This window comes from Euprymna scolopes, chromosome 4 (assembly GCF_053919585.1).
Source record: "Euprymna scolopes isolate OS-2025 chromosome 4, ASM5391958v1, whole genome shotgun sequence".
NCBI classification, from domain to species: domain Eukaryota; kingdom Metazoa; phylum Mollusca; class Cephalopoda; order Sepiida; family Sepiolidae; genus Euprymna; species Euprymna scolopes.
Window position 1 is genome coordinate 81,254,646 of NC_136485.1, and position 70,446 is coordinate 81,325,091.

Genomic DNA, 70,446 nt, shown 5'->3' on the forward strand with positions numbered 1-70,446 from the left:
CTGAGGTAATCTCGTCAGCATCAGAAAAAGCCAAACTCTTTGTCAAGAACGTTGCAGCAATTCTACCCTTTGCGACCAAGGCTGCCAACCCCCAATATTTCCTCCTGTATCAGAAAACACGCTATGTGATATACGTATATCTGTACGTGATGTTGCCAAGCTAATCAAAAACCTTGATTCCAGTAAAGCAACTGGCCCTGACGGTATTCCAATTATAGTACTCAAAAAACTTCAACCTGAACTAGCGCCCATACTTACAAAACTGTTTAAACGTTGTCTTAAGGAGAATAGTTTCCCATCTCCCTGGAAAATCTCATCAGTATGCCCTGTATTTAAGAATTCAGGTGATCGCTCATCCCCCTCTCAGTACAGGCCAATAAGTCTCCTGTGCGTCATGAGTAAGTTGCTAGAATCTGTGTTAAATATAGAAGTAATCAACCATCTTAACAAAAATAACCTTCTTAATGACACTCAGTATGGTTTCCGTTCTGCTAGATCTACAGCAGATGTGCTTACAGTTATATCGCATAGGATTAGCAAATCTCTTGACGGTGGCAATCTTTCTAGGGCAATTTCTCTTGACATATCTAAAGCCTTTGATAGGGTATGGCATAAAGGTTTACTTCATAAGATCGCTAGCTATGGTATAGCTGGAAATGTCTTCTCAATTATTAAATCATTTCTTTCTGATAGGTTCATAAGAGTAGTAGTTGAGAGGCAAAAATCAGAAGCTCACAGTATTAATGCCGGTGTCCCTCAGGGGTCCATCCTGGGCCCAACTCTTTTCCTGATCTACATTAATGATCTTCCAAATCACATCCTTACATCATTTGTAGACATTTATGCTGACGACACTACCATTTATGGTAGCACATCTAAGACAGTAAACGACCAAGTTCTCTCCAATTCTCTCTCCTCTGATCTTGAGCACGTAGTACAATGGGGAAAGGAGTGGCTGGTTACTTTTAATGCATCCAAAACCAAGCTTCTCTCTTTACATCATCAACATTCTAATCCACATTTGGCATCAATTGAAATGAATGGCTCTCGTCTTCAGGAGGCCTCAAGTTTTGACAAGCTTCTGGGCTTGACCATTACTCCTGATCTTAAATGGAACACGTACATCAAATCTGTTGCCAAGGCCGCTGGAAAAATGGTGGGATATTTCTATCGATCTGGTAAATATCTCACTGCTGATGCTATTCTCTATCTATATAAGAGCCAGGTACGTCTAAGGATGGAATACTGTTGCCACATCTGGGCAGGAGTTGCTAGAAACGACTTGTCCTGCCTTGATAGAGTTCAAAATAGACTTCGTAGCCTCGTAGGAGATATCCTTTTCTCCTCCTTGCAACCTCTATCTCACAGAAGAGATGTTGCGAGTTTGTCTCTGATGTATCGTTATTTTCATGGAAAGTGTTCGACTGAGCTTCAATCTATGGTCCCCCCTTGCCAAACTTTCACAAGAAACACTCGTCTAGCTGAAAACACTATCAATAATTCCCCCCACTCTTTATCTGTGCCTAAACCTAAACGTAGATTCCATGAACAAAGCTTCTTTCTTAGAACTGCACGCCTGTGGAATTGTCTTCCGTTTTCCTACTTTCCGGCTGACTACAATATGGTTGTGTTCAAGTCTAAAGTAAATAAGTTCTTGATGAGCCGTTCCATATAAGTTATCAAATTTACCAAATTTTCATTACTAATGATTACTATATTGTCCAATTTCTACTGTACACTCTTTAACCCTTATCCTTGAGTGGCCTCTTGGCCTTGATAATGTGGTGATGCCTATGTAAAAAAAAAAAAAAAAAAAAAAGTGTGCAGAAGGTTGGTTCTATATATGAAAATCGAATTAACCACACTTGTGTATTATCAATCGTGGATGCTGAGAATCAATTTATAATATGTCTAACAAAAAAACATCAAAAAGGAAATTATCTGTGCAAGGAAGAGCCATGAGGTGGACTATTTACCTTGTCTAGAATCTACAGTCTACTTAAACACAGTTAATACCTAAAAATGACAAAATTTTTAGTCTTAAAATGCACATCAACTTAAACACAAGATATATACAGCATATGCTGAGGTTATATTTTAACCATGGATCCACCAATCATTTCCGGTTTAGCTGACCGCTCTTCTCTCCATATTTGAATGAGGGTTTCATTATCTAATAAAAACTCTCATCCTGAATGCAACTCACATATACACATTCAGACATTTTCAGATATCTTTCTCTCAATAAATGTTATATTTTAATCATTGTATTATCGTGATTTTGAAAACTTTTTTGCATATCATGTAATTTACAAGTTGCACGATACATTATGTTCGATTCACGGCTTAAAGTGGTTATTCTTGATATTTGTCTTTGTTTTATCTTTTTGCAGCAAGAGAGATTATAATTAGTTCCAATACAAATTCAAACAACAAATAACAAAAAACAAAATATTCATAGAATTTTTAATCAAAATGTTTACATCAATTTATTTACTTTCTTTTTTTACTTTCTAAACTTTTATATAAAAACCTTTTTTTTTTTTTCTTTATATAAATCTTTTTTTTTTGTTTTTACTTTTGTTGGTTTCCTCAAAAAAATTTAAACACCTGAGTGACTTTTTAAAATCACAAAAAAATCAGCTACAATTGGAATAGATGTTTGGTTGGTGCTTATACAGATAAAGACACAGGTGAAAATCACCTTCCAAGTAAAACCACTTTGATATATTTACATGTCATGTGAAAATGAGTACCCTCACCAAAAATTAGGAAAAAGTATTTTAATGGAATGTGCCCCGACAAACTCGAAGCACTTGTACCCCTTAACATAAATACCCCAACTAACACAACAACCAACAAAATCACACCATTTCACTGCAGAGATCACTAGATGCTAGAAAGTCTTCTATTTCAATTTCTTCCCTCAAACAGCTACACTTTGGAATTCTCCCCCTATTCCCTGACTGTACAGGTTTAATGTAACCAGATATGTTGCTGCTCAACTCCCTACAGTTTTAATAAATAAATGGTAGAAGTCCAGCAAATAAATATCAGCCTGAAATATATTGGGTGGGTTTCTATTAGTATTTTGTTTCATTTTCGAATTTGGGGCGATTCTCGAGTCTCTAAAATGACAGTCTCATATCCGCCATCTTTCTTGTTGTTTATACTTGTGCTCAGCACTACTTGCGTTTCAAACTTAATAAGCACTTTAAAATAAGTTAAAACACCAAAATCTTATCCAGGTATGGTAGAAATGTAACTTATCATGTCTTTAGTAACATTTATTTGTTATATATATATATATATATACTAGCAAAAGTACCCGTCGTTGACTGGGTTAAAAAACAGCCTACAGAAAATGGACTCTGATTTATGAAAGTATGATATTTTATGAAAAGGAAGGGTTGTAAAGAGATAGCTTCGAATTTGGGGGTATAAAAACCAAAGCAAAATATGATGAAAGTAAAAATAAAATAGATAAACCCCATAATTTATTATACCATACCTGTTCACACTGAAACACTTATCACAATATTCTGTGGATCTATATTAAAAAACCTTGTTAAACTTTGTGACATATTTCCATTCTATGGAGGTCAGGCGTGAACGAACACCCTATAATTTTATTATACCATATTTCTTCAAACTTAAACATAATTATCAAAGTATATTCACGCAGATAGATATGAAAAGTCTTTATTAAAGTGTGTGCCTATTTCCATTCTATGGAGGCCAGGAACGAACGCAGATCCCACAATTTTATTATACCATCCCTATTTAAGTTAAAACATACTTATCAAAGTATTCTTATGTACATCTACATTAAAAATACTTGTAAACGTTTTTTTTTATTTTTTAATTTTTTGTTTCCATACTTTGTGGACCAGGCGTGTACGCAGACCCCACAATTTTAATGAATCATCATTATGCGAGATCAAACACACCCATTCCTGTGTCTCGATACATCTTCTATCATTATATGTGATCAGTTTTTTATAATAGTCAACCATATAGGAGCCTATTCGTGACCAGACACACACACACACACACACACACACACACAGACGTTCAGCTTTATATTATATATATCTATATATGTTTCTTGACATGTATTCGGTTTGTGATTTATCTGTAGTAAAACATCCCTTTCTTTCTTTTTTTTAATTTCTTTCTTTTCCACTTATTTGCAAACAATTTAATTAAAACAAGTTACTGTTTTATTAATAGCTGAGAAGAAATTATGTATTAATCCCTTTAACAAATTGTAGATTTAGTTTCAAATAGCAGCCTCTTACGTTTAGGGTGAATTACAGTAAAAAAAAAAAAAAAGAAAGTTATTGAATAGAATTTTAATCTATAAAGTTGAGTTTTCTTTTCACTCTGACATTGATATTAAAAACTTACATTTTATTTAAAAATTATTAAAACAAACTTTTTAATATACTCAGTCATGGATATGTGAGACACTACATAAAGTTTAACTGATTTGTATATTCCTTTAAAAAACAAGCGTAAATTAATTACTTATTAATTTTTATGGTTTCTTATTAGATAATTGATATCTTTTCACTATTACAATGAATTCTATTTATGCATAGTTTCTACATAACTGTGTAGAACTTAAGATGAAAACGAACATGATAATATATGTATATGTGTGTGCGTGCGAAAAGTCACTACCAAACTCCTCACAGAGTTGAAACTGGATATATAGGGTATTTGGACCTGTAGCCCACTTTCAGTTTGCTTTTTTAGCCAGCAAAAATTGCTGGTGAGGAGTGAAAATTGAAAACAAAACAGTTTATGAAGGCAAGGTAAGTCAAATAAAAACATTATTCATGCTGTCACTTTTGTACATGCGCAAAATTAAATATTCATAACTCAAAGTCCTTTAATTTTTAACCTTTCGTATCCATCTGTCCACAGCTCAGATCCATTTGTCCGATACGGGAGAGATGAATAACGACTAAGGCTAAAGCACTAAACGTTCTCGTTTAGAGTCTAATGGAAGATACCCAAGTAATATTTTATTATAACTTTTGAGATCATGACTATATATTGAACTAGCAGGGGTACCCGGTGTTGCCCGGGTGTTTGTAGCCGTAAAAGAAAAAAAAGCAAACCCAAAGATGGAAAAGAAAGTGAAAGAAAACGTGACATTTTACCGCTGCACTAGGAGACATAGGAAGTGAAAAGCATTGAAATTTAGCGATGTCAATCAAAAAGTTGACTTGCAGAAACCAACGTTGGCTAAAGGCCAGTTCACCTTTCTGCCGTTTCATTTCCCCACGATGTTGGGGAAAACCAGCTCCTTACAAAAAGGGAGTGTCCAAATGAATAGCAATTGTCTGAGATGAGGGGTTTCCCCAGATTGATCGAAGCTGATTGCTTTCTGGACATCCCGGCATGAAAGTCTGAGAAGCTGCTGGTATTTATTTGCTTCCCCACTGAGCAAATTAGGCACAAGGCCATTTTTTATGTCGAGAGTAGGGAGCGGGAGCTGGTATAGCTGTTTGTATTTTGACAATTTGACAAAATTACTGGTTAAATGACTGATTTATCTCCTAATTTGTAGGATTTCCATTCTAATAAGATGGCGGATTGGTAAAATAGAAAACTGATCTTCTTTTTTTTTTTAATTAAAATTCTACTTGATAATTTTTCCTAATTTTTGGCATAGATACCCATTTTTGCCTGATATGTAAGCTCATCAAAAAAATTTCCTGTCAATTTAGTTGGAATTGCAGCTTTTACCTGTATAAACACTATTTGTTTTTCTTAAGATATTAAATTTTATAAATATATAGTGTGACTCCTCCCTCAAAAAAAATGCCACTTATCTTTAATGAAATTCATAACTTTTTCGATGATCTAAATATTTGGTAGAAATAAACTTTAGTCTATGGATGATTTGTCCACCAAGTTTCAAACATGAATGTCCAACAGTTTTTGTTTAATTTTTGTCCAATGATAAGAAGACCTGGATATGATGTCAAAATTGTCAATAATTTTGACTCACTCCTCTTATTGCATTCACCTGATTTGGGCTGTGATGACTATCTTCTATTCAAAAATTGTCTTAATGGATATTATCTTTAAGATATTTCAGCAAATAAAATTCAGGCAGTTAAGACCCGGTGAATATGAAGTCATTCATCGGCATACTGTAGTATTGGGAATCCCAGCTTAAATGCTATCTAGGTAGTTTAGAGAAATAGTAAGTTATGTAAGTATATTTTCGATTCCCATCAGCGAGTTTAGTGGGGGTCACAGAAGGTTAGGGTTGACAGGTATCAACCTAGATAGAATGCACCGGAAATTAGAGGTAACGGGGATTGTGGTCGTAGGCTTCCGGTTGACGGACATATGGGCTGAGAGTTGATTTTGGGCTGCAGAGAATGCAGACGGGGAGATTAGGGTCCCTCAGCAACAACCAGGTTTCGATATGATAGGCTTGCCTTAATAAAAGAATTGAAGCTTCAAATCCATCTTGTGTTATCGATGCATTTGCAGCAGTAAGTACCACTCCCCACGAGATGGCAGCCCAGCGACAGGAAGATATCATCCGCTGGACAAGGCAAGCAGGTATGTATGCATGACATTATTTGCGCATACATGTCGAGACCTTTCGAGACAAGAACTAAGAGCATACACACACGCATATAAGTAAGAACATATATGTAAGAACACACACAGACTTTAAATGTACCCTTAAAAGTAAACGTAAAACAATCATAAAAAGAGATAGTAACAAGAAAACGTAAAAGAAAATAGCAACAGGAAGGTTTAATAAGTAGAAGAATAAATAAATAAGAAGGACGCAAAAAAACATTTCGGAACAATACTAACTGATGAGAGAATCACAAAAGTGTGACCTTACATATAATTAAACAGCAATAAAATTAAAACTATTGAATATTAATGAAATTTGGTGGACAAGTTAAACATAAACTGATGTTTACTTATACCAAATATGGTTGGATTGCAAAAAGGATTGTAAATTTTACGAATAACTCGTAAGGGACACTTTTTAGGTAATAGAGGGAGGGGGTCATTCTGCATATATACCTTGTTTATTTTTTTACATTTATTTTATTTTTGCGCACTTTTTTCTTTCAATAAAAATCTGTTTTTTTTTTGTTTTTTCTTTTCTTTTTTTCAGCACAAATTTTTCACAAATAAACACTTTCTTTCTATTTTTAAAAATATATATATAAAAAAAAAAAAAAAAAGTCAAGGAAAAAAAATTATAGACAATCTTGAGTTCCAAAATTTTTTTGTTGAATATTTACAAAAGAGACAGAAAAATATGAAATCAAAACGACATATTGGGGAGTTTATAATTTTTTTTTTCTGTTTAACTGCCTTTTTTTTTTTCTTTCTTTTAGAATTTTTTTATTTTATTTTTTCACTTTTACGTTTTCTTTCTTATATAATTTTTATTTTACTTTCTTTATTTCAGTATTTCCCTTTCTTTTTGAAAGTCCTTTACTTCACTTTTCCTCTTCATGTTATTTTTTTTCTTTCAGGCATGTTTTAGTGCAAACAACAAACTGAAAAAGTGATTAAGAAACATATATATATATATATAACAAATAAATATTACCAAAGACAAGGTAAGTTACTCTTCTACCTATCTGGATAAGATTTTGATGTTTTAACTTATTTTAAAGTGTTTATTAAGTTTGAAATGCAAATAGTGCCGAACGCTTAAATTAAAACAACTAAGATAGCAGGCATGAGGCTGTCACTTTTGAAGTCAAATCATTCAAAACTCTAAAATAAATAAAAAATAAATTGTAGAAGTCGAACAAATAAATATCAGTAGGACATTTATTGGGTGGAGTTCTATTAGTATTTTGTTTAATTTTCGAATATTGGGCGGTTCTCGAGTCTCTAAAAGTGGCAGCCTCATGTCCGTCATCTTTGTTGTTGTTTTTACTTGTGCTCAACACTATTTGTGTTTCAAATTTAATAAGCACTTTAAAATAAGTTAAAACACCAAAATCTTATCCAAGTATGGTAGAAGTGTAACTTATCCTGTCTTTAGTAACATTTATTTGTTATATATATATATATATATATATATATTATATATATGTTTCTTGACACATTCTTTTGGCTTGTGATTTATCTGTAGTAAAACATCCCTTTCTTTCTTTTTTATTTTTTTGTTTTAATTTCTTTTCCACTTATTTGCAAGCAATTCAATTAAAACAAATTATTGTTTTATCAATAGTTGAGAAGAAACTATGTATTAATCCCTTTAACAAATTCATTAGCGTGCAATTGAACATATTATATCTGATAGGAATTAAACATGCCATAACAGGTTCCACAGTCTGTAATGATATCTATTAGCCCAACTTTGAACTCCCCCCTTCTTGCGTTATTACAAAACAGAAAGTGACTGGGATGTGTAACAAGAGGTAATCGACAGGTAGAATACAAATCACCACGAAAGAGGAATATGAAAATTCTGTAAAAAAATTTTTTATTTGTTTTGTACACAAAAAAAAAAAAATTACTTTCAATGAACATTTGCCAATATAGGAGTCAACACTTACATCATCCTCCCAAATAACGTCATAGTCACTGTCATGTAGGTATATTTAATTAGTAGGCGAGTCAGTGTATAAAAAGGCTTAAAAAAAAAAACAATGGAATCAGTTACAGGGAATAGTAGCAGTACAGTTGGTAATATGTATTAATAGTTGACATGTTTGTGGAGGAGTGCTCCTCTGACAGCCGTTTATCAATTTGATCAAGAGTAGAAAATGAGTAGTAACAACCTACCTATCCATCTTAACCATTTATACATGCTGTCTACATATATACATATACTTTCTTAAACTAATTAGATTATAGTTAAATGTAATCTGTAGAAGGCAGTACAATGCAAAGGTAACGGAAAGACACAAACTGAAACCGATGAATAATAGTTTTTATTAATACAACTACATGTGTACTACATTCATCTCTTAATTAGATTATATACTTACTTAATTAGATTATATACTTACTTAATTAGATTATATACTTACTGGCATAAAACTCCAGGATGCTTTCAACATGAATCTGTATAATTTACTGTTAATCTACTGAAACATTTTTTCTTAATAAGACAGAATTAAACCCCACCTAACCGTCTTTTAAATATATTAATTAAAATGCAACATTAAACACAAATACATAATTACACTGTCATTACCTTTATCCATAATTCAGAAAATCACAAGACATTTCACAATCACAACAAAAATGGTGCTACAATCCCATTAATAAAAAAACAAATCTCTAACCCAATAATTAGACTTACATAATTAAATAATCACATGGTTTATATATATATATAAATTATAACAGCCTTTATAAATATTGAAATAACTTTGAGCCAACACTTCCTTTTTTTATCTCCCTTCCCTACACCAAAATAAATAAATAAATAAAATAACTATCTTATTCCTAATACATTAATATCCTGCACACAAGTGGTTTCATTTTCGATGATGATGATGATGATGATTCAACAAAGCATCAGAACCGTTCATGACATGCATGGGACATATATTTCTTTTTAAACACAAAAAAGATCATTAGTAAAATCAAAAAAGTGAAAAATGTATAATTAAGTAGAAGCTTTTTGTTTTTTTTTCAAATGTTTACTTAAATGAAAAAATGCTGCCTAAATATACACAATACTGTGTAGAATGATAAAATTGTCGCTTGAGAAAAGATGACATGATTCCAGTTCCGTTTGATGAAAACCAGTTTTCTTTCTTTGTTGCAGACCATCTCCTAGTTGACCAGTTGTGTACAAATCCCAAGAGTGATAGGAGCCGTTTATCATGTCTGAAAGTGACAATGTTCAATGAGCAAAATCGGAGATGCCCCACTGTACAACTCGTGCTCTTTACCGATCCAAGTTATGACAACAGGACCATTGCCAGCACTCAAAAAGCATCACTGGATTGCCACGAATAACATGGACATGCCCAGGGTGATGAAAACAATGTTTTCGGCCAGAGTTATGGTTTGGTTTCAAGTGAGAGCCATATCATGCAACCTCACATCTTCAAAGTCAACATCAAAGTGTAACTAGATGTTCTGCAGAGTGTGGTGATCCCCTGATGCAATCAGGTGACCGCTGGTAGACCCTGGGTGTGGCAGCAGGACTTAGCACAGGCCCACAAGTCCAGAGACCCAGGCTTGGCTTCAGGAGTGCTATGATTTTGTGTCCTTCTCTCACTGGTCCCTCTCTTCCCAGACATGAACCCACTGGACTACTTTGTTTGGTCACACATCGAAAACATCATCAACATGACCTCCTACAACACCAAAGCCAGCCTGATTGCCGCCATCCACTGAGTATTCACCAAGCTACTGCCGGTACTTGTGGAAAAGGCATGCTCCAAGTTCTGGACCCATCTCAAGGCGGTCATTGAGGTTGAAAGTAACTACATTGAATAGATGTCAGCAATACCCCATAATCAAGTTAACTGAATGGATTTTTTCAATAAAAGTTTTTAAATAAAGCTGTAGTGTTGTTTTCTTTAGGGCAACACTTTTATCATTCCACCCTGTATACATATGTGTGTGTGTGTGTATGTGTATGTGTGTGTGTGTGTAAGACTGCTAAAAAAATGAAATCTCGAACAATAAAGAATAAAAAAGAAAAACAAGTTATGTATGTATACAAATAAAATAAAACCTTGTGATGGAGGGGAATGCTTAACTGAACAAAATGAAAAGTTTATAAGCTCATAACTTCAGTGCAGGCTCTATTTTCTTAGGATAGAATTCATTTGTTTTCAAGTATTTAAGCGACACATAGGACAATCATATTGATACACCAGTTCTCATCAGATCACCCAATAAACAACATTGAGCCTGATCAGTATCAGATGGGTGATCATTTAGGACTAATAGGTACTGTATGAAGGTGGAAGGTTAGGTGAGTCATTATGTCTTCAATGTGTGTAGTGGTGGTGTGTACACATTAATAGCAATATGAAAAGATGATGGAGTTTACAAAACTCCATCATCTCGACACCAGTTACAAAATGCTGATGATTTGGGAATTGGACTTCATTGCATTAATTATAAGGTCAAACATGTTGCAGTATTATATACTTACCCAGGGACAAGTATTGCAGCTAGTGTCTGTGTGAGATATTTTACATTCTAATTTCTGACAAAAGTGATGAAGAAATTTGTGATAATTAGTAAAGACTAATTCCAGAGAGAGATTAACCAATGTCAATAATTGGTAGACTTCAAATTTCAAGTTAACAAAAAGAATCATATTTATATGAGAATATCATAAGAAAGTAAAGTTTGTTTCTTTGTAGATAAGCTTTATCACCATCCAACTGAAGGAAGATGTGACCCAAGGTCAAAAAAGTGGGATTTGAAAAGTACTGTGGCCTACAAAAATACCTAAGCAGCCCTATGAGCATTCTTCAGTAGGAATGCCTCAAGCAATTATCAATAAACATCTTAATGGGCAAAAGGCAAAAGGTAAAGTCTGGGAGGACCTCCTAGAACTGCAGAGTACCATATCTCAGGCCAACAGAGAATAAGCCACCTTAACAATGGTCTAGACTTTAGTGGGCTGGTTTTTGTATAAAATACCCTCCAGAGGGTTGAAAGCTTTTTTTTTCCTCAAAACAAATATTTAACTTTGATTCCCAAGTTTTTAGGGGAGTTTTTCTTTTTTTTTTCTTTTTTTTTTTTAAACATATTGATTCATGTTCTTTACAAAAAAAATAAATAAAAAAACTTATACAATTTTTTTTTTTCAAAATACGGGTTAAGATAGTCTCAAATAAAATATAATCTTAAATAATAACCTCGAGAGCAGCAGCAAGAGGTAATATGAGCCTGTGGCTGAAAAGAGGTAAAGGGAGTTTTGATGTATTTTACTTCCTTTCCCTTCTTGAGACGGAGAGAGAGAAAGAAAAACAGACAATTTGCTTTAAGTATTGAATAGCATCACCAAATTATATTTAATACTTAATGTTCCATTTGTAAAAACAAAGATTGACTTCAAAATTCAGAGTTTATTTTTTTTTACTCTGATTTTGTCCCAGAATGAACTTTGACATTTCAAATTACAATATTAAGCATCTACATCATTTGCAAAAATTAGAACCGTTGGATGATACCAGATAAACTTGCTAGTAGAAATATAAAATGAAAACAATTTAGGAAAAATAATTTTAAAAAATAAAAATAAAATTGCTTTTATATCCTTTTTTATTGATTTTTTTTTTAATTTTCTAACCAAATGTTTAATATACAAGTTAAAAATTCTGTAATTAAAGAATCCATTATAATTGAAGCAGATTTAAGAGTGTAAACATTCCACAACAATGAATATTTTATATAAAAGACTTGACCATAATTCAAAATAGCATTTTTCTGTATCCGTGTTAACAATTTTTAAATAAAGGAGTTAAACACAATTTAGCAAATCAACATATTTTATTTAAATTAAGAAAGAAATGAATAAATAAAAATAACAAAACAAAATATTTTTGTGCCATAAAGCTTGAGTAACTCTGGCCACCCAGAGTTACTGAGCCATTAAAAAATATAAAAAATAATCATGCATAAATAATATATGATCTCTGCATTTTAAACATAATTGCTAGATCCTATACAATTTCATAATTTTACAGACACATTGTGGTACAGCAGCAAATATTTACTATGTAGCTATTTATGCATCATAATGATTTTTATTTATTTATTTATTTTTTTTAATTAATGGCTCAAAGTCACCCTGGGTGGCAAGAGTAACCCCAGCGTATAGCATGCAGTGATTTATAAATGTTACACATTTGTCTGAAGATAAACCTAAGTATTTATTTATAGAAAATCAAACTTCCTTTCAGCTAGGAACTAGCATGGTTATCTGGCATTGCTCAGGAGTATGGCTAACAAAGCAGCACAGTTAAAAAACAATGCCTAACATCTTTAATTCTATAAAAACTTCTTCATTCTATTCTTCTCTCCCTCTTACTGGAAAAATTCAAATCATCAATTCAAATGTTGACACTATCCCCACTGACATAACTGTCTAATTCTGTTCCTGTTCATATCTTAAATAATGAATATAAAAAGGGGGGAGGGGCTTTTAGTTAAAAAAAAACAAAAAAAAACAACAACTCTCTTTAATACAAGTTCAGAATAACCATTACAGAGTTTAGATTGTCTCATCTTCACTATTAGTCTGAGAAATATACTCACTTTGTGTGGCCACAAATTTGCTGATTGCAGTTGCATGCAGAGGTAACCCTCCCTACCTAAAATAGGGCCATATATTTTTTTATACTGTACTAGCTGTCCCTATTTAGCACTGTCTGGTAGTATACTGACTTGCAAGTTGTTTTGCTTTTCTGTTTTTGAAACCAAGCAGTTTTATTTGAACCATCTGCAACTATAAAAGTCTGATTTTTATAAAAAGATGATTTTCTTCCAAGTTCAAATTATTTTACTTATTATAAAATTATATATAATTTAGATTAATAATAAGAAAAGCCTCATCTAAATTAAAATTTTTCTATAGGAAAAAAAAGTCATAATTTTATCTAAAATGTAAATATTAACAAAATATCAAATCAAAGAAATCAAGTTTTAGGGTATATTTTAAAGAATTTTTATATTAAATTCAGCAATTTCACCAAGAGAATGTAACTTTAAAATAAAACTAATTAGCTAGAATAAACCATCTTCAACAAGACAATTTCAACCATTTCAAAGTGAAAGTCATCATCTATCGTCTTTAATACTTTTCCAATGTGTAATATCTTTAATATAATAATCATTATTATTGGTTGTATTTAATGGAATGTAATGAAGTCATGTTAAGTTTGCACATTTTTAAACTTAAGCATCTACATCATCTACATCATCTGCAGAAATTAGGATCGTTGGATGATACCAGGTAGACCTGCTAGTATAAATATAAAATTAAAACAATTTAGGAAAAATAATTTAACAAAAAATAAAAATAAAATTTTTGCTTTTATATCCTTTTTTATTAAATAGGTAAGCAACTAATTATATTCTTCAATTTAAAATGAGTTATTTCCATTGCTGATTTGTAGTTTTAGTTGATTTTCAAAATGATTTATCGTAGGAGTTTGTCTTGGTTGGACTAAGCAATGTTAAAAATAAATTGTAGTTAAGTATTACAATAGTACAACAGAAAAAAAAAACAAAAAAAACTGCAAACCTCAATGCAAGGATGGAATAAAGTTTTATTTGGGCCTAACTTCCCCATATTGTATGAAGTATTCCCAAATTTATGATGGGGAAAAAGCGTTTCTCTGATGTGGATAAAATTTTGTATGATGGTTACAGTTACCAAAGAGCATCAGATTCAGTTATCAAATTTGAAAAAAGTGGACCAGATTTTTTAAAGATAAAGGATGTGGGACTTTATTGACTAAGTAGAGAGTCTCTGTGAATAAATGAATTTATTTATAAATTCATGGGCCAAGTAGAGAGTCTCTGTGAATATATAAATTTATCGCTAAAGTATGACTTTCACCTTTTTCCGTGACCTTGAACCTATATCCCAAAATTCAATAATTTCAAAATCATGATCGATATTGTGACTAAATGTGATGACGATTGGTCAAGTGATGTGAATGCTAAGTTTTCCACAAACAAACAGTGACAAACTTAACTGAAAACATAACCTTGATGGAGATGATGACAAATGAAAATTGGTTAGTTTAAAGCAAAGTCTTATTTGTCAGCTTAAATGTTATTTAGGTCCAATTTTTAAAATCTGTCAGACTTTTTTATGTCTTTAATTAGAAAATAACAATTATCATCACCAATTTCATTATATCAAACTTTGAAGGTCTGATGTTTCAGTTATATGGCATATCAATCCTTTAAAGTCATTTCATGGTAAAACACCATTCACCTATTGTATATAACTGAACACAAATTACTATTTTGCACATAACTGTGGGGGTGGGGGGATTTAAGGTTCATACCTTACCCAAAGTATTCGTACATAATTGAATGCAATAGATCAGATGGTATCCATTAACCCAATCATCCATCAATCACCGATTAAAAAAGGATCCAAAAAAGCTCCTCACTTTAAATAAAAAAATATGCTATAAAAAAAATATAGTTTTAAACTAAGAATAATAAGTCTTGCTCCTATGTTAGCAAGAATGTCACTCACTACTTGAAAATATTGACTTGCCAAGATACAAAGAAATTTCTAAAAAGTAATTTAATATTGTGACAGAATTTATTTTTAAATGAGATTCAATAATTTGTATTATTTGCATTATTCAAACTACTGTTCTCATCTTGAATGTTATTCTCACAATAATCAAGTCGATGTAACCTTTGACCTCTTTCAGATGTGTTGTCTTAAATTTGAGAATCTGTACAGACATTCTGAACAGAACTCTTTATTTAATTCACTCAGGTAGTTTGTTCTCATGCCATCATGACAACGTAGAAGTTTTAATTCTTAATTGTATCCTTACTATAGTTTGTACTGAGGATTGAACCTTTACCTCCAGAAGGATTATCTAGAACTGATTATTACTTAGCACTTTTATCCATTATGCTACAAGTACATGGCTGGTAGAATGAGAACAAGCATACCTCATGGATGAAATAAAAGGTTCAATTCAAAATACAGATTGCAGAGTTTGACAAGAACATTGGCAGCTACATCAGTCAAAACGTTGTGAGAATAACGTCCAAAACGAAATCCAAATAATACTATTTATTTTTTGAGGTCATTCCCTAATGATTGTAAAACACAAGGTAAATGGTGTGCAGAGGGCTAGTAGCTCTCTACCAGGGTTGTCTCCGACTAATCTTGATGGCTCCCAGCACGATATGAAGTGCAAAATATAGTATCTCAATAGTGAATGATCGTCATGCATGGTGAGAAGTCACATCATTCTCGACAACATGGTGAATCTAAAGGGCTATAACTACAAATTCTGCTACTTCGTGGATAGAAGTAGTTCCAGTTGCACTCACCAACAAACTGATGATCTGATTCTGAAAACAGTATTTTCACAAAAGATAGTATATTTATCTGATGTTTTTAACGTTTTTCTATTTTAGTTTCAAACTAATATGAATTCCAGAAATTTAATTTTTTTTTAGTTTAAAAAAACAAATCATTCCTACCTACAAGATAAAAAACAAAGTTTATCCCAGAAAAAGATTAATAGTTAAAACAAAGATATTGTGAATTAGTTCACAATGAATAAGAAAAATTAACGATTCAGAGACATATGAAATGGAAATAGTAATACCACATAACCACATAATTTGAGTTTAATTATTGTACAGATTTAAAAACATTTTCGCTTTAACTTTCCAGTAATCCTGCATCATAGTTAACAGCGAAGAAATTGAAAATAAAACGACTGCAACTAATAAGTTCAATCCATATACTTTTAAAGTATGCAATTCGATTGTAAGATTTATTATCTCTGTATTTACATAGAATTATCAAAACGAAAAAAAAAAATGATTTTCTTTTTTAATGGCATCAGTTAACAACAAAGGGCCAAGGAACCATTTTATTTCTCGCATGTCAAAAGAGAGATCTTTGAACAAATTTTAATTTTAAAATAAAAAAAAACTTAAAAATAAAAAAAGTTTGATAGAAAATTAAATTTTAATGTGTTTAAGTTTTTTGTTGTATATTTTGATTTCAATTTCTCCACTGTTAACTATATTGTCACATTATCAACTTTATTTGTATTTAACTCCTTTCGTTTAAATTAAACTACAAAAAGAATTTTAAAAAAAAAATGAATCAATGATCAATAAATAAAATACTTGGTGACATCCCTCCTTCATAAATGAAACCCACGGAATAAGTAACAAAATTCATAATCCCCCCCCCCTTTTTTTTTTTTTTTTTTTTTTTTTTTTACAATGCAACCACATAGCATAGTTAGTACCAATAAACTTCGGTTTTATGAATAACTTGTTCATAAAATTTGAGCCATAAATATCGAATGAGCTTTTTTATTTATTGCCAGGATATATGGAGACACTTTGATGATGGTCTCATTATGTGGTCTAATCCTGAAAGAGCTTCAAACTTATTCAGACCATAACCCCTAGATTTTTTTTTTTCGATAAGTTTATCTCAAAACAATCCTCTGATTCCTGGAAGGACGATCAGAGCTAAATTCAGAGGACTGTTAAGAGAGGAGCATATCAAACGTTATTGACAATTTTGCTGCATCAAGTGTGCTTATATTTGAACAGTAATAAAAAAACTGTTGGTCATTCATGATTAGAATTTAGTGGACAAGTTAGTCGTGAATTTAAGTTTATTAATATTGTACATGGTTAAATTGCAGAAAAGATTTGTCAATGATTCTATGGGTCACATTTTTGTGGAGGTTACCCAGTACAAGTAAATCAAAGCCCCAAAACAACTCCTTAATGTGTGCCTTTTTTTTTCTGGCAATGCAAACATCTGTCAGGAGAGAAGGGTGAACTTTAAAAAAAAAAAAAAAAAAAAATGTATTTCGAGTTTTTCAAGTTCGTTAGATTTTATATTTCCAAATATGAGGTGACCAATACTATGGTGACCACGTCTGATATGAAAGGAGTTGATATGACTGAACAAGATAGAAAATAACCAATCCCACTGTTTATGTCACCAAGAGAGTGAGCATCATTTTATTTTCTTCATCCTGAATAAACAACTGCTCAACCATGGTGACTTCCTAAGAATTCTGGACGATGATGGGAACTGAAAAGAAAAAGAAAAAAAAAATTCATTTCGAAGAACAAGATAAAAGTAATCGAAAAAGAAATTGAATTAAAGTGATCTTCTGTGAATGGTAAGATGCAAATATAAAGAAATAATTTGAACGAAAATGATTTTGTGTGGATCAATAATGACAATTATTTACTACATAAATACAAAAGAAAAGAAATTACTTTGCAATGAGGACGTATTTAATTGTTTGTTGTTGAGTGAACATTTATTGAATATTTCCCATTTATCAGCAGATTTCAAATACATGGGCAGATAACTGCTTTCCAAAATACTTTTTAAACAAGGGAGATAACCAAAGGGTAAAGTTACTTCCCCTTTTAAATATAAAGAAATATTTAAAAGTATTATTTTTTTCTAGATGAAAATCTATTCATCTAACGTAAATACAAAGAAAATCAATTAAAGTTAATTAGTTTGTTCGGAAAATATTGACTAATTTCTGAAACAAATATTTATTTATCAAGTGTATTTACTTTAATCATAAGAAGATGTGACACAAAGGTCAGAAGACTAAGCCAGCACACAGGTGATGCACACTAGCCCATTAAAAATTGCCTGGGGAGTCCCATCAGCATTCCTCAGTGAGGGTGCCTCAGTCGGTTAGCTATAAACTATCTCCTTCCCAAAGCAAGAAGGCAAGGTTTAGGAAGATGGACTTCCTAGAGCTGAAGAAAACAAATACCACTGTCTGACAGAAAAAAAGTCTACCTCATTGGTTCAGTCTTGGTCACACTGATTGTTGAGGACAGGTACTCGATCGATTGATATGATTGCCATGAGAAAAAGTGATGGCTTTATTTGTCAAGTTTTCATACTTTACCAATTTTTGTCAGATGGTCGGGCAATGATGAAATTATACATATTTCCGAGATATTTTATTTGAGAACATTTTTGTGTTGTGCTTTACTTATAATTTCATCTTCAGACAGAGACACTACAGATATAATAAATATTAGATCACTCATGCCTTGTTCAGTCAGTATATTATATGTATTGTTATCTATTATATAAATTTCATCTGTCTGTTTAAATGTATGTATGTATGTCTGCCTAAAATTTTTAATAGAGGCGACAGATTTTCACGAGATCGGTATTGTTTCGAAACAACCCTTCGGACGACAAATATCCAAAAATTGGCTAAAAGCATTAATTCCGTCACCCTCAACTGGGCACACTTCTACAAGGAGGGGATCACTTTTTTCACCGATATTTTCGAAAGTCATCCCCCTCTTTTAGATTGACTAGCCTTAATTTAAACCTTTGCCACTTCCAGTTTGGTAATGGACGCAATGGCAAAGACATCACTTTTTCTCACATTTCTTTTCCTTTTTTGTGGCACAGGTTCAAGCCTGCCTGGCCACTACCACTTTTTTTTTTTTTTTTTGTCAACAAACACCTAAAAATCCGGGTAATGCTGGACACCCAGGCTAGTATATTTAAAAATTCCAAGTTATGACAGCTGCTGTTGAACACAATCTGAGGATGCATATGATGTCATGAAAGATTGATGATAGTTTTTGATAACTTTTGAAAAATAATTTAGTACATTTTCTAATATCATCCATTTTTAAGTAAATATATATTTTTTATACTATTTATACTAGGCGAACTGCACTTGGATAGATTAACTTTTAGAAAGTAGACAACATCATAAAAAGTAGAAAGTCCACTATAAGCATTATGAACGCAACATGCCTATTGTGACGTATGCTAGTGAATCATGGTCACTTAATACAAGAATAGAAAAGCTAAAAATTTTCAAATGCATTTCATTTTGAAAAATTTTCAAAATGAAATGCATTATGCTCAGCTTCAATCTACATGAAAGAAAACGCATATAGAGATCAGACAGCAAAATGACATCATAGCTAGCATATGAATGATTTAGCATTGTGTGATAGACTGGACTCCCAGATAATGGAAAAGTCTATGAGAAAGGTTAAAAAATCTGGTGGAGAGACGACCTTAATAGCTAATTGGATCTTACATGATCACGCCCAGCCGAAGAATAAACAAGGTGGAAGGAAATCAGAAAGGGGTTCAACCTGCAGTAATGATCAAAAACCCTAGAGATGATGATTTATTTTTTGATAATTATTCATTCTTGTTCCTTTCTCTCTTAATTATTTACATCGTTGACCTCTTCCCACAACTTCTCTTTTCATTAGCAAATTATTTGATCCCTGCAGATTATCCGGGAGGCAACTCATCACATAAGCAGCTGAAGTTGTGTAGATGCAATCCATTCTTCTTTTTCATCATAATCATCGTTGTGACAGTGATTGTAAAACTTATTAATGAAGGCAGCATATGATCATTTAGAGTTTAACACCATTTCTCAGGGTTTGCATTTCTATTTTTTTGTATACATTATAACCTAAATAGTAACCCTTCCCATTATACATAGGGGAATAGAACAGCAGCTCCAAACCCAATCATTCTTTCACGATTTGGTAAAAAAAAAAAGAAAAAAGATTTTATCAGCTTATCTACTACATGTCACTTGAGACTTCCTGTCCATCATGTCACGTCCTGTATATATAAATCTAGTTCTACTCTACCTTACTTTATAAAGGAAAATTCTTTTGTCTTGTTTATTCTAAACATTTTTCTTTTTTTTTTCTTTTCACAAAGGAGTCACCATTTATCAAGGCTCAGAGGCCACTCGAGGATAAGGGTTAATAAGTGTACTGTGGTCAATGGGACAGTGACATAATTGTTAGTAGTGGAAATTTGGTAAATTGGATTACTTAAGGAGAACGGCTCATCAAGAACTTGTTTACGTTGGACTTGAAGACGACCATACTATAGTCAGCCGGAAAGCAGGCAAATGGAAGAGAATTCCACAGGTGCGCAGTTCTAAGAAAAAAGCGTTGTTCATGGAATCTACGTTTAGGTTTAGGCACGGATAAAGAGTTGGGGAAATTATTGATAGTGTTTTCAGCTAGACAAGTGTTTCTTGTGAAAGTTTGGCGAAGGGAGGGGACCATAGATTGGAGCTCAGACGAGCACTTGCCATGAAACTAACGATAAAGCAAAGACAGGCTTGCAACGTCACTTCTGAGAAAGAGGTTGCAGGGAAGAGACAAGGACATCCCCCATGAGGTTACAAAGTCTATTTTGAACTCTGTCAAGGCAGGATAAGTCCTTCCTAGCAGCTCCTGTTTTTACACTTTTTTTTTTATCTATCCAAGTCAATAGCACTAAAACTGATGCTTTCCAGTTTTAAATCATCAGAGTTGTTTCATCAGCAATCCACATGTTTTTCAAAAGAAAACCAAGACCACCTCAACCATGAACTTTTGCAATATAAAAATTTTAAACTACATGGTATAACAAAAGAAAAACAGGCTATATGTGATGTGGACACTTTAATTAATGAAAATCATTCCAGCAATGTTGCTTAAAAACATGACAAAATTATTGTTGAATATTTAAAATAAAAATGTTCAACTTACTGATGATGACTGCTAACACCAGAAGAATAACCACACCTATGATTATCTTGGTCTGAAATTAAAACACAAAAAATTAGCTTTTTATTTAAAATATCACTTGGCTTATTTTCATTTTCAATTTACATGCAAAGCATTTAGTTTGGTTGTTCGGCTGTATTGTTTTATGGCATATCAACCCTTGCTTGAGTTATTTAATGTCAAATCCAGTAATTATAGAAAAAGATTTTATGTGGATTTTTTTTTTTACATGGGGGGGGGGTCACCACTTATCAAGGCCCGAAGGCCACTCAGGGATAAGAGTTATTGCGTGTACAGTAATCAATGAGATAGTATTGTAGTAATCATTAGTATTGGGGGTTTTGATAGAGTTCTTTATAACTCCAAATATTTATTTATGGGGCTTGGTTGGATCGTCCTGATTCAGGCCAAATCCAGGAAAAAGTGTTCATGCTTTAAGCTCCCTACATCTTCAGATATTTATTCATGATGTTTGGTTTGGATGTTTTGCAGTGAAAGATCATGGTTTTTGATTTTGCAGATCATGACGGAGTCTTGCAAAGAGGAAGGAAAAAAAACAATAATATTAGTATTTGGTGCAATTTAGGTCAGGAAGCCAGTATCTTTAAACAGCCAAAGGTTTTAAAATCAGTATTAAAATATTTTGGTGCTTATGTCAACGGATACTTAAATCTAAGGGAGATAACCAGCATAGACATAACAAAAATAGACATATTTTGTAAGGTATAATTTGGGGCACTGAATAATCAGTAGATAATATACCTGCAAGCATCGAGTGAAGTTAGTCCCAGAAATTTCAACAAAAAAACAACTAGTTAATCAATGAACTTAAAATATAACAATGTTAAGTAACAAAATAAACTTATTAATTAACGTACACAAAATAAAGTAAACAACCTGCTACAATGAAACGATGGTAATTAAGCAAAAACAAAATGAAAACAAAGAACATTTTGGAAATAATTAAACCGTCAATTTAATTTTTTTTAAACAAAAATAAAAAAATAAAAAAAATAAGAAATTTTTGAATGAGAATTTTCAAGTATTTAAACTGTCAATAGCCAATAAAAAATGCTTCCCTTATTTAAGAGAGAAAAAAAATGAACACTTCATCTTGTGCAGAATCTTTGAACGTTGTTATTTTTACCCTTTTTTATATATACATTTGTACATTTTAAGATTTTATGGATAATTTTTATTATTCATTTACTTTTGGATGAGAGTTTTCACAATACATGTACTCGGATAGAGAAACGACAATGCAAGTTTTTTCATTATTAAATTCAATTTTTACAGTATATTTTGTTCATTGTCTACGTGAAACTACAGAACAGAAAAAAAAAAATTAAACTTTAATCATAGCCAGAAATTGACGGTTTAGATATTTCAAAAAAGTTTTAATCATCCTGACGCTGACTAATTACTTAAAATGAAGAAAAACAAATTCCTTATTTTTTTAATTTGACAGTTTAAATACTTCAAAAATGTTTTTATTTTCGTTAATTAACAGGTTTATTTAATTTTTGTTTTTGATTAATTAACATTGTTTCATTGTAACTGGTTGTTTACTTTTTGTTTTGTGTACGTTAATATAAAGAGAAAAAAAGCACAAGTTCAACAGTATATGTTGATCCCACATCTCTAAAAGATCTAAGAAAGCTCTATAACCAATCTTGAGAAATCTCTGAAAAAATAATTATGCAAAATAATTTCCATATTAAAGAATTTAGATGAACAATTTATTACATGCTATATATTTTTTTTATATTATTAAACTATAAAGTTATTAATGAATATTTATTATCAGTTAAAAAAAAATTGAAAAATTTTTATGAAAATATTTGAAAGTATATATATTTTTTTCAACAATGTTTTTTATTTTATTGTGACAACATAGATAATCAATTGTTTCAAATGTTAACATACCCGACAATTTTGCCACCACATTCTGTGTCGAAGACTGTTGGACCGGGAACGGAAAAGTTCTGAATTATTGACAAGATCATCTGTTCATGGGAAAAAAAAAAAAAAAAAAAAATTAAATTAACGATTTTTTCAAATACGTCATTTCAGAAGCAATTTAAATTAAGGTTTCAACAGTGGTTGGAGTAACTTTATTTGTTTTATATTTTCATAATTATAAATTTTTTGTATGGCATAATCACGTTGACACACCGGTTCCCACTGGATCACCAAAGTTAAGCAACATTGAATCTGGTCAATACTAAGTGGGTAACCATTTGGGACTTCCAGGTGCTGTATATGCTCTCTGCTTATCTCAGCATTGTTTCCAGTTGTCCTGAACTTGTCCTTGCCACAGGACTCAAACAGCGTCGATTCAGGAGAGGTGTGGTTGGGGATTGTGCAATCCCTGCCACACAATTACATGCGCAGCTGTCCTTACAGAGGGTATCCATTGCCTTTTGAGACTGAATGGAAACATCAATAATTTTTTTAATACAAAGGATGTCTTCCATCGTTAATACCCAAAAAAATGACTATGCGAAATTGCTAAGTCAAACTGCAACTTTCTTTTTATAAACCAATGTGTAGCCTCATTTTCTCTAAAACATCCATTTTTTTCTTTTCTTTTCTTAATAAAAAGAAATGAACATTCTATGAATTCATAATATTGTAGCATAAAATTAGAATATTTGATTTTATTGTTTGTGTATCATGGATAACAAATGGTATAAATAGGAAAATGGTAAAGAAATGATTGAACTTACATATGAATAGATTTATTTTCTCACAAAGAAGGTTTGTTTGAAAAAACTAAGGAACATAAGGCTAAGATAACAGACATAGTTACTAACAAAAGAGTTCATGTTAGTAGACACTAAACACACGCGAAATAAACAGGAATTATGGTTCTAAGACTAGTAGAAAAGATGCATGTTAAAAGTGTCTGAGAGCTCCAATCAGAAGCCAGATCTAACAAAATCAAAAATGTGAAAAACTTGCAAAAATGAATTTTGCTTAGTTTGAAATGTATGACTAGAAAGAAGAAAAGGTTCACTTTGAATCTCGTACAACCGTGTAGAGCGAGTCAGTTTTATATTCCTGATTGTATTCACTTGTTGCTCAATAATTCAGGGGAGATAACTTATAGTCAGGGGAGATAACTCCTAAATATTCTGTGCTTCCAATAGTATATACTAGTGGGGGGGGGGCACTCGGCTTTGTTCAGGCATAAAATACGCTTAAATATGAATATTTTAATTTGTCCAGATTTCATATTATTATAGTCGGGAGTTCAAAAGTAAAAAAAAAAGTATTTAGGTGCTATCAGCTAGAATCGAAACCGAAACTGTAGCTGACATTATCACTGAACCAACGTGAAACGCTTATAAAGTGATAAAAAATTAAAAATAAACTAAGATGAATGCACATAATGTTAAGCATTTTTTTTCAATTTTGATCCATTTTTGACTCTTAAAAACTATTTTAACCGACTAAAGCCCTGCAAAAAAATCCAATCATCTGAGGCCCTTTGCACTGCTCTGTGCCTTTTAGTTTTGGAGGAGATAGAGTTTGAAAATGTGGAGACAGACAAACATATAGCCATTTATATATTAGATTTACTGCTTTCATAAACATCCACTTCAAAGATAGGAGACTAGTGACAAATGCTGGGACCCAATGACAATTGGTTAATTATATAATACTAGCCTGGGTGCCCAGCGTTGCCCGGGTGTCCGGAGGTGTGTGTTAAGCAGAGAAAAAAAAAAAAGTGTTAGTAGGCAAGGCAGGCAGACTCAAACCCGTGATGCGAAGGTGGAAAAGAAAGTGAAAGAAAACGCAACATTTTACTACTACGCTACAAAGCCATAGGAATTGAAAAGCATTCAAATTTAGCAATGTCAATCAAAAAGTTGACTTGCTAAATGAAGGAGTTCATACAGGTGCAGAAATGAACATTGGCTGAAAGCCAGTTCAGCTTTCCGCTGTTTCATTTTTTTAATTTCCCCACGATGTTGGGGGAAAACCAGCTCCCCACAAAAAGGGGGTGTCCAAATGAACAGCAATTGTCTGATATGAGTGGTTTCCCCCAGATTGATCAAAGCTGATTGTTTTCTGGACGTCCCAGCATAAAAGGCCAGGAAACTGCCTTCGCTTTCGATTCAGTTTCGCTTTTATACGAAAAACATGAACAAACACGCAAGATGATGGAATAGCGTAAATTTTATAAAAATCGATGTAAATAAAAGTAGATACAATGTGCGTTCGCAAATCGTAGATATTATGATCTAGGGAGCATATAAAAAGTTTTAAAGAATAGTAATCCACCCCCGCTTCGCCTGAAAAATGTGTGCACTACTTTTGCCTTTTATATATATATATATATATATATATATATATATATATATATATACAGGTTCCCAGACATTTAACAAAATAACCATGCCTTTTTTTAAATAATTAACTTTAATCAATATGTGCATAGAAAATTTGACCATGTTTTCATTGAATTTGATACAGATTATATTTTCTATTGACTCACATATACACTGCCTGATCATAATCATATCCATTTCTTATTCATGTATTTTCATTTTTACTAGGGGGTTACTGTTTATCAAGGCACCAAAGGTGACTCGAGGATAAGGGTTAATGAGCGTCAGGTGAGCTAACACAGTGATGATTGGTAATGGTGGAACTTAGGTAGAGTTTGATTATTAAGGAGGATGGGTCAACAAGAACTTGTTTACATTAGATTTGAAAACGACCATGTTATAGTAAGCTGGGAAGCAACCTAGTAGCATTATGTTCCACGAACGGGTAGTTCTAGAAAACAAACTTTGCACATGAAAGCTTTTTATTAGTTTTAGGCATAGAGAGAGAGTAAGCATAATTGTCGACAGTTGTTAGCTAGAGTCTTTGATGCAAATGTTTTACAGGGATAGAAGCTGAATGTTTTGCATGGATAGAAGCCTAGTTGAGCACCTGCCATGAATATTATGATAGTACAGAAATAGACTATCAACATCCCTTCTGTGAGAAAGCGGAAGTAAGGAGGAGAGAAAAGGACCTTGCCCACTAGATTTTGAAATCAGTTTTGTACCCTATCAAGATAGGAAAGGGTACTCTTAGCAGCTACTCATCAGATGTGGCAACAGTACCGCATCTTAAGACATATTTTGCTCTTTGAGGATTGCATCAGGAATGAGATACTTTCTGGAGTGGCAGCATGATCCAATCATTTTTCCAGTGATCTAGAAACAGCTTTGATGCAAGTCTTCCATTTCAGGTCAGGAGTGAAAATCAGTTCCAGAAGCTTGTGAAAGCAAGGTCTTTTCTCAATACGTGAGCCATTCATTTCAATTAGGGTCAAGTGGGAATCAGAGCGCAGGCGGTGAAAAGGTAGATTGGTTTTGTATGCATTCAAGCCATCTTTCTCCCTATTGAAATACAGTAGAACCCTGGGATACAGCATTAAAAATTAGGAACAAAATACAGTACAGTATATAATATGCATGTATATAAGCAAATAATATCATGAATAACACCATAAGGTGGGTTAATACTGTAACAAAAAGTCTGTAAAAACATTGTATTCCACATCATAACCTGAAAAAAACGTATCCTAGGGCCATCATATCCCAGGGTTCTACTGTATGTGCTCAAGAAGAAAAGAGAGAAAATCAAAAAGCATTTGGTCTCCTGTCAATTTCTTTATATATTCACAAATCTTTTTTTTTTCTTTGTTAACCCCAAACAAATCAAAGTGTCATTGAAGTGACAAATATATACAAGATAATTGGAAAGTAACTCTCTATTAAGTACTTGTGAAGACAAGTTGGGTGGGGAATTGAATAGTAAGATGTTTACATTTAAATTTTTTGCATGAGAATGTGGAAAGTATTTACACAGCAAACAGCCTCAAGAAAGAAGTCAGAGAAGAAAATTTTCCAACACCTACAGACCTCAACAGTGAAAAAAGGGTTATACTTTCCTTAAAATATATACAAACTCTTCAGTCTCAGTAAAATAAAAACTACTTAACTTTAATACATGCTTAACAAAAGAAAAACTCTTAACAGGCCTTATAACATTATTGAGCCAACATACGAAACATACCTGATCGATCTTGTAATTCTTCCAGTTTATAACCACGATCCATTACTTTATGAACATTGTCTTTCATGACATCAATGACTTCACCAACTTTATTCTGTAATCTGAGCAAAAAAATGCAAATAAATTTTAAAAAACAGGTTGAATGAAAATTAACTACCAAGTGTCCATAATTTATTCCTGAAATATAATTCATAAAAGAAATGAATACGATATGAAAGTATATAGCATAGAGTTTTATTTAGAATTCAAGATGGCAACCAGCATTCACCACCAACTTAAAGTCACCTGGGAACCGCATCAGCACATTTTGCATGTAACTAATTTTTAATAATGAGTTCCCACTTATAAAGAAAACAAAAACACTCTAACAGTAGAGTTAACGAGATGGATAAATTAATGGTTGAAAGCAGCAATTTTTCCCCTTTATCAGAAACATCACCCACAGAATGTGAGGATTTACTATTTACTAAGTTGTTTCATTGTTTTGAATGGGTAATACATGGAGATTTCCAATCCTCTAATAGTATTCATCATCTTTTAACTAGTAAAATAAACAAAAAAAGCAAGGGAGTTACTTGCAATATTAGTTGCTGCAATTCCTCAAGCTCAAGCTGGTGGTGAATGCTGAATTCTATAGAAAACATTTTCTTATATCTATCATTATACAGATTTTGAGCAAAAACTACTAAAGAAAAGTTTTGGGTATTTCTAAAATATTGTCATTTTGGAAGAAAAAATTTGATCCAGATTTCTGTGTTCTTGATATTGATATAACTGCATGAAAAAATTTATGAAAAACTGACCAATTCTAAGGAAATCAAAATAACAGAATAAAAAACTAATGGAATAACGAGAACAAAACAGAATAACGGAATAACAAAGTAATGGAATACCAAAATAACAGAATAATAAATTAACAATCAGTGACAAAAATAAACTTTCCGATTAATTTTGGAGACTAATTAAGATATATAAAGTTGTTGTTCACTGTCTATTTGTTGACAGACTCATAGGATTTGGGAGATAGATCCCTGTGAACAAAGGGGGTATACTGATATAATAGAGTCTGTATTCAGATCATACATCCATAAAAAGGTAAAAAAAAAAAAACCCTAATTTTTACTGCAAGTTATGAAAGGTTTCTCTTAAAGTAGAGAACCAGGTCTGCTTTATTGGTCTACTCTTAGTTTTTCCTAAACCCTAATTAGTATCAAATGGAAATAATTAGCATCAAATGGAAATTAGCATCAAATGGAAATTTGCTTTTGTTAGAATATCATACAAAAGAAGATTCCTGCCAGTTGCATTCTCTACTCGATGATAAATTTATTTTCTGAATCTAATACGCAATCTTTTTCACAATTTAGGTTTCCTTTTAGGGAAACTAACTCTAATGACCCAATAAGTCTCGATTCTGACTGATATTATAGGGTCTGTATTCAGACCATACATCTATATAAAAAAAAACTAAGATGATGCCACCAATAAAAAAATCTCAAAGATTACTAGAAAGTACTAACCCTTAAGCGAACATGTAAAATTTGGAGTCCAATCGGATTATTAGTTTACAAATTACAATTATTTAAGTGAATTTAGTGTTACAAATTTTCAAAATGGAATAATCTAAATTTTCTGTGTTGAAAAAGCATTGCTTTCTGATGGGAAAATCTACTGTTCAAGCAATGCAATGGCTGGATAAGTTTTATTAGAAACAATACTTAAGTTGCACGTTAGCTTTAAATGTGTACAAATACAAATGATATTCCATTCTCAAATCGCCCAAAATCAGCATTAGTCCTGAAATGTAAAAAAAGAAAGACAGACTTAGTTTTGATGACCTCAGAAAGAGATTAAATCTAGACAGTATATATAAGGAGATGAGTGCAGGACAGAAGATTATGATGGTATGGCCACATTGAAAGATTGGATGAGAGTTTTTAGATTAGTGTAGAACAGTTAAGGTAAGCAGGTTCAGTTACAGGGAAAAAACAAGTAAAACATGGTAGGAAGTGATTAAAATATACCTGAGGAAAAGAGGAATAAATAAAGACCTGGCCAGAGATAGGTTAGTTGGAAAGTCAATTTAACACATACATAAAAAAGACAATAAACTGATGACAATTAGAATTATTATGACTTTCGGCAACCAAACCATATTTGGTACAAATAAACAGCAATCTATGCATGATTTGTCCACCAAATTCCAAGAATGCCCAACAATCTTTGTTTATCGCTGATCAATATGATCTTTTGTTACCGCATAATTCACGTTGACACACCAGTTTCCATTAGATCACTGAAGTTAAGCAACATTGAGCCTGATCAGTACTAAAATGAGTGACCATTTGGAAATACCAGGTGCTGTATGTGCTCTGCTTATCTCGGCATTGTTTCCAGTCGCCTAATACTTCTCTTTGCCACTGGACTCAAGTAGTGCTGATTCAGGAGAAGTGTGGATGGAAAATTGCGCAACCCTTGCCTCACAATGCACAGCTGTCCTTACAGGAGATATCCATTGTCTCTTGATACTGAACGGAGGCATATGATCTTTTACGTTACAAGTACACTTGAATAGGACATGCAAAATTGTCAATAACTGGCACACTGTTCTCTTAGTATTGCCTTGATTTAAGCTGTGATAGCTTTCTCCAGTTCAGGAATAGTTTCTAGATTGTTTCGATATATATTATCTTTGAGATGATACTGCAAATAAAAATCAGGAAAGAATGTTAGGGTTTGTCCGGTGATCGTGAAACTCATTCGGGATCACACCTCATGCTAATGAGACACGAAAACATCCCACATATTTAGCGAACAGCAATATTTAGATTATTTGGGTTATTCAAACTACTGTTCTTATCTTGAAAGTTATTCACACAATGTTTCAGCTGATGTAACCTCAGACGTTCTTATCTCCCAATATTGCCAATACTGCCCTTTTCTCTACCCTGCAACCCCTCTCCCACAGAAGAGACGTTGCGAGCCTATCCTTGTTTTATCGTTATTTTCATGGCAGGTGCTCGTCTGAACTCCAATCCCTGGTCCCCCCTCGCCAATCTTTCACGAAAAACACCCGTCTAGCTGAATCCACTGTGAAAAATTTCCCCCACTCTATATCTGTGCCTAAATCAAAATACGGATTTCATGAGCAAAGCTTCTTTCTTAGAACTGCACGCCTGTGGAACTCGGTTCCGTCTGCCTGCTTCCCTCCGGACTACAACTTGGATGTCTTCAAGTCTAATGTTAACAAATTCCTAATGAACCGCCCCCCTAATTAAACACTTCATAAAATCTCCTCACTAACGTGATGTACTTGCAATAACCCTTATCCCTGAGTGGCTTCCGGGCCTTGATAAGTGGTGATCACTGTGTAAAAAAAAAAAAAAAAGTGCATCTTGTTGAATTCTGGAATCTGCATAGAACTTCGAATAGAATCATTTGTTTAATGGATAAAAGTGCTAAATGATAATCTAAGTGATTCTCTTCTGGATGTTAACGGTTTTATCTCCCAATATTGCCAATACTAAGTAAATAAATAATCACTAGCAGAACCTGTGGAAATTCCTAATTCATATGTAATATGTTGATGTTGGCATTCTGTAGAAATTCAGCGTAAATGGAAATGCTCTGATATTATTGTAGCTATTTTGTTAAAACTACAAAAGTATTTATCCATGCTAGCAGGGACGCCTACCATAGCCAGGATGTAAAATACGCTTAAATATATTTTAATTCTTGCAGATTTTTTATATATTATTATAGAGTTAATATTCTATCAATTTTTATATATAATATATGTTGCGATTTCAAAAATAAAAAACATATCTATATGACTTGGGTTGATCAGCTTCAATCGAAACTGAATCTCAAACTTATGAAGAATTCTTGATAAAATTATTTATAAAAAAATAGATTACTAAGTTACCATCAGCTAATATTGAAACCAAAACCAAGACTTATGAAGAATTCTTGATAAAATTATTTATAAAAAAAGACATTATTGGAGTGCCATTAGCTGAAACCGAAACCAAAACTTATGAGAACTTCTAGGTGAAATTATTTATAAAAAAAAATAGATGACTTAAGTGCCATCAGCTATAATTGAAACTGAAACCAAAACTTACAAAGAATTCTTGGTAAAATCATTTATTACAAGAAATGGAAGTACATAACAATTAAACGACCCGGATGTAAGCGTGACACAGAAAATAACACACACGCTATCGTATTAATGTATAGATTGCAGTCAATCAACAGGCAAAAATCACTGCTCACACAAATTCTTCCAACTGACTTTGTCGCTTCTCAAACATCAAATGATTTCTCCTTCCTCTGCCCCACCCACAAGTGATCTGTTTTTATGAGGCACGCACACGTGATCCCGCGAGACTTTGTTCGCTACAAAACATCACGGCTGCCATGATCGACTCTTTCTCGACATGTGCGACTCACAGGACAGACAGACACGAGGACGTTTGTAGTCTGAATAATCTAAACAATAAAAAAATGTTCAATGTTTGTGATGGCATTGAATGAAATTAAGATGATATTTTGTGAAAGGTAAAAATTGTTTTAAAAATAAGAAAACAAAAAACAAACATCTACAAAAAATAAAGACAATAACTACAAAACTTACTTTCCAATTTTTTCATCCTTATGCAGTGTTCCACCCATTCGAGGACCCCTGAAAGTATAAAACAGAAATAGTAATTTCACCATTTGGTTTTTAGGGTGTTGCAAGATGTAGGCATTAATACGGTTTTTGCAAATATCAGTGGAAAGTTTCATTCTTCCTATCTAATTGCCTCCCTACAAGAATAGAATAAGACAAAAGGTCAGTTTTTAATGTGAGGCAAATCCAGCTCCCAAAACTTTAGATTGGGATGAAAATTATAATTGTTTCAGTCTAAAAGGATTTCTTTTTCACTGACCAAGGACAGAAAAGATGTGTAGTATCTGAACAGATACTAATACAAATGATGCACACACACACACGGCAAGGGATCACACAATTTTAGTAATAAAAGCTAAATGTAGTATCAAAACAGATATTACACTTTGTTCCTAGCCCATTTATTGGCTTTGCAAATTACCCGGTCATTTACCATTGCTTTCTGCATGATTATTTCATCAATAGTTGAGGTCAAATAGTCAATCAAGTCGAAAATTCCTCTGATTTTTTTCAAATTAAAAACCTTTAAACATCTGCCAAACATTTCAACAGATTCTCCAGACTCTTCTGCAAATTGGTTGATGTAATTGTGCTGAGATCTTTTAAGTTATCTTTTGTCACATGATGGATTTCATGGTTTTATTTCAAGACTAGTTGACCTACTAAGGTTCCAGAGTAAAATCTAATCATTCTGTCAGCCATGATCAGGTTGAAATCTTAAGTCACAATTTTATTCTTAAAACTATCCGCACTCAACTTCCCAAAGAATGTCACTTAGAACTGAATTTTACTTAGTACCTTATTTGTTAAGCGACGGGTCCTTGTGGATCATTCTTGCATGAATTCCGAACTGAAAGGAGGACAGATGGATTCATGTTTTTCCAAAAGTTATTATCAACGAACATAGAGTAAGATGAGATTCAACAGAATTCTAACGTGATACAATGAACACTGATAACCAAAGGCACTACTACTACTACTACTTCCCAATCATTTATATTTACATAAATTCCTTTATCTTGATATTAATAATATCATGCAACTACTTCTCAGGTATGTGTGAATGTGCACACTACTCATCTCTAAATGATTTAGTTTCTTAATATTAATCAATTACTTTTTGAAATAAAATAGTATAAAGTTGTTTTTTTTATACAAGAGAGTCACCACTTATCAAGGACCAAAGGCCACTTGAGGATAAGGATTAGTGAATGTAATGTGGTATTATAATAATCATTAATGGTGTAAGTTGGGTACAATTTGATTATTTTAAAGGAGACAGTTCATCAAGAATTTGTTTACATTAGATTTGAAGGCTACCATACAATAGTTGTCAGGGAAGCAGGCCAGCGAGACAGTGTTCCACAGGCGGCCAGCTCTATGAAAGAAGCTTTGTTCATGGAATCTGTGTTTAGATTTAGGCACAGATAAAGAGTGAAGGAAACTTGATAACGGTTGTTTTGTGAAAGTTTGGCAAGAGGGGACCATACATTAGAGCTCAAATGAGCACTTGTCATGAAAATAATGATAGAGCAGAGACAGGCTCACAAACAAACTTTAAAATCATATTTACAAAATAATTTATGAAATTAAATAAAATCCACTAGAATGCATTTCTATTTCTTTGTAAATAAGCCATTTTAATCTTTTGTTAATAGTAATAAAAAAAAAATGCATCACTTCATGATCGTTTGAAATACAAAAATTATATTAAAACAACAACTCCAGCAAAACGATTCAGATGGAAAAAAAATATGATCATTGTTTGATACTTACTTGAGAAAGAAGTCTTCATCATCAGAATCTCCAGCATTAAGTAATGACACCTGAAATGATACAGAATAGCTGTTTAAATTTGAATGATACACTTTTGTTTGAATAGATGTTATCACTAGGGCTATGACAACAGAATATTCTTTTCTTTGTTTTGACTCTCGAGTATATATCCAACACAATTAGACACAGTTAATCAACCGAGAATCACATCACTCTATCTAAAAGCATACAAGATATCAATGGATGCACAATCGAGAGTCAAAACAATGAAAATAATATGCTGTTGTCCTAGCCATAGTTATCACCTTCCATGCTTATTTTAAAAAGTAAGATCATCCGAGGTTTGAAAACACTTCACTTGTGCAACCTTCTTTTATTTTTATATTCGAGATACTCGCACTCAACATGACAGACAGGTGTGTTGCTGCTTTTATTAGTTTCTTCTATTACATATATAAGAGGTATTCAAAAAATAATGTCTATTTTTTTTTTTTAATTCTGTCTGAATGGATCAGAGGGGATTGCAAATTGCATTGTTATGACTGAACATGTATTCATGACCTGAAAGTTTCATCTTTCTGTTGCAGATATTGACGATGTGAGACTAAGAAAGCATCCTCTGTCATGGACGTGTGTCAGAAGCAGATATGTGCTATTAAATTCCTCCATGCAGTAAATATTGAACCGGTCAACATTCACCAGCGCCTGTTGAACGTTTACTAAGCCAATGCAGTTGTTGGCGACACAGGAGATGAGTTTGTCAATTTCAGAGGAGCAACAGATGTGAGTGACAAACTGCACAACAGACTTTTATGACCGAGGCATCAAAAGAGGCTGTCCAAAGTGCATAGAGAATGGTGCTTACTATGTAGAAAAATCAATTCTAGAGCACAAGAGGTCACTCGTTTTTATGGTATACCTCCAGTCTCCATAGCTCATTTCATAACATTTTAATTTTTGAGTTAAAACATAGGAGACCTTACTTTTAATGCACCAACTGAAGTTGACATGACATGCCATCCAGACAGATCGACTATTGTTTGGAATAAAGGTAACAACTTTTTCCAATAACTCGGTCCATTGTGAACATCTCATTTGATTGTTTGGCATACAGATTATAAAACTGAAAAATGGGAGATAGAATTAAGTTCCTGGTCAAGCAATAAGTTCAGAGTCAAAGGTGTTAAGAACCAAAACATAGGAACACCAAATGATCCCTTGCCCAATGTTTGTTCCCAGAGTTCAAATGTTCCATTCTTCAATCCAGTTAACGTTCATATTCTTTCTGACAAAAATATGTACTTCATCATTGTATGGTATGTAAGTTTATATTGAAAAGTATTTTCTTTGAGAAATTTGAGATAATCTAGCCAAAATGTTAGCAGGGATAGAAGTAGCCAATGTTAAAAAAAAAAAAAAAAAAGCTAGAAGTGAGAGGATTTTTTTCCTTAACAACTGCAATTAATTTCAACTTAGTCAAAATTACAGACACTGAGTGTCTATGTAGGAAGTCATTCTTTCATGAAACAAAATTTAATTCTTAACTTTTCATGAATTGTTTCAAGCATTAGCTTTCACAACAAGATTAACATTTTCAATTTTCAGAGAGAGTGAAGAAAAAGGCAAAACTAAGTGGACACAATGATATGAAGCAAGAAAAAACAGAAAAGTGAGAAAGAAGAGGAAAGAAAAAATACATAAAATTCAGCTAAATAGTGAAGACAAAGATGTAGTAAGGCTATAGAAATTTGGCAGAAATTGTTTTTGTTTTTTTTATTTATTAAAAAAAAAGAAAAGGTGAATTTTGGCCAAAAAGCAGAGAACTCGCATCCTTGCCTTCCATAAACATTTGTTTTTTTTTGCTCGTTTTTTCTTTTTTTTTTTTTTTTAAGCAGAAATAAAAACTCATGTTTTAGGCAGATATTCTGGTGAACATTAGGTGACACATCTTTAGAAACCCAAAATTTGTAGTCTTCAAAATATGGAGAGTTATCAAATTACACATGAAAAAACCTTAGAGATACAAAGCCATAATCTAGATCAAAATGATCCAGATTATGGCTTTGTACCTCTAAGGTTTTTTATAATAGGTTTTTTTGTTCTTTTAAAATGTTGCTCGCCAACAGAAGGAAAACCAAATAATCGATTTGCTTGGCAGGCTATTTTTCTCTTTAAAAAAAAAGCAACAAAAACAAGAAAAAGACTGTTACTGCAGGGACACTGATATTTACTAACTTGATCTATGTAAATTACACTACACTAACTGGTGCCTACACGGCATTGCCTGAAATTTAATTTAAATTGGTTTTGTAAATACTTATGTTCTATAACAACACTTTTTTTATTAAGTTCAGTACCTAGGCTAAAAAGGTAAATAAAGAAATACTTTTATTAAAAAAATAAGAGTTATTCTTCATATTTGATTTTTCTTTTGTGTTTATTTAAAAATGTCTCCACATTACCAAACTCCTATAGCAGATTAATTTTTCTTTTTTAATAAATTGTAGCTAAGTATGTTAGTTTATTGCCAATAACATGGTACAACAATAGAAAATGAAAATCGGACAGTCAGAATCCAAAAGTTTATTGTTCATTTTAAGTACTATTTAGGTTGAACTTTTCGAATCCAGCTGACATAATTTTAGGTATAAGATGCCGCAAATTCAACTAAGCAAACATATGCTTAGCCACTGGCTTCCCTTCTGTTTTTACTTCATTCTTTCACTTTCTTCACGTTTTTTTGCTCATAATGCTCACAAGAATGAAAATCAGAAATAAGTTTACAGTTATATTGGCATAAATGAGTCACATCAGAAAATTACGGTAAAATAATTGTGAAGGCTACTACAAAGAAGGTGGGTTCGCTCTATCGAGATAGAAGACTACTGACACCTGAGAGTATTCTGTACCTCTACAAGGCTACCATTCACCTATGCATGGAATATTGTTGCCACATCTGGACTGGCGCATCTACTACTAGCCTCTCCCTCTTAGATAGGGTAAAAAAAAAAAAAAAATTTTCAGTCTATAGGTCCCACTTTGTCAACTAAGCTCCAACCCCTGTCCCATCGCCACAATGTTGCAGCTCTGTACCCGTTTTACAAATATTTTAATGGAATGTGCTCTGATGAACTCCTTGTCATGTGTGCCTCCTTGGCATACATATCCCAAACAAACCTGTTCAGCAACAAAATCCCACCCCTTCACTGTTGAGGTTACTAAATGCCAGAAAGCTTTCTACTCTAATAGTTTCTTCAATCAAACAGCTAGAGATTGGAATTCCCTTCCTACTACCTGCTTACCTGACTGCACTGATATGCAGAAGTTTAAATGTAACATCTTGTAATCTTTCCTTGGCATGGTCCCAAATAGTAGCCCTTGTGTATAAGTGGCGATATGCCTTGTTAGGGTTGAATGCAAGTAAAAAATAAAAATAATAATCAAATGTTGATTAACCAATCGGAATCAGAAAAAGTCAGGGAGTCAATTGAAATAAAAACCAACAAGCTCGTTAACCAACATTTTTTTCCAACTAACATCAGAACGTCAACATAACAGAATGCTAAGAATAACAGCAAGCTTTCAAATAACGTAGGAATGTTGAAAACAACATAGCTGACTGTATATTCACATTTGTTGAACATACACAACAATGAACATTAAAAGAAAATGTTATATCTTTGCAATTACTAAATGATAAAGTTTAAACCCTGTAGTTTCGTTCTTCCTACACCCACTTTAAGTATATGAACTCAATCCACTAAAATACATTCAGAAGCAGCACTTAATTTTTAAGAAAAACAAAAAACAGAAAGGTTTTCAATCCGAATCACACAGACAATGCAAAGAGACGGAATCTTCCAAAGTCACAGTAATTTTGTAATTTATATTTTGCTATATTTTTATTAATGTTCAATTACCTATTTGTTATACATTATTTTTTTTTATTTTACTGTTAATTTCTTTTTCATAAAATAAATTATTTAAAAATATTAATAGCAAAAGAGAAGGTTTTAATAGACTTAAGAAAATTGTACATGTTATTTTTTTTTTTTAATTTCTAGAGCTTTTTTTAAAATTTATTTATTATTCATGCTTTTTTGGCAATTTTTGTATGAACCGGAATTCCTTCCACTCCTCCCCATTTTTACTCTTCTTTTGCATCTTTTTATCCTCTTTCACCCTTCTCATTTCTCTTCTTCATAATCTTTTGAAAAAAATACATATATTAGGTTGTCCGGAAAATAATGGCCAATTTTAGAGAAAAAGGATTTATTAATCAAATAGGTGACACTATACATTGAAATTAGTCAAAGTATGATCCTTGAACAGCCATGCATTTTTGCCATCTATCAACTAGATCATTTATGCCTCGTTGATAAAAATTCTTTGGCTTAGATGCTAAGAAATCTTTGAAAAAAGATTCAACCTCTGCATTAGATCTGAAAGTTTTGTTGCTTAAAAAAGCGGCTAAATGCTTGAAAAAATGATAGTCCGTGGGTGAAAGATCTGGAGAATAAGGAGGATGTGGTAAAGTTTCATATCCCAAGTCTGTGAGTTTCTGCAGTGTCATTCTCGCAACATGAGGCCGCGCATTATCGTGGAGCAGGATTGGACCATGCCTATTCACTAATGCAGGTCTCAATTTTTGTAAATGATGATGCATTTCTTCAAGTTGATTGCAGTAAACCTCTGCCGTGATGCTCTGATTAGCATCCAGAAAGCTGTAATGAATAACACCAATTGCACACCACCAAACAGTCAGCATAATCTTCTGTTGGTGAAACTTTGGCTTTGGAAAATGTTTGGGTGGTTCATCACAATCAAGCCATTGACCTGATCGTTTCCGATTATCATAAAGGATCCACTTTTCATCACAGGTGACTATTCGGTCAAGAAATGGATCATTAATGTTTCGCAAAAAGAGCATCGAACACACTTCAAAACATCGAGCTTGTTGATTTTCATTGAGCTCATGTGGGACCCATTTGTCCAGTTTTTTCACCTTGCCAATTTGCTTCAGATGGTCCGACACTGTTGAACTGCTGACACCAAGTTCCCGAGACATTTCCCTGACACTTTGCCGTGGGTTTTGCTCAACAATGGCTCTCAAATTTTCATTGTCAAGGTTAGATGGCCGTCCTCTACCTTCTTCAGCTTCAAGGCTCTCATCACCACTACGAAATTTTTTAAACCACCTTCGTACTGTTCTATCACTTGTGATGCCTTCTCCCCATGCCCTATTGATATTTGCAGTTGTTTGAGAAGCATTGTTACCAAGCTTAAACTCATGCAGGAAAAGTAATCGTAAGTCTTCTTTTCTCATATTCCAAATTATGGGCTCATTCGCTCATAAAACGTTTTCTGAAAGAAAAAAGTAAGAAATTATTAAAGAGCACATATAAATCAATAATCATGTTGATGTTTACCTGAAATATAATAAAAATCCTATGATAAAATCCAATTTCAAAACAGACTTCCTGAAATGGCCATTATTTTCCGGACAACCTAATTAATTTTTAGCTTTATAGTTTATTTGCTTTTAATCTAAAGAAAGAAAAAGAGGGGGGGGATGAGAATGAAAGGAGATGGGGAAACAAACAGTGAGTTGAGAAGATACTGAAGGGATGAGAACAGAGAAGATGAAAGGATGTAAAGAGAAAGGAAGAGATGGGAGAAGATGGAAGTAGGGATGGAGAGGAATGCCAGAGGGGTAAATTGGCCTCTTAGAACAAGATCACAGTGTAGCATCTGTTCTGATGCTACACTTCATCTTTTCTATCCTCAGTCAGTGGAGGAAAAATCCTTCACGACCGAGACAATTTTTATTTTTGTTCCTATCCAGAGTGACCCTTTCTAGAGAATTGGATTTTTCCAACATTAAAACCGATCTTGTGTCTAACTCTGCCCTCGTGGGAGGCAAGTAAATAGTAACTTTAATCATAGTGTTAGTTGTAGATACATTTATTTTTGTTTAAACAATTACGAACATCTAATCCTTTCTCTTTGACCTTGCTTTAACAATTAAAAATAAATAAAAAGATAAAGACCGTGTGATTAATACCTCAACAATAGACTTTTAAGCATAGTGGAAGAACAAAACAAATTGGTAAAAATAAAAAGATTAAAAAATCACAGCTGCAGTGTTTGAAGTAGAATTAGTCGAAAAATGTCTGAATTAAAAATCATTTCATGTTACAAATTGATAAAAACGTTACTTTTATTTCGAGAGTTATGTAAGTACTCTTTTCCATGTAAACAAAATGTACAGAGTTCATTTCAATATAATGAGTCATAATTTATTTAGTAATAAACTGTCCCAATCCAGTTTTATCCAGGAATATTCATACTTTAATTTTTGTTTAGCATTTATTTGTAAAGCCATTGTTTATTGCTTTTTTTTTTTTTTTTTTTTAGAAAATATTAAATGTATAAATAATAAAAGGTTAAGGTGTTAAAATATAATTATGATCGGGTCCAGGCATAAGCTAAAGACACAAATAGCTTTAATGATAGAAAATAAATGTGTAAAAGATTAAACATAACTAGAAATACTGCCTTGTAAAAGATTTATAAAAATAGCAATCAAGTTTCTCCAAAATTGCTTTGTAAGGAAAGCAAATAAAGTTTAATGTATAATAAAAATAATTTTAAAAAATAAACCACAGATAATAGACCAGTATATGAATACTGTAAAAACATTTCTGAAGGACCTTTCCTCAAGAAAGAAATGATCAAATGTTGGAATATCCAACACCATGTCACCAACAGGGATTTGAGGAATATTAGTCAGCAACTGTGTAAAAAAACTGGATTATTAAATCCATCTTTACAACAGCTGGGTAAACTAAATCAACAAAGAGTACAATTTTTCAAACAATGTATGAAAGCTCCACTGACAAAGCCTCCTCTTACACCAAGATACAAAAACCTGAAAATGAAATGGCCAAAGAAATATAAAGAAGAGGAGAATAAGGGTTTTTTTTTGTTGTTTCTGGGCAACTCTTGAAGGACCTGATAGTTGAAAAAAAAGGATGGATTTATTCCAGAGATGAGAGTCACCACCGTTTGAAGGCTATTTGTACAGATCACAAAGCAGAATATTCTATAGAATGTTTATTGAATAAATCTTATCTCATTGAAATTCCTTTGGCTCTTAAATCTTCATAAAAAGACTTCTAAATTGGTGTAATAGGAGACTAAATGTAGAGATCTTGACTCTCTTGAGTTATTACATAATCCAAGAAAATTTAAAAACAAATCACTCTCCAAACCTTTTCCTTTTTTTACTAAACAACTTTGGAGTATGCTAAATAAATTTGGAGGAGGGAATATACGTGAGAGAGTGAGAAAAATATTTACGAAAAATAAACAGAAATATAAAGTTTATAAAGCAGGTGTTCATAGAAGAGTATATTATATATACTAAAACAAATGGTTCACAGCCATTGTTTATTTATTTATTTTTTAGAAAATATTAAATGTATAAAACAAAGGTTGAAAACAAAAGAATACTTTTTCTAAGGATAAGAGTCTTTGCAAAACAAAATGGATTTGAGAAGTATCCGAAAAGGTAATAAATACTTTGGTGAATACTGAACACATCAGGATCAGTTTTGAGTGACACTGCTAAGGACAAGCAAACACATGTTCCAATATTCAAGCAGGTGTGAACTCTACATAAACTCAAAAGCAAAAAAACTCAACAAAATAACTAATGAAAAATAAACAGAAATAGATATAAAATGTTTTGTCGTTTTCAATTCGAATGTTTATTTGAATAGTTTTATTTGTTGGTCACTAGATGATTGAGTTTGTAAAATAGACATGTTTCTATCTTGGTTGCATTGTTGACACAAAAGCATTTTTTTTCCAGTTACAGTGTTATATATATATTTTTTTTAAATATAAACATTTCATGTTCATGCATTCCTCTACAATAAATCAAATATTTAGGACATAATTACATTGACATCACCAATGTTAAGCAATACTGAGCCTTGTCAATGGATGACCATTTGGGAATACCAGGTGTTGTATGTAATGCATCAACACTTCCCTGCAAGAACTGGAAAAATCTAGCAATGTCATTTCTCCTGATGAGGATATAAAATCGACTAGGGATCGATTTGGAGTTTGATATTCCCTAGAAAATACCGCCTTTGGAACAAGCCAGTTAAACCCATCTAGAGAGAGTGCCGTTTTTTCTTCTTTTTATACACTCTTGCTATAACTTACTGGATTGTAAAAATTCAAATACCACAGACTCGATCGCTGCATGTTGAAAAACGCACATAATTCATCAATTTAATTCTTCTAACAAATTTCTTATTCATGATTTTTTCCCCCTTTTGTTGTATCTTGAATTTCATTGTATTTGTGCACTATATTTAGCACGTAATGTGCAAGGATGTAACCATTGTAAAGTCTTTTAACATTGTGTTAAAAATGATGCACAAATAGAAATAAATCTTTAAATTCATAATTTCTAAAGGTTACAATTGGTTTCATCAAGGAATAACAATACCCACCCCACTCACTGGAAACTTTAAAAATAATTTTTTTTCCTGAATTTTTTCATGATAATCTTAACATTTGGTATTTATTTGATTTCAATTCATTAAATAAAAGGAAAAAATAATGAAAAATAGTCACTATAAAAAAAAAACAAAAAAAAAAATGTTGCTTGATATTTGAATAAGATTTTTTTAAGTTTTGAAGGCTAAGTAAACAATGTGAACTTGTTTACCAACCAATATTTCCAAAAAAAAAAAATACGATTTTTTTTTATTATCTCAAAACACACAGCCACATGATACTACACACTGCCAACATTCAAACTTCGACTTAATTCCGTTGGACAGACTTCTATCTCCAAAGACTAATATGTCTTTAATAAAGGATTAAAAAGGGAAAAATAAATTTCTATTACTATTGTGTAAAAACCTCAAGTCTTTAAAATCTAATTTATAAAACTCACTATACCTGTCTGTCTCCATATTTTCAAACTATTTCTTTTGAAATTAAAAGTCACAGATTGGCGCTAGGGGTCTCAATTGTAATGCTAGGTATAGGGCAGCCAAACCATTGCTAACATTGCCCTGCTTTTTATTGAAACCAACCAAGAGGTCTTTTTAGTATCCTTGCTGTTCCCTTAAGTGCAATTGTCTGGATTTGTCTTGCCCTTGGTTCACCAGGTCTATTAGTTAGGTAGGACTTCAGGTTCTTCTTCATAAGCCCTGTAGCACCTATAATAACTGGTATGATTGATATCTCGTTAAGATTCCAGTTTCTTTTCATATCAAACATGAGACCTTGATATTTGGTTTGTTTCTCTCTTTCAGCTCTGTTCAGACCTTCATCATTAGGGACACTCACTTTAACCAAGGTTGCCACTCTTTCTGACTTATTCCATATAACTATGTATGGTTTAACAGCAACATTTCCAAGGTAGGTGACTGTAAGGGTTACACTGGATATCTATGGGTTATTTAATGCTGAACAAAGTTGTCAAATATAATTCTACAATCAAGATAATTATTTATATTCTTAGGATATTTTTCTGAGAAAGCATTACTCTTAAAAGGAAATTCCACAGAGGGTACAATTATTACTCAAGAACATGGAAACTGAGTACCTCAAGAAAGCACCTTCCCCCCCCCCAAGAGAAAAACAGTGTTCCAAGAATATATTGATCTTTGAATCCTGGCCTTTGGAATATATTGCTCTCAGAAGGAACTTTCACCGTGATAGTGGGGACATTAATCTTTGAAGGAAATTTTACAGAGAACGAGTAAGGCATTACTCCCAGAAAACATTATGACAATTGGTAATTTGCTTTGTTCAAAACGTGACTGAACTCCAACCAACACTTTCTAGCATGTATTTTGAGGGGGGGGGAAATAGGAGGAATGAGAGCATGACATGATTAGCTGATTGAGCAGATCAGGCCTCTCTAACTTCTAATCAAGCCAAAGAAAGAGCCAAAGTCGAAGAACATCTCAGTTATCAGGATCTCATCATAAGGCATCATGGGTTGCCACCTACCACAGCCTACAGGTGGCCCCTTTGGCAAGGGTGGGAATGGTACCTCTCTATATGAGGTGTGGTCGGCAAATTCATGATCCCAGTGAAGATTCGATGTGAAAGATACATGTTAAATGAAGTTATCAAGCTTGACAAATATTCCCAAGTTCAAAAAGTTGCACCTGAAGAAGGGTGGAGGTTACAGCAGCCAATGCGTTGTGAAAATAACAACTAAGATGAGAAGATTCATCTGAATAATCTAAAGAAATATTTTTATTGTTTTATAAAAATTACATATTTGTTTTTTTTCACTTCAGGATTTTGTTAACATGAACACCACCTCAAAAGCTGACTTATATTCTATCTTCCATTGAAAATACCAGGCATTAATTATCAGTAAACACTAAAAATAGAACCACAAAACATAAAAATTGTGAAAAACATCTTGAAAATAATGACAACTAAGCAAGACAACCAGTAATACATTTCTAGTGTAAAAGCTGCAGAATTCAATTAAATGGACAGGTCAGAAAGGTGACAAGAGTAATTATGCATGAAACTTGCATCAACATGAACACCGGTTCAATTTTTGATTTTTCACATTTCTAAAAACAGATGTCAGTTTAACTCAGATGTCAGTTTAACTCAGGTTAAAATAAAACAGAAAAATTGTTTTAAAAAAATAAATAAAAAGAGCAATAAATATCCACAGGAGTTTTCAAATAAGAAGAATAGAAACTCGAAAACAAAAAATATGGATGAAACAATTTTTCATCAATGTATGATCTTTCTTCTTCATGTCTTATTTCAGACTTCTCGTCAGTGATGTCATATCTTGCTGCCTAGTCCTAAAACTTACCTTCTAATGAAAGTTTCCATTTCCTTGCTCAATTTTAACCTTACATGTGAAATACGAGAAATTATCTGTTATTGATCTGTCTGTCGATCTATCTATCTGTATATCTCGATTTAGATATCTATCTATCTGGCAAGGTAAACAAGAGATGAGATGTGAAGCTATGTTTTGATAAAAATTGTCAAAACATATTGAAGTGTAAAATGGACAAGTTGCACCAGAAGTTTTTAAAATAGCTGACCAGAAGAATGTGTTTGTTGTCATGTGTTCAGGTTGGTTAACATAGAGTCAAGTTGGAATTTGGATATTGAGAAGATCGGACGGCTTAACGGTTGTCTCCTCATCACCTTATGATGGAGCCGACGTGTCTCAACATTGGAGACTATAATTAACCACCCAAGCAAAGATACTCACTTTCCATTCTTCCGCGATAGACACTTGGAAAGTGAATAAAAACTATATAAAACCAACCATCATCTTGGAGTTGAAATGCATTCATCCACAGGATCCAGCTTTCCTCCAAGAGCAGATGAATTCCAAGTGGAGCAAAAGACTAATGATGCAGTTGAAAAGTTAATGCGGCATGTCGAAATAGATGTATGTCTTTATGTTATGTCTGACACACACACAACACATTTAAACGATCATGGAACATAGACTGCAACACGTTCAGATAGTGAAGAACTCCACAATAGACATTTAGTAACACAACACATAATTAGAGGACGTATATATGAACGCCACTCCACAACGTAACACATGAATACTTCCGATTTTTTTAACAGTCTTTTTTACAGAATCGGACCTAAATGTTACAGTAGTTTCATAAATTACAATGTAGCAGCGATAATTTTTGAAGTTTTAGTTCCTATTTCATTGCAAATAAATCCATAAACCAGTAACACATTGGTTTCATGTGCAAGTTTCAAACTACTGTTCCCAACTTGATTGTTATGTTCACACTCAGTTATACTCTTCAACCTTTTTTAGGGGAAAGGGTAGTAAAATTGTATTTCTAATTCCCTTGAAAAGGGTCAAGTGATTTGGGAAAGAAAAATATGACAGATTTATTTTAAAAGTCATAATCTTTCTTATGAAAATGCATTCTAAAAAGCTTACATTTGTCTTCCCAAGATAGATAAAGTGGAAGGAATATTTTGTCAAAGTTGAATTCAGATTGAGAGCAATTTGAACTGTCTTTTGCATAACGAGATTGTTATTGCGACTAGCGGCCATGGAAAATATAAGAGTAGTGAATTATGATTACTCATAATGATGTGAAAAATTATGATTGAACTCAAAAAACAAAAAAGGAATATTTTATCGAAACAGAGGAAATAACGGCACATGACCCCACTTGTCAATCAAGATAAAAACAAAATCCGAGTAATTGAAAATCCCTATGTTACATCACTGTTTCAAGAAGTGAAGAGTAGAGTCGGGACAAGATATTGAACAGTCTAATAAAGATGCAACAATGGTTTAGTTAGTACACACACGCAAATCACACCTGTCTCATAACTAAATATTATTCAATTTGTTGAATGCAGTTCAAAATACGGACTTTTGTTCTAAGTCACTTTTACTCCATTCCATACCAGGAGATATGAAGCTGTATTGAACTCATATGATTTGTATTATTGTTATTTGCTGATAATCAACTCAGCATATATAGCAATAAACAAGGCTTTCTTTTTTATCATTATCATATTCAGTTTAAACATCTGTTTTACATGCTGGCATATATATATTATTTAACTGGAATTCATTATTGAGATGAGTATTATTTATTAATTTATTTATTGTGGACTATTATCCTCATCTTTTCTTAGATGTTGTTTCACGTTTCGGCCAACTATTCCTCTGGCCTTCGTCAGGTAACAGAGGAATAGATGGCCGAAACGTGAAATAACATCGAAGAAAAGATGAGGATAATAGTCCGCAATAAATAAATTAATGCTGACAGATGTTGGACAGCTTTTAGAAATTGGGCTTTCAATATAGCCTATCTCTCTGACCAAGTATTAGGTTGTTACAAAAATAATGGCCGTCCAAAATGATGTGTTTTGAAAAGTCATTTTAACACAAAATTGTAGTTCATTTTAGGATTATAGACTAATTAATATTGTTAAATTTATTTATTTTCAGGCAAAAAACTTTTTAGGAAGCACACAGGGCCCTCAATGATGAATAATCCAAAACGTGACCTTCGCCTCATGTTGCAGGAGTTCAAACTTAGGCACAATGCCTCCGAAACTTCTACTCATATCAACAGAACATGGGGAGAGGGGTCCACAAGTGATCGGACAGTACGATGGTGGTTCCAAAAATTTTGTAGTGGAGACGAGAGCCTTGAAGATGAAGAAGGTAGAGGGCGAGCATGCAGTCTTGACAATGAACAACTGCAAGCAGTTGTTGACCAAGATGCTCTTCCTGAAACCAATCCAGCATGATTTGGTGATGAAGACAAATGTTTTCATCAAGACATCATCTCTAGATACTTGCCTACAAAAAACTGATAAGCAAACAAATTTCTTTTCTTCAACAAAGAAAATCACCATGTATTACTGACTTCAAGATAAAATTTCCACTCCTTCTTTATCAGTAATAAACACTTAACCATCAAATACTAGACAATTAGCATCTAAAATCTGCAATCATATATCAACTAGTATAAACTGTGAAAGCAACTAGCCTGATCCTGAAGTTTTTTGGGATTTTTTTTTACATAGGAGTCATCACTTATCAAGGCACAGAGGCCACTTGAGGATAAGGGTTAAAGAGTGTACAGTAGTCAATGGGACAATATCCTAGTACTCGTTAGTAGTGGAAATTTGGTAAACTGGATTACTTAAGAGGAACAGCTTATTAAGAACTTGTTTACGTTGGACTTGAAGACGACCATATTGTAGTTAGCTGGAAATCAGGCAAACGAAACAGTTCCACAGGTTTGCAGTTCAAAGAAAGAAGCTTTGTTCATGTAATCTACGTTTAGGTTTAGGCACAGATAAAGATTGGGGGGAGTTATTAATGGTGTTTTCAGCTAGACAAGTGTTTCTTGTGAAAGTTTGGTGAGAGGGAACGATAAGTGATGATATCTATGAGAGATGGGGGTTCAAATTATCTGCTTGCATGCCAAAGGGGGCAAGTTTCTTTTATGAGCACAACAGTTTAAAAATTGAGAATATAAGAACAACCAAGATGAAAACACCCGATCTCAAAACTATTATCAGCCATTCATTACTTCAATTAATAACTTACACGCATTTACATTTCAGAAAAACGTTTAAACTATATGCAAAAACCATTTTGTAATAGGGTCCTTGCATCTGTATCAATCCTACTGATCTTGTTTAACATGAAGAAAAGGATCACCAAGCTTTGATTAAAAGTAGTGATGGGACGATTACAAGAGTTTTTTCCAATTCTAATAACAAAAGCATCCGAAAAAACACAACCACAGCATAAAAGTAATCACTCACACAACTATAGACCCCCCGATTGAAAAGTTTCATTAAATAGTGTTGATCTTTTATATAGGTATTTGGGGCTTTTCTTATTGACTAACTAGAAAGAACAATAAAGTTACAATATAAATATACCAAATTTATGTTAAAAAACAAATCGACTAAATTATTTTTAGGTCATTTTTTTTAAATATAATTTTGCACGAGAATCAAATCTATAAAAAAAATTGAATGTTCATCTTTATTTGTATCTTACTAACAACTTATAAAATGACAATACACCTTGGGAAACTTCAATATTTGAATTTGGGATAAATCAATTCTCTTTTGTGTGATAAGATTTTAGAGATTTACCAGCAGGCTGCCCGGCATTGCCCAATAGTAAGATACATGTAAATATATTTTAATTTATGTAGATTGCATGTATATTACTATAGAAACAATTCTGTCGATTATTATATTTTACCTATTATATAGATGTGAGATCCAAACTAAAAATAAATATATATATGACTTGAGTGCCATCAACTAAAATCAAAAGTAGAACACAACTCTCCACCCTCATTCCTTAGCCTCAGTCACGCCCATATATATATATATTCAATTGTCATCTTTTTTTTTTAAAGATGAAAGTGCCCGATTGTCAAAAACAAAATTCAAGCAAGGGTGCACGGTCCACAGTTTTATTATTATATAGATAATCTATATATATAAAAGCGAAAATGTATGTGTGTATGTATGTTCGCTTTTCCTCGATGTCCACGAAAGGCTTCTTTCAAACAAGCGCTTGCTCGCTTCACAACTTTTAAAAACTTTTTATATCATCTATAAATTGTAATATCTACGAATTATCCACGGAGCTCGCCTGTCTATTTAATTTTATTGACTTTCAAACGTTAATTATTCCACATTTCCCGCATCGGCACGCATTACATTCGGTTTTCGGTATAAAAAAAGCGAACCTTGACTCTAATCACAGGCCCAGAGCCAGTTTGGTCAATGTCGACTTCGTCATATCAGACTGTAGCTTTCATTTCGCTCCTCCTAATAAACAGGGAGCGGGTTTTTAAAAACAAACAAACCAATTTATTCAAAACTGTCCCGCATAAAATGCTTACCGCTGAATACCTATCACCGTCATGTCAATCAAAAACGCGCACCTGTTTGTTTTTTTAACGCTTTACTATTTTCCAACTGCACGTCGTCAACGCTTCGGGTTTTTTTCACATACCTCAAAAAACACCCGGGCAACGCCGGGTACCCCTCGCTAGTGATTTTATAAAACTCTTTGCGATGAATCTGCCACTGGAGAATTTGACCCAAAATAATTGAATAATTATTGTAACATTCTTCCTGCATGAGCATATCACTTGAATCCTATTATGATAGCTTCTAAAATTCAGTATAGAGAGATATGTGTGCAGAACAGGAGACTTTGACAATATGGTCACATTAAAACAATGGATGAAAATTCTTGGGTTAGTAAATGTAGAACAGTTAAGACAGCAGACCCAGTTCACAGATGGAGGCAAAAATATAAGTGATAAAAATGAACTTGAAAAAATAAATACCTGGCCAGAGATAAGTTAATTTGGTTGTCAATTTCTAAAATTCGTCCAACACATGTCAGCATGTAAAATGGCCGTTAAACCAAATATGAATATGAAACAAAAAAAAAACTGACCTTATTTCTAAAATATATTGTTTAGTGTGTAGTGTTAAAAAAATAATTGCTTCTAGTATTTTGTGTCACTAGCTGACAGCAAATAAATTGGTTAAATATATTTGCAAAGCATCTGTTACCGTTGTGTGGAATCATTGCAATGAAAATTCACATGAATAAACAGATTTAATGAATTTATTTTTCTTCAAAGATTATTATTTATACAATTTTTTTATATTTGTAATCAATGAAATTTTGTTGACATTAAATATTTTGTGATAAATCTATAACCATCATTCATCATATTTAGTTTAATGTCTATTCTATATGCTGCCATGTTTTAAACAACTTTTAGATATTGAATTCTAAATTACCCTATCACTGATGAAGTCTTTATTTATCCCCTTTTCATCTTAAACCTATCCTTATCACTTTCTCCCATGTTTTCCTTGACCTTCCTCTCTGAACTTACCCTACTACCTCAACTGTTCTACATTACTTACCTGCAAATTTTCATTCATTCTTTTAACATGGCGATATCATAAAATTCTCTTGTTCTACACCAAATGTATAGCTAGGAGGGACCAAGGATGGGTATAAACTTCCATAGCAAAAATTTTACAAAATATGTTTCTTCTATTTTAGTAAAGTTTCATTTCATTTTTTTTTTTTATTATAATTAAAGCAACCTAAAAATTGCAATTAATACTCATTAAATTTTCTTATAACATGAAATATAAATATTTTGATTGATTTATGAAATTTTTTATAGACATTCGAATATATGTCTAATTTGCATAACTTGTTTTAAAATAATCTATAATTAATTAATGATTGCTGTTATTCTTTTGTAATTTTGCCGTGTTACTTTCCCTGATTCTAAGCAATGTCAATTTTAATTATACACATGAAAAGCCAAACTGAAAATTAGGTTGGGAAAATATAATCGCCATCCAAGCAAGTTGAGAATGAAGCTAGCTAAGAAAGAACGATAACTCAATATTATCATCATGTCTTTAACCAGAAACTTATGAAAAGATAGTGTTCTTACTTATTCTCATCTATATATATAAAAGACAAAATGGCCGTATGCGTTTTTGCATGTCTAGCAAAGGCTTTTTTTTCGCCAGGATTCTCGGGGGCTGGGGGCTTACTATTCTTTAGAACTTTTTATACACTCCCTAGATTATAATATCTACAATTTGCGAATGCACATTTTATCTACATTTATTTACATCAACTTTTATAAAAATCATGCTATTCCTTCCTCTTGCATGTTTGTTCGGCTTTTTCATATAAAAGCAAAACCGAATCGAAAGTGAAAACAGCTACCCTGCCTTTCATGCTGGGATGTCCAGAAAGCAATCAGCTTTGATCAATCCGGGGGAAACCCCTCATATCAGACAACTGCAATTCATTTGGACAATCCCTTTTTATGGGGGGCTGGTTTTCCCCAACATTGTGGGGAAATGAAACAGCAGAAATCTGAACAGCCTCCAGCCAACGTTCGTTTCTGCAAGTCGACTTTTTGATTGACATCGCTAAATTTCAACACTTTTCACTTCCTATGGTTTCGTAGCATAGCGGTAAAATGTCACCTTTTCTTTCACTTTCTTTTCTGCCTTTGGTTCGTCGGGTTTTTTTTTTCTTTCTTTACACCTACAAACACCCGGGCAACACCGGGTACCCCAGCTAGTTGTTTATAAAGATGACAAGTATTTTTCCATCAAATTTGCATAAAGCATTCATTCTAAATCAATGGGCTATAACATTTGCTCGTTTTTAACAAGTTTAGTATTGAAAATAAAATATTTCATTATTTATTAGTGTTTGTTTTGTTTATTATTTATGGTTTGTATTATTAACTTATAGGATTTTACTTTTTTAATTTAATATATTTATTTTATATTAATTTAGTATTATTTTTCATTAATAATGTTTTTATAATTCATAACGATTGAAATATTTTTTTCTTTATTATTTTTTATTTTTAATTAGTTTATAAAGGCTAGGTATTAGTTTTATAATAAGTTTAATGTATTTAGGTTTCTGAATTTTTGAGATGAGGATTGAAGATTTGAATTATTCAGCAGACTACTGTTCTCATCTTGGATGTTATTTTAACACAATATTTCAGCTGATATAACATCCAACCTTCTCCACATGTAGCTTCTCAAACTCTTTGACATCTTTCTGTCGAACTCGGGAATCTGTACAAAATTTTGAACAAAACTCTTTATTTAATCCACAAGAGTAGATTGCTCTCATTCCATCAACCATAACTAAGTAATTCACAACTGCAGTTTGTGTGTCACCCACACTGAAGATTGAACCTTCAACTTCCACAAAAGTGGCACTTACAATTAAATTTTACCTAGTACTTTTTTTTAGAGTTACCAGTCAGTCAGCTGATACCCAACTCCTATACCTGCCTACAAACTGATATGCGGAAATATTCCAGACAGAAACCCCAGCCCACCTTTCTCATGCTCTCCTTCTTAAGGTAAAAAGAAGAAAAAGATCAAAACGAAAGTAGGGGACTCAAGGGTGGTGAAATGGAAAAGCAGGAAAAATGAAAGCCAGGTGCAACAAAAAAAGATTTTCAGAGAATCATTCTATGCATTAGTTCGCACTTAAAGCACTATGTTTCATTAACCGAGCTATAATATGAATCTGCAGTATATCAACTCTCATCCCATATGCCCAAGTCAATTTACATGGAGATGATCAAAAAGGATCTGTGATGATACTAGTTTTCTGGTATTGTGAAGTAACCAAATAGAAATAGAAACTTGAAAAATGAAATAAGAAATCACCTAAACACAAGTTGAAATGTTTGAATTATGGAAAACAAATAGACATTGCGAACTTGTTTGGTTTCAGTTTAGGGAATGACTACGCAATCACCTAAATACAAGTTGATATATTATTTGAACAACAGGAAGGGATTTTGTAAAACATGCTTTATTTCAATATTCCTGGTGAACCAAGTGCGAGAGAAATCCAGACAATTGCACTTAAGGAAGCAACAAAGATACTAAAAAGAGCTCTCGATTGGTTTCAATAAAAAGCAGGAAAATGTTGGCAGCTGGTTTGGCTGCCCCATACCCAACGTTACAATCTTCAAAGGAAGAAAATAAAAAAAATTATATATATATATATATATATATATATATATATATATATATTGATGGCAAAGGATGACAAAATCATCAAGATATAATTGAATGCATGTCAGCATCATAAAAATCAAACAATAATCAACTTGAAACTTATTCCACATGACTAAAGGATTCACAAAAAACAAAACTAATGAATAGTCGGCCCACCATCTAACCATGAGGGATTATTCATCAACAGGAGGGGAGATTTCTGAAACTGGAACAGCATAGGATGACATCACAGAGAGATTGATGTGGACATTTCTTAAGTGTGACTTAAGTAGATTCGGTCCCTGTGGACATGGTCAAGGGCTGGATTGACAGGAAGAACATTTATAAAAACTGGAAACAAAAAGAACTAGGGCTGCTAGAACAAGGAGCAAGAGCTGGAGCGGTGGTCACTCCTTGCTCCTCCTCTTTCCTGCAGCACCTGCTCCAACTGCGCTGGAGAGGTAAGCTGGATCACAGGAGTCCTGAGCTGGAGAAAAGGTTGCTGTAATGTGTGACAAAGGTCCGGTGGAGAGATGTGTTAAAAAGCTCGGGTGAAGAGATGTGTTAAAAAAAAAAAAAAAACGTGATAGTCCTGAGAAGACCTTCATGCCATACCCTGTCAAAAGCCTTAGATATATCTAGAACTACCACTCTACCCTCCCCTGCTTTGTCCAGTGAATGGTATATATGTTCAGAGATTGCAGTTAGGATGTCTGCTATGGAACGGGCTTGCCTAAATCCATATTGTTGGTCGCTCAGAAGTTTAGTATCTGTAAGGTGATGGACTAGAGCTTACGGACCCAAATATTTTGGCAAAAAGTGAGAAGCTAATGGGGTGATAATTTAATAGGTCAGTTCTTTCGACAGAATTATTGAAAACTGGTACCACAGAAGCAGTTTTCCAACAGTCAGGAAAGCAAGATTCATTAAGGCATTTATTGTAAAGTTTGGAGAGAACTAGAACTATTTCAGCGGAGCACTTTTTTAATAGCACAGCCGGGATCAGATCAGGTCCACTTGCTTTTGAAGTGTCAAAATTTTTTATGTTTATTTTATTTATTGCCGACATAACCCCTAAGTTAAGCAATGATGAGACTGGCCAGTACCAGATGGGTGACCATTTTGGGAATGCTAGGGGTATCGTATGTGTTAAAAACAACTCCTGCAGCTAGTATCATGGTTGGGCTACTGTAGGTAAACAAACAAGAAATTGCCAATAGAAATTATCGTATTTTTAGAAAAATGTGCAGTTATTTATTGATTTTTTTTCATTTTTGGTATCGATTCTTTCAAGCATTTCCTATTTAATCATATATTAGCAATATTGGGCTTAGTAAAAGAAAATTATTAATTTATTCTTCAAAAGCGTTTTTCGCAAAATACTGAAAATATATCATTGTGAAAAAAAAAGGGAAGGGGGATTAATGATTGCTCAAGAGAGGGAGAGCGGTGCGCACTTACCTTGCTTACTAACAAAAAGAGATTGCCTTGCCTTCTCTGCCTTTTTTAAAGCTTTTTTTTCACAGGTCTAGTGACAGTTAATCACATGACCTTTTGGTTATTTAAAGGGAGATTCTTCTCAGTGGTCAAGTTTTTTTTTAGATGCATTTGTGGCTGGTGCCGGAAAGCTATTCTTTGATTACCTAAGCTTTGCTGGCTAGCAATTGTTAACTGACTGTCACGTCGCGGAAGGGGGCAATTCTTTCGCAACTTAAGGTAGGTGTACATTGCTTCTTTGTCGATATTTCCTACCGACGAGTGGTGGGGGGGGGTGAAGAAAAGACGTTTAGCTTGCAACGAAAAATTACCTCGTTGCTTACAAGCAAACGTATTCTTGTAAATATAATGCGCTGTTAACAGTTGTCGTACCAGTCTGATAGATCTCTAACAACGACAAGAACAAACTACAACAAGCCTACAAAGGTGACTCTTTTTATAGTCTCAATCTCTCGTTCAGCGAGATTGAAATGAGACTGGAATGTCTATTTAAGCTATAAGGAATAGACATCCTATTTTCTTCATTAACAAACACCAGGCCGGGCCGTTCACAGCCATGAGTGTCTTTCCCTTCCCACCAAGCCACCCTCGGTAAGTCAATCAATTTAATTATCACATCTTTTCCTCGACTGAGCAGTCATTGGATTTTAAGGGAAAATTAATTTTTTTTCACAGTTTGTTTTTTTGCTAACATATTGAACGAATTTCACACTTTAAAACACAATAGATGAAAAATAAAACATTCAAAATTCAGATTTTCAACTTTAAAATCTGATACATGCATACTTTTTTTTTTGTTGTTTTTTTTTTATTTCTTTGTTTATTTTATCTACAATCCTCATCTAAGATGAGGCTCATCTTCCCCACAATATAATATATTTTGTTCAGTTTCGGCTAGTTATTTTAAGCATATAAATAAAGAAGGGGAGTTGTTGGCAAAATATATATATATAAATATCGATTATGAAAGAAAAAAAATGTACAAGTTCATCTCCACTTTATAATGGGTGAAAATTTCGTATTGATTGGATAATTACTTGCTTTTTGGTAGATTGTTAAAGACGGACTCCGTCAAAAAATACTCCCTCTTTTCGTTTTGGCCGTGCCTAATATACCCCAACTATAAACGGATATTTTCAACCGTTTTTATTCTATAACTGAACAGTTGGGTTTGTATTACTGTACACATAGATTCGAAAAAGTTGTCAAAAAATAAATATATAACAAATAAATGTTATCAAAGGCAAGATAAGTTACTTTTCTACCAAACTGGATATATATTTTTGTTTTTATTCACTGTAACATGTTTATTCAGCTCGAAAAACATGCAGTGTTTACCGATGTATTGGAAAATTCAAAATGGCGCCCGACTCTCTCTTTAACACAGTAAGTTTTGGGAAAAGGTGTTATAAATAATAAACTAGACAAAATACTATATAAAAAAAAAAAAACACCTGATATATGTCAACCTATGTCACGGTAACATATATTGAGCGAATGTCTAACAGTATTTTGTCTAGTTTATTATTTATAACACCTTTTCCCGAACTTACTGTGTTAAAGAGAGAGTCGGGTGCCATTTTGAATTTTCAATTACATCGGTAAACACTATGCTTTTCGAGCTGAATAAACATGTTACATTGAATAAAAACACGAAAATTATATCCAGAGAAAAGTAACTTATCTTGCCTTCGATAACATTTGTTATATATTTGTTTTTTGACAACTTTTTCGAATCTGTGTAATACAAACCCGAACAGTTTAATTACATTTAAATTGGGACCAAGAAAAGTATGAGCTAGTCGTAATCCATAGTTTTTGTAAAAAAATAAATAAATAAATAATAAAACCATTAGTGCAGTTTAATATCCACCAGCAAATGTTTTCATTTTAGGAGGGTTCCATTCGCGCAATGTAAGAGTTAACAAAATCCCTTCTTCCCTATGTTAAGAATGGCTTTCCATATTTGCTTGGGAATATTATACAGTACCTATGCAGAATACAGCGCATAGAATTTTCGAGTTAAATTCAATTTTTACGGTATCTTTTGTTTATTAAATTGTTAGGTGAAAGTACATAATAGTTAGAACACCCTCATTTTCCCATGTTAAGAATGAGTTTCTAAACAATAGCGTTATTATTTCAGTACGGTCCATCTTCTGCATAAATATCTGTTACACTGCAGAAGTGCCAAAAATATATTAAAAAGAGAAAACACGAAAATATTTTTTTAATTAACTACGTAGCTATTTGTGCTTTGGCAGCCACACCTCATATGGACGTTATATTTTTAAATAAAACTCTTTCATTCTGGAGAAACCCGGACTTTCTAATGGTGAAAACAAAAATAAAAGTTAAATGATAAAAAATAACAAATTAATTTTATTAGAAAACAAACTTACCAATTCAGAAGGACGAGACGATGCCATTTCGGAACTTCCGACATTACGTACAAATTTAGGTGGCATTTTTATTTTGTGTTTTTTTAGTGTTTGTTAAACGTTATTATTATTATTATTATTATTATTATTATTATTATTATTATTATTTAAAGAAATAAACTATTAAAATAAGAGTCGGTATATCTAATCCAAAATAAATTGTTGAATAAATATACGCAATCACAATCGTCTATAAAACATCAGACGTTGTTTTGTTGTGATGTGAGCAACACATCCGACTTCCGCCGGAAGCTGGATACTTCTAGGCGGTGAATAATAAAATTTGTCTCTTCTTTAAAAAAAAAACAAAAAAAAAACATTATAAACGAAATATATAAAACGGGTTTCGAAATTACTCATTGATGGGGCTAGGTCGAGTTGGCTGCTGGATATCAAAGTGAAACCGATGCCAAACTAGAATTTAAAGTGATGATAACCTGATTAATTGAAAAAAAAAATTAGGGCTTGAATTACATTTTTCGAGGAGTTATAAGCTTGGAAAGATGGGGTGGAATTATTCACTATTTTCACGAAATTTCTGACACTGCTAGCGCAGCAGCTCCTTAATGTTCAGTTTTGTTATTTATAGTGTAATATTTGGGTGGGTGTAGATAACAGATGTGCGCGCAGCTCAGCTGCGCGCACATCTGTCATCTACACCCACGCAAATATTACACTATAAATAGCAAAACTTGATAATTGTCGTGGACGACGTATAAAGCACCCCACGTGAAAAAGACTTTTTGTCCAATCAGCATTCAAAGAAAGCGAATTTCAAAAATGTTTTTCTGACAGCTTTTGCTGGAGCCAGTCTATAGAAATGAGAGACAACTAAATGGAGTTTCATTCTATATTAATAAACAACTTTATTTGTCATTTTCGTTAGTAGCGTGTAGATGCATACAAGAGAGAAACGGATTAGTAGGTTAAAGTGTTCTTGTGCAAGGATAGATTTTATATATTGCCGGAACGTATCCGGTTGAGGAGAGTACAGCTCAGTCCATATGTGTTTATAGCTAGCAATCGCCAGAATGAGGGAGGCTGGTTAAAGAGAAAGAACGAGCAAAGTCTTCAGAGTGTTTGCATGTTGTCGTGGGTGAGTGTGAGTTGTATGTTCTTTAGTATGACAAAGAATGTTCGTTTAGGTACAGCACGTGGAAATAATATATAAAAAAAAACTAGAGTTACCTCCCTTTTCGTCTTCTCATTTCCTTTCCTTACACTTTAAATAAGGCCCTGTCTCATTAGCCAAGGGTGCTGCTCATCGAACAATCACGGCAACCTATTTATTAAGCGGGACTAGAGATTCCCTTTAAACTCTCTCTTTCGTTCGAACCTCTGTGGAGGAAAGACATTATTTCATCACTCTTCTTTCCGAACTTGAATGGAGCCATCAAACTGAAGACATTCGTTCGAACCTCTGTGGAGGAAAGACATTATTTCATCTCTCTTCTTTCCGAACTTGAATGGGGCCGTCAAACTGAAGACGTTAAAATAAGAACTTTTTGGACTTCTTAAAAAAGAATATTTGTATTTATTTGAAGTTAAATACACTTTTATTGTTCTCTGACTTGTATATTCATGTTTCTTTTTCGTCTGAGTCCTAAGTGTCTGGTCGAAACACAACAATAAATGTGATTTTGAAGAGAGCCAAAGCTAGCTTGTAGTCTGAGGCCTAAGCCCCAGGCAAAGTCTGCTCCCAGGCAGGGTCAGGTTGAAGAGAATTAATGGTTTCAGATTTCGCCTTTCATATACTCTGTCACGTGATAGAGAGCTGGCTTGTGATTGGACAAGCCAGGGAGAAAATGAATTTCAAATCTCGTTGAGAGAAGTAGCGCCTGCCTGTGATGTAGCGGGTGTCGGCTTCTACAGATTTGTCACTTATAAAAAAGGTATGTACTGGTACTCAGGTCTCATAAGATCCCTTTTCCACCACAAATAAAATAAAATCAGTCAAACATGTGAAATAAACGGTGTTTATTTACACAAAAATAACAAGTAACAAACAAATCATTTATTGTGTCCAAAACGTGTGTCTGGATAGGCAGTTCTTGCAAATGTGAAAGTTATTGAGACTGTTCGTTGTTTTGACAAGAAAAAGCAGAGAGTATCCTTTGTTTTCTCAGTGAGAAAACAGGCTTAATTCTTGTGTGTGCTAGGAGAAATGAAGAAGGTAAATATCCTTGCGTGTGGCTGAATATCTGCATTATTTGCCATGTGTGCATGTGCATGTAGATAAGCACTTCTCTATGTGTGTGTGTGTGTGTGTGTGTGTGTGTGTGTGTGTGTGTGTGTGTGTGTGTGTGTGTGTGTGTGTGTGCGTGTGCATTATCATGTTTTGTCATGCTGGCGGGAAAATAGGTAGCAACAGAGTCGTTGACATGAATAGAGAAATGAGCAAAGGGTGGTGAGCGAAGAGTGAGGAATGCAGAGTGCGGAGCGAGTGAATGATTGAATTCATTTAAGTATTTGTCGATCGGCTCCCAGGCGATGTAAGAAAAAAGGTTTGGAAAATTAAATCTTTCTCTGAGCGTTGATTAGCCGAGAAGTGCACTCTTTTGTCATGTGATATGCTTTCAACTATGTCCGCCAAACAAAATGCATTTTAAGTTTTGTTCCCTGCAGAATTTGCGTGGGCTTATTTTTTAAATCTTTGCACCTCTGAAATTAAACTTTTTTTGTTTGTATGCATAATTGGGTTTTAATTTATTTAATTGTTATTTTTAGAACAAGAAGTGAATGCAATTTTCTTTTGTGTGTGTATTGAACAGTACAGGTACTGCATGCCAAAACTAGTCAGTCAAGCCAACCAGCATGCCGTGAGCAGCAGTGACTCCATCACTGTTTCACGTAAAACAACCAACATAACTTTGTGCACATCACTCATCTAAATTCTCTGCATGGAAGTACCAGATTAGCAAGAATTAATATTTTTCTTTTTTGCTTCTCTTATATTAACATCTGAATCTCACTGGATTAACAATACCGAACTCACTAATATAATGGATTTTAATACCTTTTTAAAAAGACAAAAAAGAAATATTTTATATCTAAAAAGCATTTTGCCTCAGTCAGAGAAAGATTTTCTCTCTTGCTTTTCATTACATATTTTAATTCAAATTCTATCAGACTCTAATTGAGAAAAAAACCATAGCAACCATACATACAGTTACAATCATTGCTTTTATGCCAAAATATTTCTTTCCAACATTTTTACATTCTCACAAACTTTGAACGATTTATTTATTTATCACTTTCTTGACTTGTGTGCTTAATCGACACATACACATAAAAAATACGTCAACAATGAAACATAATTCATTATTTCTTTCTATTGTTAAATAAAAGTTACATATTGAACTTTTAATGCTAATTTTGACAACCTTTTATTTTTATTGTTTGTTAGGGGTGGGAAAACATTTACCTATGCTCACATCATGGCTGTGATACAAGGCATTGGTGGATGTCGACCAAATCCCCTACAAATCTAATGTCAGTAGACCCTCCTCATAATTGGGATTATTCAGTCTACTGTTCTCATCTTGAATGTTATTTGCATAACATTTTGGCCCATGTAACCACCAAGCTTCTTCAGTTGTGTGTTGTTGAATTCTAGTTGAGTCTTTATGTCAAATTCAGAAATCTGTACGGAATTTCGAATGGAAGCTTTTATTTAATCCACCTTCTTGCTCTCTTTCCACCTACTATAACTGTGAAGAAATCTTAAGTAATTGGTAACTGTATTCTTAGTAATGTGCATAATTCTTGGCCTTGGTACCACCATTCTGTGTGACGATAATGTAGCAGTTAACACAACAGACTATTTTCTTGTGGATTGATGCCCCTTGCTGATTCATTTGGCCACATACTGACCAGTCAGCTACTAGGGTGCATTAATGGACTATTTACTCCCATCTGGAAAGATCCAGCAGCAAGCAGAGGGGCCCTGACCACCAAAGAACACAGATCTCTCTCCTCTCGCTCTTTGTCCACTCCCCAGGCTGCGAGTACCTCACTGAAGACTTCTACTGGACAGCCTAGGGTCACTTCTTTCAAGTTTTCTGCTCCTAGACTATGGAACACTCAAGTACTTTCTGTTCCTTTTTCTTTTCTCTCGTCTCGGACACAGTCCTTCTTAATGTGAAATAAACTGTAGGAGAAACAAACAGAACTCTTTTCTTGTGCGTCAGTGCCTCCCCTGACTGTGCAATATGGCACATACTGACCAATCAGAGGCATAGCGCAGGGATCTTCCTTACCCCTTTAAGGAACTATAACTGCTTCTGTCCTGGACAAGAAAAACTCTTTCTTTTTCCAGCGAGATGTCAAAGTGAGCGGACCTGTTTCCTCACTCTCTCTCTCTCTGCCTACATCGGTATCGACGGTCCCCACTTGGGAATAACTACCGGGCAAAGGCAGACGAGTTCTATCCCAGCTATATCTAAATGGCATCTTGCCATACTTCAATAAACCTTTTCCTTGCAAGTTTTACAAAGTCGTTTGTTCGTTTATTCAGTAGCTTGTGTTGAAATATTTATTTTATTAGGGAATGCCCGAAAGGCATTAACTCCACTCCCTAAAAAACCTTTTCTTTGTTTTGTCATAAAAAAGAGTTGTCATTTAATTATTATGTGCCTTTTGTATTTATTAATCTTTTATTTGGGGTCTTGTGCACTCACACATAAAATTACCTATAATAACATTTTTGGGAATAGCCAACTGCCACGCCAGCAAATAATATAGACTGTCTATAAAAGTTACATTATAGCAAATGAAGTTATTTTCAGTGTTTCATAAAGAAAGCTGAGTGACTCTCATCACACGCCAATTGAAATGGATGGCTTTCATCTTGGGAGAAGCTCCATGTCTTGACAAGCTTCTGGAACTGACCTTCACTCCTGATCTGAAATGGAACACATATATTAAATCTGTTGCCAAGATCATGGGAAATATGGTTGGATCATTCTACTGCTCCAATAGGTATCTCACTGCCGATGCCATCCTTTATCTGTATAAGAGCCAGGTATGTCCTAAAATTGAGTACTGTTACCACATCTGGGAAAGAGCTGCTTGGCACACCCTATCCAATCTTGATAGACTTTAAAACAAGCTTTGAAACCTAGTAAGTGATGCCTTTGTCTCTTCCCTGCAACCAGTTCCCCACAGAAGAAACACTGCAAGGCTGTCTCTACTCTATCATTATTTTCATGACAAGTACTCGACTGAATTTCAATCTATGGTCCTCCTTTGCCAAACGTTCACAAAAAACACTCGTCTAGATACAACCACTATATACGATTTCCATAACTTTCTATCTGTGCCTAAATCTAAATGCAGATTTCATGAACAAAGCTTCTCTCCCAGAACAGCCCGCCTGCGGAACACTGTTCCACTGGACGGCTTCCTGGTTGAAAACAACATGGTAGCCTTCAAATCCAATGCAAACAAGTTCTTGTTGAGCAGTCCCCATATTCTATCAAATTTATACCATTAACGATTACTACACTATGACATTACATTCAATTAACCCTTATCTTTGCGTGACCTTCAAGCCTTGATAAGGTGTGATTCCCATGTGAAAAAAAAGTAGTCACAAGGCTTAGAGATAATATTTGATAGGTTCAAGCATAGTTTAAGTTAATACAAACTAAGTTTTTTAGTTGTTAACCATTCACCACAAGTGTAACAAAACATTTAACAAAAATCATGTTTAAATTTTGTATCTAAAATGTCTTTAAATGAAACAGTAGAATAACATATGTTAACATTTCTTATCAAGCAAATATTAATAATTTTAAAAACATTGCAAGTACATTGTGTTAAATCTTATTTCAGCCACCCAAATTACTTGGAGTGAAATCGATTTCAGCAGGATTTTTTATTTAAAACCATGCATAATATAAATCTCGCCTGTCTGTTTAAATGTTTGTTTGTATATATGCATGTATGCCTAAAACTTTCGACAGAGGCGACGGATTTTTATGAGATTGGTATCATTTTGAAGCTCGCCCCTTCGGACAACAAATATCGAAGAATTAGCCAAAAACATTAATTCCTTCACCATCAGCTGGGTACTTTTCTACATGGAGGGTCGAATTTTTCGCTGATATTTTTTGCAAGTCATTCAACCCTCGTGTTCATAACGTTGCTTAAAAGGAATAATTTCGACTGCCCGTGATGTCAAAACAAGAGTAGGCACATCAGTAAGTAAACAGTTTTTTTTTTTCTACCTCTTTTTCCTCTGGCACGTTATAGGTTCGAGACTGCTTACTACTCCTATTTTTTTTTTTTTGCATTCGCAATTTTCCTTTTTTTCTTGCTCAGCTAACACCCTTACACACACCTCCACTTTCTTTTCTGCCTTTGCATTACGGGGTTCAAGCCTGCCTGCCTACTACAACTTCTTTTTTTTTTGCTCAACACACACCTCCAAACACCCGGACAATGCCAGGCACCCAACTAGTTGTTTTAGAAAAGAGAAGAAAATACCACTAAAAACAGTAATTCATTATACAGAGAACCAGGTATTTAATCTGAACTACTAAAAAAAAAATTTAAAAACTGTTCATCCATCATTGTCGATGACGACTATGAAACATCAATAATAATGCTGTGATTGTGCATGAAATTTTTTTGTGGCCAGACTTGCACAATCTCCAACCACACCTCTCCCGAATTCGCAGTTTTATTCTAGTAGCAAATAGAAATTCAAGACAATTGGAAACAATGCTGAGATAGAAGGAGAGCAAATACAGTGCCTACTATTCCCAAATGGTCAGCCGTCTGGTAATGGCCAGACTCATCATTGCTTAACATTAGTGATCTTGCAAAAACCAGTGTATCAATGTGATTATGCCGTATTTGCCATATTTGAAATTCAAATAAAAAGTGGTTAAAATATGTTTCTATACAGAATTTCTAGTAAAAATAATAAATATAACAACTTTTATATTTGAACCCAATCAAAAGTGTCTCTACTTAAATACAATGCTGTGTTTTCATGAGACTATATGAGTATGTTAAGACTATGAAAAGTGACAAAATTTTAAAAATCGATCACTAGGAATTTGACAACATCAAACACCACACATGGTGTGCTCAAATTCACTTACTCACCCACCATCCAGATACTGCTCTTCAAGAAACACAAGCTCGTCACCGACTTCAAACATTTGCTGCGCACAGCACCTTGGTCCCTTCAACGTCTACTTATAAACCAAAAAAAGATAAAGAATGAATGAGATGCAAAAGCTGCATAAAAGAGAATAAAAAAGTTGTATATAAAAACTTATTGGTAATAAAAACGTTACAATTATGATCCGGTTCAACATTGTAAATTATAAACAACGCCCCCTCTACCATAATGCATTGCAGTTCATTTATACATTAGTCAACCATTTTGCTTTTTAACATCTTGTAAATTACAAAACTTTACCATGAAAAAAAAAACTTTTTTTATATCATAGGTAAAGACTTACCTGCCTCTCTACAATGGTAAAATTAGAAATTAAATTGAAAAAAAGTTAAAACTGCCTCGCAGGATTTGTTCACTGACCAAGGACACAAAAGGTGAAGGGCAGTATCAGAACAGATACTAGTCTGCTTCTAGCCACAAGGGTGAACAAAGTATTTCCTATCTTTTATGGTTAATTTACTTGTGTAGGTTGCAATTCTTTTCCAGGCATTAGTATGAAATTAAAAGTAATTTATAGTGAATGTTCTGACGAGTAAAACTTGAAAGACTTATCTTAAACACAGAAGTAAACTACAAATTGATCATTTGATTCTTAAACCAAAAATAAATAAAGTTTATCAAGGGGGATAATCATTATATAACATGGTAAGAATTATGTCCCTTTAATAAAAAACTAGACTATAAATTTCACACTAATAGTGGGGCGGATTGCTGAAACACTCTTTCATACATACTATGTATCACTAAGTGAAAGATTCCTATGGGATATTGAGATAACCTGCCCTACTATAAAAAAAGGGACATGATCTTACTAACTGTGTATTAATCAATACTTTAATAATGCAAAATGCATGTTAACTTATTCACAGAAATAAAGCATAATTTATGCTTAAAAATAGGATCGTTTTAATTGTTCTAATTAGCTGTAATTTATAACTAACTGAACAAATCACCCCTCTCTCTATGCTATCTATGTATCTCTCTCTTCCCCTCTGATTCTGTCTTCATTTGACTATTCTCTAACATTTCTTAATGTTTCTATGAGCATTTAGAAAAAAGAATAACCATCTTTTTTACACACATGTGTTACCAGAAACACAATATGTAAACTAGATGGCAAAATAATAAGTCTCTTCACTTCTATATAAGAACTAGCAGGTGACACGACATTGCCTGGTCAAAAAAGATGCTTAAATATGATATTTTAATTCATGCAGACTTCATATTTATTATTATAAAGTCAATAATCTATTGATTATTATATTGGATCTAATATATAGTAGTGATTTCAGTAAAAAAATAAATGATTAGTGTGTTAGAATCGAAACCAAAACATATAATGCTCCAGCTTTGTCTGTCAGTATATGACCTGAATCCATATGTATACAAAACCTGCAAGAAATAACATTGTTTAACCTTTAACTATGTAAAAACCGTGTATAGCCACCATCACCGAGATAGTAGGCCGGTGAACATGACATTGAATAAAGTTCACTTTCAGTATTAATCGAACTGTGTTCCTTTTTCTTTTTAAAAATGTTTTATTACCCTTTTTCAAATGGCCCTTATATAAAAAATCTTACCTACATTGCCTGCAGATATTTTTCAGTTAAGAGGCCTTCTTCTTACTCTTGGTGGCCGTGGTATAGCTGACTTATGCCAGGCGATGATCAATTTTTTTTTCAATTTTGACCCCTTAGCAGCTATTTTACCAGCTAAAAATCAAATCCTGCCACAGGTCCAAATACCAAATATATAAAATTTCAACTCTGTATTGTTTGCTAGAGACTTTTCGCACACACACCAACAAGGTCACTTATAGGTAGATAGATAGATAGATAGATAGATAAACATGTTTCGATGTGCTAGAATGTTTTCATCTTAAATTCTACATAATTAGGCAGAATGTAGAAATCATGCATAAAAAGAACTCAGCATAATAGTGAAAGGAAACCCATCAATAAGAAACCATAAAAAATAAATAAGTAATTTATTAACACTGGTTTTTTTAAAAGAATATGAAAATTAGTTAACCTTTATGTAGTCGCTCACATATCCATGACTGATTATATTAATAAATTCGCTTTAATAATGTTTAAACAGAAAAAGTAAGCTTTTAATATCAATGTCAGAGTGAGAAAAAACTCAAATTTATAGGTATATGGCCTCGGTTTTTATAAAAGGGTTAGGGGTAGGAAAGGACGCCATAGAGGTCACAACAAAGAATACATGAAATGAACAACGTTGGACATATGTAGATTCTGACTCCATATAATTAAAGACAAACAAATATTGAAGGTTGGGAGCCGATTTTATTTACTACTAACAGTTTGTATTAGAAGAGGCAAAGTGTTCGTAGGATGGAATGTGATTTAACGAAGAATGGATTGCCTGATGGAGATATTTGACAGTTTGTATTACGGTGAAATGTTTGTAGAATGTTTGCAGGTATGTACGATTTAACAAGGAATGAATTTTCATAAAATGTTTATAGGTATGTATGAATTGACAAGGAATGAAGGTTCGTAAAATGTTTATAGATATGTATGAATTGACAAGGAATGAATGTTCGTAAACGTAACTTATCTTTTGGATGATGGATGTGGTAGGGGTTGGCCGGTCATCCTGCTGTCAGTGATGCGTGTCCTGGCTTGTAACTAGAAAGCAGCTGACTTCTTTCATCAGCAGCTAGCAGCCCGGCGTCTTTGTCTTCTTTTTCCTCCTCTCTCCTGGTTTTATAGTGGCAAACCGGCTCCCAGTGACTGTGATATTTGAGGTGTATATTTTAAGCGCGGAGCTCTGCCATTGGTTGATAACTATTTTGTGGTTATCTTATTTTTTTCTTCCCAAGCGGAATCGATGCGTGGAGCCATGTGCAAAAGATGATTTTTCATTTTGTCTCTCATGGTGGATACGTTAACATCCGGTTTGCTGCTAATTCTCACCATGTTCCCATAGGTATATAGATAATGAAGAAGAATATTTTTATATAAGTAATTATAATATTAATACTTCTATAATACTAATTAAAAGTTATGTTTTTGGAGTTTGTCTGCACACAAATAGAAACATATTATTAATAAACAAAAAGGAATAGGTAGAGTACACATTACTAGTATTACTTATGATGTCAATACTTGAGTTTGAATCTTACATAAATTTAAAGAATTTTTTTAACTGTATATATGTTTTAACATAACATTTAAGACATACTTTACATAAATCATTTTTTTTAACTAAGAGATATTTTTTATAATCTGTAAAAAAGTGGACGATAAGAATAATTAGTATTAGTTCAAATTGGATTAAATTTGTTAAAACCATAATTTATGATGTTTTACGACAAAAAAATAAATTCATTGTAGTTACTCTCTCATGCAAATATTAAGTTCTACAAAATTTCATAAATGTTTTTTCTGCATACTAGCTATAAGGTGGTATAAGTAAAGATGAAAATTGACATATCTAGGTATTATACCATCACAAGTTTAAGAATAAGTATGAACTATTAATAATATTTGTTGTTTAATATTAATGAAATAAAATTTTTTTACTTATTCTGAATCCACCATTATAAAAAGAGTTATTTCCCCTGTTCTCCTAAGCATTTATCTCCCTTCATTTAACATGACACTGAATTCTCATGTGGAATCTTAAATTATCATTATTGGCTCACAAGGAGCTTCCACACAGGTCTTCAGAGATCTTTCTCTGAAAATAACCTGTGGTGTTCTCTAGAAGCTGAGTGACAACAAGTCTCCCCAGGTTGTTGTTGTTGTTGTTGTTGTTCTTCTTCTTCTTCTTCTTCTTCTTCTTCTTCTTCTTCTTCATGATCATCAGCATCATGATCATTAGCATCATTGTGTGGACAGAGGAAAGGCAGAGAAATTGGCTGGGAAGAAGATGCATGGAATGTTCCTCAACGATATAGCAGATGTGACGAATGAAAGATCCTGGCAATGGCTTAAGAGCTGGGTATCTGGCTAAGAGCACTGAAGTCTTTGTGCAACACAAGAGCAGGCACTAAAAGAGCGACTGTTCAAGAAAGCAATTCAGGGAGATGATGCTTCTGCAGAATGCCAGATTCGTGGAAAATTTTCTGAGTTAGTTGCACACCTTGCAGTAAGATGTACGCTCAGAGAGAGTACCAGAGAAGGCATGACTGTGTGGGGCTTTGGATTTACTGGTAAGTTTGTAGGAAGTGGTTTGAGGAGGTATCTGATGAAGTAAGAACAAGTGAGGATGGTAATGTAGAGTTATGATGGGACAAAAGTGTTATAACAAGCAATTGGAACATAATCGTCCGGATTTGGTAGTCATTGACAAGGTCTCAAAAAGGTGATGAATCGTAACATTGCTCTGGGACTGGAATGTGATAGAGAAGGAGAACGAGAAGCGTAACAATTATGCTCTGTCAGCCTTGGATATAACACGAATGCCTAGGGTTAAAACCCAAGTAATCCTGATAGTAGTTAGTATGCTAGACGTAGTATCAAATCAAGTTGTCTGGAAGGACATTTGAAAAACTACAAATCCTAGATGTGTTGGGTGACCTTCAAACCTCTGCTAATGTAGGTATGACTAATATCCTTAGGCAAACCCTTTATTTTTGAAGTTTCTAGTTTGAAGCCGGGATTGGGTAAAATTTCTCTGAGAAGGAATCCCATCTCTTTCCAGGAAGACATTATAAACGAAATTAGGATTATTATTATTTCTTTTTTTTTTTTATCAATTTATTATTTTTTCCTCAAATATTTCAATTTGATTGACCAGGTCAATTCTCCAATTCATCAATCAAGAGACTTTTATTGCAGAGGCTGATCATCTGGGAAATTTTAGCCATGGCTTGACCATTTTCTGCCAAAAAAGAAATGTTTGAAGTTAGAAAAATATCAATTTGGACTCTAAATCTGAACATCCATAGCCCTCAATCAATTTATAAACATTTCCTATTGTGAAATAATGTATTATTTAAACTATATGGAAGTAAATAAGCATTATTTTTACTTTTACCGCAACAATTTTTCAAATGTTACAGTTTATAAATTTTCAAATAAAATCAAAGTAGAATAAATAGTGTTAGTGTGTAATGTGCTTGTTCTTATCAGTCGAGTGTTAAAATCATCTTTTAAGTAACAAAACCATTGCACAAAATGGAAAACAAAACCTTACTTATACCGTTTGGTGTAGGTTTAAAAAAGTTGAACAGTGGCCGAGTGAGAAAAGTCTCTTGAACTTTTGAAAGTCTGTGAGCAGTTATCTTCAGGCAAAGGTAGTCTGTGTTTGGGTGCCCAGTGAACAAATCTTTCTGATGACCCTCTATATTTCCCAAAGGGGTTGAAGTATTCCTTCTGGGACTACTGAAATGAATGCACCCTGCAAGCTAATTAGTCGGATATGTAATTTATTTTTTTACTACCTAGTTTGAGTGGCTTTGCGTACATGTATTACTAAAAACCTAGTGAAACATTGTAGAAATTTAATTCAACAGACTTCAAATAGGCTAGCTATAAGCCTTCAAGAAATTACTATAGAAGGAACAGGTTACAAGGTTGACTAACCAAAAGATCTCCCCCCCCCAAAAAAAAACTGGTTAAGTCGCTAACCAGATATCAGTGTTTTTATCATGATACCATCTTTTTAGTATATCTCATAATATACTCGCATATCAAGAACAATTTAAAGGAAACTTATCTCAAGACCTGGCTGCAGATTCACAGTAAATGTGATCGTCAGAAGTTCATTTCTATCTCACACACGTCTGTATATACATGAATGCAAGCTCAAACTAACGAAAATCGAATTTGAATATCAATTAAAAAAATTATTTATTATGAAAATCACTTTAAAAAATCATCTTGATTTATGGCTTATTAATATTGTAAAATTATATTGTCTTTCTTTTTTGTTTACTTTATTTGTTTATAAATAATAATATCAATAATAAACATCATGTTTGAAATAATAAATCTCTGCTGAAGCGATTACTATTAAGAGGAACCGACTTTCTTTTTCCATAAAAATAATTAGCATCAGCTAAATATCTTCTTATATAAATAGAGATTTCATCTTTTTGTTTTTTTTTCTTTTTGTCTTTCTGTTAATCAGAATTATTTAAAAAATACAATAAATACACTGGAAGTGGATAATATTGGTTTGGTTTGGTTGTTTTTGTTTTACAGCATATCAATCCTTTCAGGTTATTTAATGCCGAATCCAAAGATTTTGAAGAAAAATTTTTTAATAGAATATATTTGTTGTTTTCAAGTCGGTTTCTATTTAACCCATAGTTGGGACCCTAACAGGTACTACCACTTCGGGTCAGAGCA

The 70,446-nt window shown here is 33.1% G+C and overlaps 1 protein-coding gene across 2 annotated transcripts; it reads right to left on the reverse strand.

Annotated features, from left to right (window-relative positions):
- Positions 1-17,556: 17,556 nt before the first annotated feature.
- LOC145268505 (vesicle-associated membrane protein 4-like) lies at positions 17,557-57,141 on the reverse strand. Of its 2 annotated transcripts, XM_080124028.1 has the most exons (8): positions 57,017-57,074; positions 56,884-56,983; positions 33,821-33,870; positions 32,009-32,056; positions 27,373-27,473; positions 23,218-23,297; positions 21,274-21,325; positions 17,557-17,785 (listed from the first exon to the last, which is right to left on the reverse strand). In XM_080124028.1, the coding sequence occupies exons 2-8, from the start codon at positions 56,947-56,949 to the stop codon at positions 17,760-17,762; spliced, it is 423 nt and encodes a 140-aa protein (XP_079980154.1). In that variant the 5' UTR covers positions 56,950-56,983; positions 57,017-57,074; the 3' UTR covers positions 17,557-17,759. The 2 variants fall into 2 exon arrangements, with proteins under 2 accessions (XP_079980154.1, XP_079980153.1); XM_080124027.1 differs by having other exon boundaries at positions 56,884-57,141.
- Between the last annotated feature and the right edge of the window lie 13,305 nt (positions 57,142-70,446).

What these genes read in the sequence shown, in the direction of transcription:
- LOC145268505 (XM_080124027.1), bottom strand. Translation starts at nt 56,949, where the DNA reads ATGCCACCTAAATTTGTACGTAATGTCGGAAGTTCCGAAATGGCATCG. An exon ending in GATGAAGACTTCTTTCTCAA is followed by an intron (nt 32,057 to 33,820) that starts GTAAGTATCAAA and finishes TTATACTTTCAG; the next exon opens with GGGTCCTCGAATGGGTGGAA. An exon ending in GGTGTTAGCAGTCATCATCA is followed by an intron (nt 17,786 to 21,273) that starts GTAAGTTGAACA and finishes TTTTCTTTTCAG; the next exon opens with TTCCCATCATCGTCCAGAAT.